Source organism: Triticum aestivum, chromosome 2A (genome assembly GCF_018294505.1).
Source record: "Triticum aestivum cultivar Chinese Spring chromosome 2A, IWGSC CS RefSeq v2.1, whole genome shotgun sequence".
Classification (NCBI taxonomy): domain Eukaryota; kingdom Viridiplantae; phylum Streptophyta; class Magnoliopsida; order Poales; family Poaceae; genus Triticum; species Triticum aestivum.
Genome location: NC_057797.1, coordinates 549,876,125 through 549,948,213, shown reverse-complemented (window position 1 = coordinate 549,948,213; position 72,089 = coordinate 549,876,125).

Sequence of the window (72,089 nt, the reverse complement as noted above, 5' to 3'; positions counted from 1 at the left end):
TATCCCGGAGGAACGTCAATACGAGTCGGTTTCAGATCCACACTTGTGAGTTTCACACTTTGAGTCCTAGAAGAAGGCTCAAAACAGGTCCATGGAGGAGCGTTAAACTCGCCTTATAGAATATATATATTTTTTTGGAGTGATTTGGAGCTGGGCCTACATCGAGTAACTGATTACTCGGAATTTCTTCATGCCTGGAACGTGTCTTTTTTTGTTGTTTGACCGTCACTCGGGTTGGGCGGACCGTTCCGAGTGGATACCATTCCAGTGGGGGCACGCTGAGTGCACCCACTGGGTGTAGTCCCCGAGACTGCCGTCGACTGCGGGCAGTCGGCGGGAGTCTTAGAGCCTGTCTTTTTGTTGTTGTGTTCATCGCTCGGACTGGTCAGGCCGTACCGAGTGGAGATTACTCCAGTGGGGGCACGCTGAGTGCACCCACTGGGTGTAGTCCCCGAGACCTCCGTTGACTGCGGGCAGTCGGCGGGGGTCTGAGAGAACTAAAACTCTTCTCAGATGGCACTGATCGAACTTGTTCTTCTCTGACTCGGAGGTCGAGTAATTCTGGAGTTGGTTTTGCATCGAGCAAAATGTTTCTTTCTGAGTTTTCTTCCAGTGGGGGCACGCTGAGTGCACCCGCTGGGTGTAGTCCCCGAGCCTCTGTCGGACTACATGAGTCGGGCAGAGGGTTTAAGTCTCCTGGTAAACCTCCACGCAGTCGACACGGTAAATATCTTTTAGTCTGAAATTGAGTCAATCGGATGCATCTTCAGGTGCTTGACATGGTAAATAAGCTCAGCCTGGAGCTGAGTCGGTCGGAATGATCTTCGTGCACTCGACACGGAATAAATTCAGCCTGGAACTCGGTCAAGCAGGTGAATCTTCGTGCTCTCAGCACGGTGAATGAATTCGGCTTCGAAACTGCCGACTGTAGAAAAAAAGCTGGACACTCCAGGGAGTAACCTTTTCATTAGTACTTCTACCATTAGATTTTGCATGAAAGGGGTATTTGTAAGAGCACATTGTATCCGCAAAGGAGCTTCATTTTCACCCTTTTACGCGAAAGGGGTATTTGTCCGAGTGGACGTGCTTCCCGACTGATCGAGGTATGTTGACTTGCAAGGAAAGACTTAGTGGCACTTGTATGTCTCCCGGGTAATGCTCGAAAGAGGCAAGTTTGCTAAGAATGTGATATGAGGTTTGACCATATGAGTAACTTAGCCGTTCCCGTGTTGGGGGTGTAGAGGTAAAAACATGTCCAACTGATGGTGACGCGCGAGGCGGCAGAGGGCCGATGATGTGTACAACCGAGTGACGATGCAGGGAGCGGTCGAGTGGTGAAGACGCGCGCAACCGAGTGGCGATGCGTGGGACGGCCGAATGGTGATGACGTGTGAAGTGGTCGAATGTAGGACTATATATCTAGCCAAGTGAAGATGCACGGGGCAGCCGAGTGGTGAAGACGTGCACAACCGAGTGGCGGCGCGCGAAGCGGCTAAGGCGAAGTCGTGTGTCACCGGACGGTGAAAATGGTCCTCAGAGGACTTAGTCGAATGCTTTCGAAGCTTATGTAGTGACGAGTTTGGTGCGGTTGCGACGCAACAAGACCGGCGTGACAACCGAGTCTGAGTAGGAAAGAAGATGGTGTGTAGAGCATCTGGGTGATTATAAAACTTGTCCAAGTGGCAGATCGAATGCACTTGTTGAAGTGAAGGATCTGACCGGTGATGAAGTACTCGACCACTCAGGCGAGTGTCATTTCAAATGAGGTGCAGCCCCCGAGTGCGGCGTAACCCCCGAGCATACTACAGGCTTCGACAACGGACATGCCGGAATATGAGAAATATAGTCTTGAATGGATGATTTGCAATTCATCGAGTCGGATTTGGGTAAAGATAAGGAGAAGCTTCCGAGTGATGCTCGAAAGAGGCAAACTCGCAAAAGAGTGAAGTGTGAAGTTTAATTATGAAAGGGACTTATCTGTCTCATGCCCGACGAGGTCTATATTATTGATACAATGAAGAGAATTTCATAGAGGGGTTGGTCAGACGTGTTTGAAGTCAACAGAGGGACAAGGTCAGTGTTGTGGTGCGCTAGGATCAGTATGGTGACCGAGTCCGAGCAGCGATGAAGTTGGCGCGTAAGGCTGTCGAGTGATCGCATAACTTGTGTAAAAAATGGCACAAGTCAACACAATAATTTCTTGAGGAAATTTGATGTGTGCTGAAATGATTTGTGTGAATAACACCCATAGACACCCGCTGGGAGTGCAAGGGGCTTGCTGGTTAACCAGCAAGAGTTTGAAAGACCGAAGGATCCGTTCGAACTTGTCGAAGCGGCGGATCCGACTGAACTCATTGGGATACTAGCTTAAATAAAACGGAAGTGTAGTGTTTCGACTGAGTTGCAGCCCAGGAGGACCGATGCAAACTCGAAATGAAGAACGATACTTGGTGTTCGTAAATGATGTATGCGAAAAAAATGGAAGTTGGACTTGGGAGTCACATAACTAAGCAAGTATGTGAAAATAAGCAACCGAGCGTAGAGGTACACTTGGTGGCGTGGCCTCCGAGTGAACGTGATGTGTGAATTATGGAATACTCGGGAAGACGAAAATAACAGAATGTAAAATGACTTAGCTGTCTGAAGGCGCGCGGGGCGGTCGAGTGATGATGAGGTGACCAACCGAGTGGCGACGCGCGGGGCGGCCGAGTGATGATGAGGTAACCAACCTGGTGGCGACGCGCGGGGCGGCCGAGTGGTTATGAGGTGACCAACCTGTGGCGACGCGCGGGGCGGCCGAGTGGTTATGAGGTGACCAACCTGGTGGCGACGCACGGGGCGGCCGAGTGGTGATGAGGTGACCAACCGGTGGCGACGCACGGGGCGGCTGAGTGGTGATGAGGTGACCAACCGAGTGGCGACGCACGGGGCGGCCCAGTGGTGATGAGGTGACCAACCGAGTGGCGACGCACGGGGCGGCCGAGTGGTGATGAGGTGACCAACCGAGTGGCGACGCACGGGGCGGCCGAGTGGTGATGAGGTGACCAACCGAGTGGCGACGCACGGGGCGGCCGAGTGGTGATGAGGTGACCAACCGAGTGGCGACGCACGGGGCGGCCGAGTGGTGATGAGGTGACCAACCGAGTGGTGAGGCACGGGGCGGCCGAGTGGTTATGAGGTGACCAACCGAGTGGCGACGCACGAGGCGGCCCAGTGGTGATGAGGTGACCAACCGAGTGGCGACGCACGGGGCGGCCGAGTGGTTATGAGGTGACCAACCTAGTGGCGACGCACGGGGCGGCCGAGTGGTGATGAGGTGACCAACCGAGTGGCGACGCACGGGGCGGCCGAGTGGTGATGAGGTGACCAACCGAGTGGCGACGCACGGGGCGGCCGAGTGGTGATGAGGTGACCAACCGAGTGGCGACGCACGGGGCGGCCGAGTGGTGATGAGGTGACCAACCGAGTGGCGACGCACGGGGCGGCCGAGTGGTGATGAGGTGACCAACCGAGTGCCGACGCACGGGGCGGCCGAGTGGTGATGAGGTGACCAACCGAGTGGCGACGCACGGGGCGGCCGAGTGGTGATGAGGTGACCAACCGAGTGGCGACGCACGAGGCGGCCGAGTGCTGATGAGGTGACCAACCGAGTGGCGACGCACGGGGCGGCCGAGTGGTGATGAGGTGACCAACCGAGTGGCGACGCACGGGGCGGCCGAGTGGTGATGAGGTGACCAACCGAGTGGCGACGCACGGGGCGTCCGAGTGGTGATGAGGTGACCAACCGAGTGGCGACGCACGGGGCGGCCGAGTGGTGATGAGGTGACCAACCGAGTGGCGACGCACGGGGCGGCCGAGTGGTGATGAGGTGACCAACCGAGTGGCGACGCACGAGGCGGCCGAGTGCTGATGAGGTGACCAACCGAGTGGCGACGCACGGGGCGGCCGAGTGGTGATGAGGTGACCAACCGAGTGGCGACGCACGGGGCGGCCGAGTGGTGATGAGGTGACCAACTGAGTGGCGACGCACGGGGCGGCCGAGCTGTGATGAGGTGACCAACGGAGTGGCAACGCACGGGGCGGCCGAGTGGTGATGAGGTGACCAACCGAGTGGCGGCGCACGGGGCGGCCGAGTGGTGATGAGGTGACCAACCGAGTGGCGACGCACGGGGCGGCCGAGTGGTGATGAGGTGACCAACCGAGTGGCGACGCACGGGGCGGCCGAGTGGTGATGAGGTGACCAACCGAGTGGCGACGCACGGGGCGGCCGAGTGGTGATGAGGTGACCAACCGAGTGGCGACGCACGGGGCGGCCGAGTGGTGATGAGGTGACCAACCGAGTGGCGACGCACGAGGCGGCCGAGTGCTGATGAGGTGACCAACCGAGTGGCGACGCACGGGGCGGCCGAGTGGTGATGAGGTGACCAACCGAGTGGCGACGCACGGGGCGGCCGAGTGGTGATGAGGTGACCAACCGAGTGGCGACGCACGGGGCGGCCGAGTGGTGATGAGGTGACCAACCGAGTGGCGACGCACGGGGCGGCCGAGTGGTGATGAGGTGACCAACCGAGTGGCGGCGCACGGGGCGGCCGAGTGGTGATGAGGTGACCAACCGAGTGGCGACGCACGGGGCGGCCGAGTGGTGATGAGGTGACCAACCGAGTGGCGCCGCACGGGGCGGCCGAGTGGTGATGAGGTGACCAACCGAGTGGCGACGCACGGGGCGGCCGAGTGGTGATGAGGTGACCAACCGAGTGGCGACGCACGTGGCGGCCGAGTGGTGATGAGGTGACCAACCGAGTGGCGACGCACGGGGCGTCCGAGTGGTGATGAGGTGACCAACCGAGTGGCGACGCACGGGGCGGCCGAGTGGTGATGAGGTGACCAACCGAGTGGCGACGCACGGGGCGGCTGAGTGGTGATGAGGTGACCAACCGAGTGGCGACGCACGGGGCGGCCGAGTGGTTATGAGGTGACCAACCTGTATCGTGTTTTTAAACTTAGGCGAGTACTGGACTGCATCTAAGCCCCCGAGTGGGAGGGTTGCTCTCCACTCAGCAGGATTTTTTTTGAAACTTAGGCGAGTAACGGACTGCAGCTAAGCCCCCGAGTGGGAGGTTTGCTCTCCATTCGGTAGGATTTTTTTGAAACTTAGGCGAGTACTGGACTGCAGCTAAGCCCCCGAGTGGGAGGGTTGCTCTACACTCGGTAGGATTTTTTAAACTTAGGCGAGACGGATTCGCAACTAAGTCACCCACTGGGGGATTGAGAGCATATAAAAAGAATAACAATCATTTATGAGATTGTAAAAACTGTGTCGCGGGGTTACCGAGTGGTGATGAGGTGACCAACCGATTGACGAGGCCCGGAGCGGTCGAGTGGTGATGAGGTGACCAACCAATGCGAAGCGTCCGAGTGACGTAGACGCGTCCCGCAGAGTGGCGACGCGCGAAGCGTCCAGATGATGTAGACGTGTGCCGCGGAGTGACGATGCGCGGGGCATCCTGGTGAAGTAGAGGCGCGTGCTGCAGTGGCGACGAGCGAGGCGTCCGAGTGACGTAGACGCGTCCTGCAGAGTGGCGATGCGCGGAGCGTCCGGATGATGTAGACGCATGCCGCGAAGTGACGATGCGCGGGGCGTCCTGGTGAAGTAGACCCATAACGCGGAGTGGCGATGCGCGGGGTGGCCGAGTGAAGTAGACCCGTCCCGCAGAGTGGCGATGCGCGGGGTGGCCGAGTGAAGTAGACCCGTCCCGCGGAGTGGCGATGTGCGGGGTGGCCGAGTGAAGTAGACCCGTCCCGCGGAGTGGTGACGCGCGGGGGCGTCTGTGTGATGTCGACGCGTCCCGTGGAGTGACGACGCGTGGGTCCTCTGAGTGAAGTAGACCCGTAACGCGGAGTGGCGATGCGCGGGGTGGCCGAGTGAAGACGCATCCAGCGGAGTGGCGGCGCACGGCCGTCCGAGTGTTGTAGACGGATGCAGTGGTCATGGTCGTTGCTGTGGAGGATCTATCGAGGGCCGTAGCTTCAGGCGTCACCGGTCTGTTACGGTGACTGGACATCAGCCGACAGAGTAAAAGGGTGAACCGGCCGAGTGGACCCCGCGACCTCACGGCCGAGTGAGCCCTGTTCGAGCGGACATCTCATCCGAGTGCTCCCGCCTGTCCGAGTGAACCGCAGCCGTCGTTGCGGAGGTGCGATACAGATGACGCAGCGATGCGATCCCTTGTTGGAGCTGGGCGGCGTACTAGAGGTCAACTGCAGCGCTCGGTCAGTAATGGAGGAATAAATCCCTGTTAATTAGGCGTAATTGCTTGGCTAGCCAACGCATGAAAGGAGTCGCCCACGTCCAGACCATGAATGCAGAATCATGTACGCAGAATCTGCATGTAAGAGGCATTAATTAGCGCTAATTAAGCAAAACTTAAAGCCGTTAGTGTATGTAATGGATGTAAATGGAAGTTTCCCTTTCCCACGGCCATTCACTGCATGCAGTTCATTGCTGTGCCGTGGGGGTTTGCCAGACTTGATCTTGCGGCCCCGGAAGGCATCGAACTCGCCGGGTACCGGACTGTCGGAGGCTCCGGAGAGCAGCTCGGAGACCGTCGACGTCACGGCCGTCGACGGCGCGCCTGGTGCAGAGGAACACGTCGACGAACCCGACGACGCCGGCGGGCACGTTGTACCCGACTATGGCGTTCCGGGCCGGGTTGCGACTGCCGGAGTCGCGCGCGTGTGTGTGGCACTGCCGCCATCGTTATGTGCACATCGATGGATCTGCGTTTCTATTGCAGGGGCAGCCGCAGTGCAGCTGTCCAGAGGAAAATGACGGCATCGAGGCCGAAGATGACGACGGTCGGACGGCGTCGGTGCCAATGCATGGAAGCGCAACGTCAGCATCGTAGATGGAGTCAGAGATGGCAACGCGTGGACGGCGTCGCTTCATTGCCTGGGAGCAGAACCAATGATCACAACGAAGTGAGGTGTCCCCTTCGCTGCTTCTTCTCCTTATGATTGATCACGCATGGATGATGTCGGATCCTACAGGAGGAAAAGATCAACCCATTGTTACATATAATTAATTCAAAGAAAGACTAGATTGAATGGATACTTCCCTAATCCTTTGCTTTGTACGAATGGCCCAATGGTCAGAACTCTAGTGGCCAATTGCTCTGGCGATGGTCGTTGATCCGTTGCTGAAGATTGAAGAAAAAACCATTTGCACCATGGTTCGATAGACGCCAGGCCCCACGGTGGGCGCCAACTGTCGTGGTTCTAAGTCTGACAGTAGAATAGGGGTAGTATAACGGAGCATGATCTATCGAGATGCATATGGGTGACACGGTGGTTTTAGCGAGTTCGGGCCTCTCACGGTGGAGATAACAACCCTACGTCTCGTGCTCCGGAGAGGCTTTGTTTTATCTGAGTATATATCTGGAGATTACAATGAGTGTGAGAGAGAGGAACGGATCCCCATGCCTGAGCTTAAGTCCTGGGACTAATGGTGAAGAGAGAGAGAGGTGGAAGAAGAGCCCCTTGTCTAGTGGTGGGGGGTGGCTTATATAGAGTGCGCCACCCCCTCACCTCCTATGTTACAAAGTGGGGTATGAATGCCATAATGCCAGCCCGCTATTAAGTCCTCACAATTAGAAAGATGCCGACTGCCTTGCTGCCTGCTGGTCTTCGTATATCCGAGTGAGTCATACGGTCGAGTGGTGAACCGTCATCCGAGTGGATGGTATGTTGCTTGGTCGAGTGGATAGTATGCTGCTTGTCCGAGTGGATAGTGTGTCTGTATGAAATTGACCTGGACCCACATGTTGTGTGGACCCCATGCTTCATGATATTTCGACCCTTCATGGGCCTACCTGTTATGTATATCCCCAACAGGGGGCGCCCCCCCTTCCTTGTCGTATTCGAACTAGGGGAGGGGGTGCGCGGCCTGCCCTGGCCAGCCCTCCTCTTCTCCCTTAGGGCCCATGTAGGCCCATTAACGCCCGAGGGGGGTTCCGGTAAACCCCCGGTACTCTGATAAAATCCCGATTTCACCCAGAACGATTCTGATATCCAAATATAGGCTTCCAATATATCAATCTTTATGTCTCGACCATTTCGAGACTGCTCATCAGGTCCGTGATCACATCTGGGACCCCGAACAACCTTTAGTACATCAAAACACAAAAAACCCTAATTACGATCGTCACCGAACTTTAAGCGTGCGGACCCTACGGGTTCGAGAACTAGGTAGACATGACCGAGACACGTCTCCGGTCAATAACCAATAGCGGAACCTGGATGCTCATATTGGTTTCTACATATTCTACGAAGATCTTTATCGGTCAAACCGCATAATAACATACGTTGTTCCCTTTGTCATCGGTTTGTTACTTGCCCGAGATTCGATCGTCGGTATTCCAATACCTAGTTCAATCTCGTTACCGGCAAGTCTCTTTACTCGTTCCATAATACATCATTCCACAACTAACTCATTAGTTGCAATGCTTGCAAGACTTAAGTGATGTGCATTACCTAGTGGGCCCAGAGATACCTCTCCGACAATCGGAGTGACAAATCCTAATCTCAAAATACCCCAACCCAACAAGTACCTTCGGAGACACCTGTAGAGCACCTTTATAATCACCCAGTTACGTTGTGATGTTTGGTAGCACACAAAGTGTTCCTCCGGTAAACGGGAGTTGCATAATCTTATAGTCATAGGAACATGTATAAGTCATGAAGAAAGCAATAGCAACAAACTATACAATCAAGTGCTAAGCTAACGGAATGGGTCAAGTCAATCACATCATTCTCTTAATGATGTGATCCCGTTAATCAAATGACAACTCATGTCTATGGTTAGGAAACATAACCATCTTCGATCAATGAGCTAGTCAAGTAGAGGCATACTAGTGACACTCTGTTTGTCTATGTATTCACACATGTGTTATGTTTCCGGTTAATACAATTCTAGCATGAATAATAAACATTTATCATGATATAAGGAAATAAATAATAACTTTATTATTGCCTCTAGGGCATATTTCCTTTAGTCTCCCACTTGCACTAGAGTCAATAATCTAGATTACACAGTAATGATTCTAACACCCATGGAGCCGTGGTGTTGATCATGTTTTGCTCGTGGAAGAGGCTTAGTCAGCGGGTCTGCAACATTCAGATCCGTATGTATCATGCAAATTTCTATGTCTCCCACTTGGACTAAATCCCGAATGGAATTGAAGCGTCTCTTGATGTGCTTGGTTCTCTTGTGAAATCTGGATTCCTTCGCCAAGGCAATTGCACCAGTATTGTCACAAAAGATTTTTCATTGGACCCGATGCACTAGGTATGACACCTAGATCGGATATGAACTCCTTCATCCAGTCTCCTTCATTTGCTGGTTCCGAAGCAGCTATGTACTCCGCTTCACATGTAGATCCCGCCACGACGCTTTGTTTAGAACTGCACCAACTGACAGCTCCACCGTTCAGTATAAACACGTATCCGGTTTGCGATTTAGAATCGTCTGGATTAGTGTCAAAGCTTGTATCAACGTAAACATTTACGATGATCTCTTTGTCACCTCCATATACGAGAAACATATCCTTAGTCCTTTTCAGGTACTTCAGGATGTTCTTGACCGTTGTCCAGTGATCGACTCCTGGATTACTTTGGTACCTCCCTTCTAGACTTATAGCAAGGCACACATCAGGTCTGGTACACAGCATTGCATACATGATAGAGCCTATGGCTGAAGCATAGGGAACATCTTTCATTTTCTCTCTATCTTTTGCGGTGGTCGGACATTGAGTCTTACTCAACTTCACACCTTGTGACACAGGCAAGAACCCTTTCTTTGCTTGATCCATTTTGAAATTCTTCAAAACTTTGTCAAGGTACGTGCTTTGTGAAAGTCCAATTAAGTGTCTTGATCTATCTCTATAGATCTTAATGCCCAATATGTAAGCAGCTTCACCGAGGTTTTTCATTGAAAAACTCTTATTCAAGTATCCCTTTATGCTATCCAGAAATTCTATATCATTTCCAATCAGTAATATGTCATCCACATATAATATCAGAAATGCTACAGAGCTCCCACTCACTTTCTTGTAAATACAGGCTTCTCCAAAAGTCTGTACAAAACCAAATGCTTTGATCACACTATCGAAGCGTTTATTCCAACTCTGAGAGGCTTGCACCAGTCCATAAATGGATCGCTGGAGCTTGCACACTTTGTTAGCTCCCTTTGGATCGACAAAACCTTCTGGTTGCATCATATACAACTCTTCTTCCAGAAATCCATTCAGCAATGCGGTTTTGACATCCATCTGCCAAATTTCATAGTCACAAAATGCGGCAATCGCTAACATGATTCGGACAGACTTAAGCATCGCTCCGGGTGAGAAGGTCTTATCGTAGTCAATCCGTTGAACTTGTCGAAAACCTTTCGCAACAAGTCGAGCTTTGTAGACAGTAACATTACCGTCAGCGTCAGTCTTCTTATTGAAGATCCATTTATTCTCAATTGCTTGCCGATCAACGGGCAAGTCAACCAAAGTCCACACTTTGTTCTCATACATGGATCCCATCTCAGATTTCATGGCTTCTAGTCATCATGCGGAATCTGGGCTCACCATCGCTTCTTCATAGTTCGTAGGTTCATCATGATCTATTAGCATGACTTCCAGAACAAGATTACCGTACCACTCTGGTGCGGATCTTACTCTGGTTGATCTACGAGGTTCGGTAGTAACTTTATCTAAAGTTTCATGATCATTATCATTAGCTTCCTCACTAATTGGTATAGGTGTCATAGAAACCGGTTTCTGTGATGTACTACTTTCCAATGAGGGAGCAGGTACAGTTACCTCATCAAGTTCTAGTTTCCTTCCACTCATGTCTTTCGAGAGAAACTCCTTCTCTAGAAAGGATCCATTCTTAGGAACGAATGTCTTGCCTTCGGATCTATGATAGAAGGTGTACCCAACAGTCTCCTTTGGGTATCCTATGAAGACACATTTCTCCGATTTGGGTTCGAGCTTATCAGGTTGAAGCTTTTTCACATAAGCATCCCAGCCCCAAACTTTTAGAAACGACAACTTTGGTTTCTTGACAAACCACAGTTCATATGGTGTTGTTTCAACGGATTTCGATGGTGCCCTATTTAACGTGAATGCAGCCGTCTCTAAAGCATAACCCCAAAACGATAGAGGTAAATCAGTAAGAGACATCATAGATCGCACCATATCTAATAAAGTACGATTACGACGTGCGGACACACCATTACGCTGTGGTGTTCCGGGTGGCGTGAGTTGCGAAACTATTCCGCATTGTTTCAAATGTGGACCAAACTCGTAACTCAAATATTCTCCTCCACGATCAGATCATAGAAACTTTATTTTCTTGTTACGATGATTTTCAACTTCACTCTAAAATTCTTTGAACTTTTCAAATGTTTCTCACCTTCACAGATGATTTAAATAGATATACCCATATCTTCTTAAATCATCTGTGAAGGTGAGAAAATAACGATATCCGCCACGAGCCTCAACATTCATCGGACCACATACATCTGTATGTATGATTTCCAACAAATCGGTGGCTCTCTCCATAGTATCGGAGAACGGTGTTTTAGTCATCTTGCCCATGAGGCACGGTTCGCATGTACCAAGTGATTCATAATCAAGTGATTCCAAAAGTCCATCAGTATGGAGTTTCTACATGCGCTTTACACCGATATGACCTAAACGGCAGTGCCACAAATAAGTTGCACTATCATTATCAACTCTGCATCTTTTGGCTTCAACATTATGAATATGTGTATCACTACTATTGAGATTCATGAAAAATAGACCACTCTTCAAGGGTGCATGACCATAAAAGATATTACTCATATAAATAGAACAACCATTATTCTCTGATTTAAATAAATAACCGTCTCGCATCAAACAAGATCCAGATATAATGTTCATGCTCAACGCTGGCACCAAATAACAATTATTTAGGTCTAATACTAATCCAAAAGGTAGATGTAGAGGTAGCGTGCCGACTGCGATCACATCGACATTGAAACCATTTCCCACGCGCATCGTCACCTCGTCCTTTGCTAGTGTTCGCTTAATCTGTAGTCCCTGTTTGGAGTTGCAAATATTAGCAACAGAACCAGTATCAAATACCCAGGTGCTACTGCGAGCTCTAGTAAGGTACACATCAATAAACATGTATATCACATATACCTTTGTTCACCTTGCCATCCTTATTATCCGCCAAATACTTGGGGCAGTTCCGCTTCCAGTGTCTAGTCTGCTTGCAGTAGAAGCACTCAGTTTCAGGCTTAGGTCCAAATTTGGGTTTCTTCTCCTGAGTAGCAACTTGCTTGCTGTTCTTCTTGAAGTTCCCCTTCTTCTTCCCTTTGCCCTTTTTCTTGAAATTGGCGGTCTTGTTGACCATCAACACTTGATGCTCCTTCTTGATTTCTACCTCCGCAGCCTTTAGCATTGCGAAGAGCTCGGGAATCATCTTATCCATCCCTTGCATGTTATAGTTCATCACGAAGCTCTTGTAGCTTGGTGGTAGTGATTGAAAAACTTTGTTAATGACACTATCACAGGAAGATTAACTCCCAGTTGAGTCAAGTGATTATGATACCCAGACATTTTGAGTATATGTTCACTGACATAACTATTCTCCTCCATCTTGCAGCTATAGAACTTATTGGACACTTCATATCTCTCAATCCGGGCATTTGCTTGAAATATTAACTTCAACTCCTGGAACATCTCATATGCTCCATGACGTTCAAAACGTCGCTGAAGTCCTGATTCTAAGTCGTAAAGCATGGCACACTGAACTATCGAGTAGTCATCAGCATTGCTCTGCCAGACGCTCATAACATCTGGTGTTGCTCCAGCAGCAGGCCTGGCACCCAGTGGTGCTTCCAGGACGTATTTCTTCTTTGCAGCAACGAGGATAATCCTCAAGTTACGGACCCAGTCCGTGTAATTGCTAGCATCATCTTTCAACTTTGCTTTCTCAAGGAACGCATTAAAATTCAATGGAACAACAGCACGGGCCATCTATCTACAATCAAACATAGACAAGCAAGATACTATCAGGTACTAAGTTCATGATAAACTTAAGTTCAATTAATCATATTACTTAAGAACTCCCACTTAGAAAGACATCCCTCTAATCTTCTAAGTGATCACGTGATCCAAATCAACTAAACCATAACCGATCATCACGTGAAATGGAGTAGCTTTCAATGGTGAACATCAATGTGTTGGTCATATCTACTATATGATTCATGCTCGACCTTTCGGTCTCAGTGTTCCGAGGCCATATCTGCATATGCTAGGCTCGTCATGTTTAACCTGAGTATTCTGCGTGTGCAAAACTGGCTTGCACCCCTTGTAGATGGACATAGAGCTTATCACACCCGATCATCACGTGGTGTCTGGGCATGACGAACTTTAGCAACAGTGCATACTCAGGTAGAACACTTTTATCTTGAAATTTAGTGAGAGATCATCTTATAATGCTACCGTCAATGAAAGCAAGATAAGATGCATAAAAGATAAACATCACATGCAATGAATATAAGTGATATGATATGGCCATCATCATCTTGTACTTGTGATCTCCATCTCCGAAGTACCGTCATGATCACCATCGTCACCGGCGCGACACCTTGATCGCCATCGTAGCATCATTGTCGTCTCGCCAATCTTATGCGTCAACGACTATCGCTATCGCTTAGTGATAAAGTAAAGCATTACAGGGTGATTGCATTGCATACAATAAAGCGACAACCATATGGCTCCTGCCAGTTGCCGATAACTCAGTTACAAAACATGATCATCTCATACAATAAAATATAGCATCATGTCCATATCACATCACAACATGCCCTGCAAAAACAAGTTAGATGTCCTCTACTTTGTTGTTGCAAGTTTTACGTGGTTGCTACGGGCTTAGCAAGAACCGTTTTTACCTACACATCAAAACCACAACGATAGTTTGTCAAATTGGTGTTGTTTTAACCTTCACAAGGACCGGGCGTAGCCACACTCGGTTCAACTAAAGTTGGAGAAACTGACACCCGCCAGCCACATGTGTGCAAAGCACGACGGTGAAACCAGTCTTGCGTAAGCTTATGCGTAATGTCGGTCCGGGCCGCTTCATCCAACAATACCGCCGAACCAAAGTATGACATGCTGGTAAGCAGTATGACTTATATCACCCACAACTCACTTGTGTTCTACTCGTGCATAACATCAACGCATAAAACCTGGCTCGAATGCCACTGTTGGGGAACGTAGTAATTTCAAAAAAAAATCCTACGCACACGCAAGATCAAGGTGATGCATAGCAACAAGAGGGGAGAGTGTTGTCTATGTACCTTCGTAGACCGGCAACGGAAGCATTGACACAACATAGAGGAAGTAGTCGTACGTCTTCCCGATCCGACCGATCCAAGTACCGAACGTATGGCACCTCCGAGTTCTGCACACGTTCAACTCGGTGACGTCCCTCGAGCTCCGATCCAGCCAAGTGTTGAGGGAGAGTTTCGTCAGCACGATGGCGTGATGACGGTGATGATGTTCTACCGACGCAGGGCTTCTCCTAAGCACCGCTACGATATGACCGAGGGGAATATGGTGGAAGGGGGCACCGCACACGGCTAAGGAACGATCACGAAGATCAACTTGTGTTTCATGGGGTGCCCCCTGCCCCCGGATGCAGACGATTTAAGTCATATAATCCAACAGTTCGGAGAGTCCGCCCGGAAGCTTTGGAACAGGTTCCTCACTAAGAAGAACCAAATCGTCGACTGTCCAGACGCCGAAGCCTTAGCAGCTTTCAAACACAATGTCCGAGACGAATGGCTCGCCAGACACCTCGGTCAAGAAAAACCAAGAACAATGGCAGCCCTAACAAGCCTCATGACCCGCTTTTGTGTGGGTGAGGACAGCTGGTTGGCCCGTAGCAGCACCAGCGACCCAAGCACATCCGAAGTCAGGGATGGCAATGGTAAACCATGACGCAACCAAAACAAGCGTCGAAATAAAGAAGGTAGCCCATATAATACGGCGGTAACGCCGGATTCAGGGGCTATTGACCAGGTCAGCGGAAAAAGCCCTTAAAGGGCAGTAGAGAAGGACAATATGGCCTAAACAAAATTGTTGACAAACTCTGTCAGATTCACGGCACCCCAGACAAACCTGCAAATCATACCCACAGAGAATGTTGGGTCTTCAAACAGGCCGGTAAGCTAAACGCCGAAAAAAAGGGGATGAAACACCAAGCGAAGATGAGGATGAACCTCGCCAGCAAAGCTCCGGAGGACAGAAAAAGTTCCCACCAGAGGTTAAAACAGTAAACATGATCTAGGTGACAAAGGGGAGAAGCAATCACGCACCCCGACGCACGCGCGCCATAAAGCCCGTCACCCCTAGGCTCAACCCCTGGTTGGCCTGCCCGATCACTTTTGATAGTAGGGATCCCAGTACACATATCTGGCGCAAAGGACTAACGGCCTTGGTGTTATACCCAATAATAAACTGGTACCATTTCACAAGGGTCCTAATGGACAGCGGCAGTTATCTAAATCTGATATATCAGGATACAGTCCGCAAAATGGGGATAGACCCGACACAAATAAGCCGCAGTAATACAACCTTCAAGGGAGTAATTCCAAGCCAAGAAGCCCACTGCACGGGCTCTCTACTACTACAGGTGGTATTAGGTTCTCCCGATAACTTCCGAAATGAAACGTTAACTTTTCACATCGCTCCATTCCAAAGTGATTTTCAAGCATTACTTGGAAGGGCGGCTTTCGCTCGTTTTAACTCAATACCGCATTATGCTTTTCTCAAGCTCAAGATGCCCCGTCCACGAGGCGTCATTACAGTCAGCGGAAATACCAACCGTTCTTCACGTACGAAACAGGACGCGGTGAGTTTAACAGCCGCACACTAGACACCCTCACCAACCAGAAAAAATGGCAGGTCGTCAAGACCACGAACACGGTTAGACGAGTCTGGTGTTCCATCATACATGCATGAGATTGGTTTTTGAACCCCCATAACACGATACCAGGGGGTTCCCACGTGCAATCAGGGCCAGCCCAGCTAAACTAGGCTTCTCTGGAATTCTGATAACTCATTCTTCTTTTCGGCACGGCAACTTTCACCTAAGGCATAGCCTAGTGGTGGGAAGGGGTTGATGCCTTCCCACCCACCCAGGTTCAAGGCATGGTACTTGCAATTTGAGTTTGTTGCACCAATTATACTGTAAGGGGTTCCCTTACAGTCTTTCTATCAAAAAAAACTTTCACCTAAGTTCTTTCCTTTTGCATGTTACAATCGTGCTACACCCATCTAGGACACGGCACAAAGGAGACATAGGCGCAGACGTGCAACAGGGACCCGCCCAAAGGTTTCTTTTTAGATTAAGGACCTGCGTAAACCTTTTTTACTGTTTCTTGTTGCTTTACATCCTCCGGATACTCTACACAACCGAGAAGGATGCCGGCGTTATTGGCATGTGGCCACGCCAGGATTTTGCACGTACCCGGACACATGGTTTCTTTTTATAAAGGGCATTGTTTAGCCCGGCATATATTAATGACCAAACACCTTAGGGAGTGTTCGGCGTCGCGAGTTTGGCCCTATATGCATCAGCTTCGAATCATGTCTTTGGTCAAATGTTGGGTTTGCCCGGCTCTCACGTTTTGGTACCTTAAGTTCCGTTATATCGGCTAAGGTAGCACTGGGAGAACTACTGCAATTGTGCCCTGGTTCACTCGGATGAGCACCTTAGTAGAGAAAGCCGAAAACTAACTGTCATGATTTAGCGAGAGACTGGTCAACCACTCAATGACTAATCGGAATCTTCGTGATTCCTCCGCATTAACGAAGGGTCGTTTCCCGGTGATGTACATACGCGCCCCATATTCGGACGAGCGCAGAAGTACCAGGGGCTATATAGTAGCCCCACTGTCAAACTCCTATGGCTAAGTGAAAGTGTTAAAGCAATATAGTCCGATTGCCTCGTTCGCTATGCTATCACCTCCTTAACGGACCAAGACGTTGGGTCAAGTGTGGATATGCATCTTTTGCGAACACCCCCGCATTATATGCGTGGGGGCGGAAGCTGACAACTGCAAACTTTCAGGTTATATACATATATACATAAACGGCCGCACAGGAGGCATCATAGTACTTTTGGGCAAAAGTATAAATACAGCCTCGGTTAATTCAGAAAAACATTGTTTGTACAATGGGACTACATGTCACTAGAAAATAATATTCTTCGAGCACCGAGCCTCTATCAGACGAGCACCTTCAAGGACTTCTTCAAAGTAGTGCTCGGCAGCAACTCGGCCTATAGCCGAACCCTGTGCCGCAATAGTGGTGGCCTCCATCTCCACCCAGTATGTTTTGACATGGGTAAGGGCCATCCATGCACCTTCTATGCACGCTGATCTCTTTAAAGCATTGATGCGTGGCACAGCTTCAAGAAATTGTTGCACTAAGCTAAAATAACTACATGGCCTTGGCCCTCCCAGCCACAAGTGATCCATAACGGACCTCGTGGAAAGTCCGGACAACCTATGGAGCTCGGCCCAACCGGTCAATCGCTCATTCAGCAGCAGCAGGCGGATTGGAGCGTGAAATTGTGACCAAAACAACTTTTCCACTTCAGGACCTTTCTGGTCCTTGAAGTACTCGGCTGCGTCAGCAGCATTTCCAGCCAAATCCATGTATGTGTCCGCAGAACTCCGTAGCCGTTCCAGGGGAGCATATTTCGGATCTCCGAACTTAGTCCGCAACAAGAAGGGCTTCCCAAAAACGATATCTACAGCTTGATTCAGCTCCCCCTTCGTCGCTCTAATTCTGGAGCGGGCTTCCTTGCCAGCCACCCGGGCCTTCTCCAGGTCCGTCACCTTCGCCCGGTTTTCTTTTTCAAGAAGCCAATAACGCTCAGTAGCATCTTTTAACTCCACGACCATCTTGGCTATTTTTTCTTTGCTCTCGCAATGCATGGCCTGTTCGGCCCTTAACTCCTCGGCCGCCTTTAAAGAGGACGCTTTGCTACTCCTTGCTTGATCCTTGGTCGGGTAAGCTCCGCTCAAAGGATCTCCACGGTGGAAGCTCCATCTGCAGTCACAACATATTAAAGATACTGGCATCATGCTGCTCTTATTATGTGATGATCACCAGAACAATCACTCACCCTGAGCCTCGTCAAGCCGCTTGTTGACAAGAACGAGGTCGGCATCTGCCGCATCGAGCTGCCACCTTAGTTCGTCAAACCCATCAGTCCGGCTAGCCACCGGAGCTTAAACCACCTGCACATAAAGGCAGTCTGGTTATTACCTAGGACTATGATCCTCTGTTTGCCGCCATTCTCGACGACAACCAGAGCCTCAGGGGCTACTATCTACATGGGCATACCTAACGTATGCGGTACTTTTAAAAGCATACATTATTTCACGTACCTCGAAGCCTTTCAGCAGACTCATAAAAGCTTCATGCAACCCGCTTTCAGCGGATGAAATCCTCTCAATCACCGTACCCATTAGTGTATGATGCGCTTCCGAGACGGCAGCTTGCCTCAAAAGATCCTTCAGCACGTCCGACCGCACACTGTACGGACCCTCGCTGTCGCTCTCCTTAGGAGCCAGATACTGGGGATTCTGGGCAGCCAAAGGGTTATGCCCTATACCTAGTGGATCCGGAGATACCCTTCGCGACGACACTTCAAGGTCTCCCGCTTCTTGAGTTGGGGAGTCTGGGGGAGGCGTTTCGCTCTCCATCATCTCTGGAAGATCCCCCGAAGATGCACTCTGTTGAGAAGGGCTATGATCTGGACTACAATTTATAAGCATCGATTATTGTCTTCGGAAGGAAGATAGGATATCTTCACTATTAAGTACTTTTTGATTACTTACAGCTCGGTAGAGGGCTGATCCCCGCGCGGACATTGTGCGGCCAGAATACCCTCCGAGGTAGGACCATCTGGCGGAGATTTCATCTCCCGTTTGGAAACCTTAGTTTCTGGATCCTCAGAGGTGGTCCTCTTCCTTCCCCGGGGAGAAAGAATGTCAGATTCTTCCCCTTGGTTATCTCCCTCACGGAGGCGCTCATTCCCTCGATTGGAATAGATAGCGATGGAGGCTCGCTTTCATCCTCTTTATTCCCCCTTCATCTTCCTTTGAGGGCACTAGACAAGGTGCTGGCTCGGGCATCTTTTCCAGCACCGGATTCTGCAAACCCTCGGGAAGGGGAGCCAAACACCGAATCAGCATCACCTTTGTTATCTAGTCCTGGTCAAAGAGCGTTTCTTCAAAATGATGTCATGATAAATAAAAGGACAGTGTGTTCGGCCATGAGATTACTTACTTGGGCAGTGGTGCGGTTGCACCTTAGGCCCATGTCCTCGATGGTGTCCGGACACTCTATTTGGGGTCCGAAGAATGATTTGTACATCTCCTCGTGCGTCATGCCGAGGAAATGCTGAATAGCGCCCGGTCCTTCCGGGTTGAATTCCCACATACGGAGGGGTCGGCGTTTGCAAGGCTGGACTCGACGAACCAGCATAGCTTGCATTAGCATAACTAGACTAAAATCTCCCTCGAAGAGATCTCGGATACGGCTCTGCGGTATTGGCACGTCCTTGGCTAGACCCCAGCTTAGCCCCCTGCTAATCCATGACATCAGTTGTGGTGGGGGGCCCGAGCGAAAGACGGGGGCGGCTACCCATTTGGCACTTCAGGGAGCTGTCATGTAGAACCACTCCCGCTGCCACAATCCGGACACCTCTGGAAAGGAGCCCTTTGGCCATGGAGCGTCAGCAATTTTGCTTATTAAAGCACCTCCGCACGCTGCGTACTGCCCCTCGACCATCTTCGACTTCACATTGAAGGTCTTGAGCCACAGACCGAAGTGAGGGGCAATGCGGAGGAAGGCCTCACATACGACAATGAATGATGAGATGTGAAGAAGGGAATCCGGGGCCAGATCATGAAAATCCAGCCCGTAATAGTACATAAGACCCCTAACAAAGGGATCAAGAGCGAGGCCTAGCCCTCGGAGGAAGTGGGAGATGAACACGACGCTCTCATTGGGTTCGGGAGTAGGGACGACCTTCCCTCGGGCGGGCAGCCAATGCGTTCGGCGGTCAGATATCTGGCCTGCCTCAACTTCATGATGTCTTCCTGTGTGACGGAGGAAGGTATCCACCGGCCTTGAAGGCTGGATCCGTACATGATTGAAGGTCTGAAGTGCCTGACCTGAGCTTTGGGTGTTAGAAATGGAGGCGGGGGTAGGATTCGATTGAGCGTGGGAGGGGAAAAAGAAAAAGCCCTGCCCTTTATAAAGAGGGTGAATATCAGGCATCTCCCTCGTGGCCGTTTGAGACTTACCTAAGATCTAGGAGTCATACCAACAGGCACGGTTGGGTTACCCACGTTTGTATTGATGAGAATCCCGTGATAAGGGGAACACGATCTCTGCTTTGACAAGACGTGTCAAGAAACCGCCTCACGCTATGTGCGGAGCTTGTTGAGAAAAGCGGTTCGAATAATAACCGGGCCATGGAATGATTCATACTATGGAAACGTGTCAGCAGATTAGATTTGTGGAAGTATTATTCTCTCTACGGTGGTATGTGGAACTGATTTTGCCAGGTCAGACACTATCCTTGTATTCAAACTCTTCCATAATGTATTCGGAGGAGGAACCCGTGCCTTGCAATGCCGAAGACAACACTGCGTGCCGGACTCATCGTCATTGAAGCCTGGTTCAGGGGCTACTGAGGGAGTCCTGGATTAGGGGGTCTCCGGAAAGCCGGACTATATCCTTTGGCCGGACTGTTGGACTATGAAGATATAAGATTGAAGACTTCGTCCCGTGTCCGGATGGGACTCTACTTGGCGTGGAAGGCAAGCTAGGCAATACGGATTTGGATATCTCCTCCTTTGTAACCGACGGTGTGTAACCCTAGCCCCCTCCGGTGTCTATATAAGCCGGAGGGTTTTAGTCCATAGGACAAGATACAATCATACCGTACGCTATCTTCTAGGGTTTAGCCTCTCTGATCTCGTGGTAGATCTACTCTTGTAATACTCATATCATCAAGAACAATCAAGCAGGACGTAGGGTTTTACCTCTATCATGAGGGCCCGAACCTGGGTAAAACATCGTGTCCCCTGCCTCCTGTTACCATCCGCCTTAGACGCACAGTTCGGGACCCCCTACCCGAGATCCGCCGGTTTTGACACCGACAGTCATAGTTTGCTTTCTATCCATCAGATATAGATCGGACGGTCTATATTATAAGATGGCAGGCACACCATCATCACCAACTTGGTTTTTTCTCTACTCCCACTCCTATCAAAGACTTAGTTGGTGATGATGGTGTGTCTGCCATCTGCCATTTCTGGCCATTAGATCTGCATCTAACGGTTGTAATGTAAGTAGTGGCCTTTTGCAACAATTCCCACTTCTCTGCTCTAGTTTACAAAAAAACCTTAGTATCTTGAAACCAACCATATTCCTCCCTTACCTCATCAAAACAACCCAAAGAATATATTTGGAGTGAAACATAAGATATTTTTGGTGATATGTATATCAAAACTAAACTGTTTTCTTTCAAATTTGTGAATATGTATTGTTCTACTTTGGATCCGTTGCAATGGACGTGCTCATTGCTATAAATGTTTATCTCTTGCATCATCCGCAATGAACACCTGGTGTACTGGTCTGGGCCGGATGCTCGCTGCACGATGACCTGAGTTCGAATTCTATCCTAAACTTTAGCTTTTTATATTTTTTTTAATATATACTTATTTCGCTACTGTACTGGGAGTGGAACCCACATAGTACTTAGAATAAAAGATTAAGGATGGATTTGTTTCTTTTTAACTTTCTGTACAAATCTGTAGCCAGCCCGCAAGTTATGTACACTGTAATGATAGTGGAACCCACAGAGTACTTAGAGTACAAGATTAAGGATGCAATTAACTTTTTATAGAGGGAGAATCATACACACAATTAAATCAAATTGATTGGACATGAATCTATTATTCTTCAACGGCAGCCGGCAAATTTCCTCCCGTGGTCCGGAGTAGGTTTCTTGGTTTGCATGCCGGTTTAACGGAGGCATTTGATGGAGGTGAGGAGGCGTGTTCAGCCAGGCGTGTAGTGGGTGGCGCAGTACTAATCGATTTGACAACTACTAGTATTTTATAAAATAGAAAGAAGAGTATTAGAGATAGAGACAAGAGTAGAGATAGAGACTAGGGTGGAGCACCATGTAATGCTTCATGTGCTACTCTCGCGCTCCATTCGGCAGCCGCAATGTCCCCTACAGCCACTCCCTCATGCGCTCTATTCGGCGGGCAATGTTGAAATTTGGGGAGTGCACTCACGCGATTGCTGGTAGCGATGACTTCACCGACGACAACTTCTTCCCCGACCTCGGCAACCTCTTCCTCAATGACATGGGCGACAACCTCAATGCCAACGGTGCTGCTTCCATTACACCGTATGTGTTTCTGTCCTTCTTGTTCGAAATCTTGGTAGAATTCATGTTTCTAGTCTATGTCCTAGATTCAATCTATTCATCTACTATGCTAGTCTACATGATTAGTTTAATCTCTGTTATAGCCGTCATGATTTATTTTGTGCTTATTCGGACTAAATCTCGTTTCATGGACGGCCTAGTCGATTCCTCCAAGGAGCCCTTCGTCTACTGCTATGACTGCCCGATGCCATTTTGGGGCTCGTCGGCGGACCTCGTGCATCACCTCACGCAGGCGTCCGTCTATCACTACTGGCATGCTGCGAATAATGTCAAGTACGAGGCATGCTACCCATTCGTCGTGCCGGAGTTGCTGGAGGATCACCTCCGCCTACTAGTCTTGGAGGAGGACGGAAACATCTTCCTATTGATTGTGGGCACTGGCGAGGCCCGCGCAGGCCGCCGCCTGCTAGTCTCGGAGGAGGACCGCAGCGTCTTCCTCTTGATCGTGGGCACCAGCGAGGCCCGCGCAGGCTGCCTCCCCGTCTATGTAGTGTATGTTAGGGGCAACGCCGCTGACAATGACACTGACACGAGGCCGATGTACGAGTGCATGCTCACTATTATTGCCCCTCAGAGGTACGTGGGCGCTCACTCCCGCTCCATGATGCTCACTGGGACTGTGCCGAGCTGGGACTTTCCCGCCGATGTGGACATGGAATATGCATGGTATGATTCCCCCACAACATGGTGCACGGGGAGTCCAAGGAGGTTCACTTGGACACATGCATTACCTAGTTAAATGATGATCATTAGTCTTTGCTCAATGTAATCTGCTGTCTAAGCATTTGGAGACTTCTTATTTATATAGTATAGAACCTTCCATGCATGATCTTGCACTATTATAGTATCGCGCTTGAATAAAAGTTTATCCATTTATGGTTTAGTCTAGAATCTTCCATGTATGCTTTTTCTCCAATAGAGTTCTCGCTTGCCATTTGTGAGTTTAAATGAGAATTTTTACTACAGTACGGGAGAAAGACTTATGATGAACAATTTCTTACCTCTCCTCTGTCCCCTTCCAAGTCATCTGGATTTAATCCCTCCATCTAGGTGTATAAGAGCATGGTTTATACTTAATAGTATAGCCAGCTGTTGACTATAAGAAAGTGCCATGTCATCTTTAGCAAACATGTATAACAATCGATACTCAAAAACTAATTCTTAAAGATCATTTCTTGCAAAGCACAATATAAGTGTTATTTCTTCACAAGTTATGGATGCAGGTTGAACAGTTGAACGCTTTTTTTGCAAAAGATACTTTTTGTATCTATTTCACCCGGATGTTTGTGAGCTCTAGAGATGAAATAATATCCGAAGAAACATATCGATACCCATTACACATGAGATGACCCCCACATCCTTTGTCAAAATAAAGAACTCCCCGATCAATGCATTTCACTGTTCCGTGCAATGCACGGGCACCTTACTATAGATTATTACGACCAAAAATTTAACTAACATTATATATAGTATGATCAAAGCTTATGCAAGTCACCTCAAATTATATCATTGAAAACTATGTTCAAATACGAATCTAACGATATAGTTTTTGTTGACAAGCACTAACATTTTGCCAGTTAAATCTTCAGTCAAATTCAATGGGGGACTAATAAACCACGACCGATCTAGTACTAGTGTAGAGGGCGGCGCTGCACGGGAGTTTCACCCCACTCGTGGCGCGGCAATAAAGCTGTCATATCACAAAACCCCACCACTCCCAGCAATAAGTGGCCTGGTAAAATAAATGGACAATCAACCATCACATGGTCTTTTTGCATTTCATCTCTCTGCATTTACTTTCTCCGGTTCATCTCGCACACTCGATCCCTTGCTACTACTCCTAGGGCCAGTTCTTTTGGCGGCTTAAAAGATAAGCCGTCTCTTCCCCAGCTTTTCCCATAAGACTAGTCATAGTGGAGAGTAACATTAAGGCACCTCACTCATTTCTTTGGGTTTCTAAGCTACTAGTACCTCCATCCTGGTTTATTCCTCACCATTCTAATTTGTGCTAAATTTTGACCAAAGATTTAACTGATAAAATGTTAGTGCATGTGACATGCCCAAACATTTCATTAGTTAAATTTATGGTCAAAATTTGACACAGATTACAATGGGGACCAATAAACCAAGACAGAGGTAGTAGTTATGGGACGGAGGTAGTAGTAGTGAGGAGTACTAATCTAGAAGCCTAAAAGAACTGGCCCCTGGTACCCCTGGTAGTAGTACTCAAGTTGGAATTCCAACTGCACGGCACAACTTCTTAGGCAAAAAATTCGATACAGGGTGTAGGAAGCGGTTTGGGAATTTGGATGCCTTACCGACCAGTGAGATACTCCGTACAAAGTACGATAGAGAAATAACCATAGAGAAGGAAGCTAAAAGTAAACAATCAAACGAGCATTTTTGCATTTGTTTTGCATTGAATCGTTTCACAAGCTTGACTAGTGTTGTTTTTCTACTTTTACAAAAACCACATCGTAATGTTAAAATGTGGATTTACACGTACATAAGTAATAGTAGTACTCCCTTTGTCTAGGTGTATATGTCTTCCCTCCTTGGTCACGGTGCACAACCAAAGATGAATTATTCACTTGGACGGAGGGAGTACCATAGTCTGCAAGCATGTATAGAGAGAGACGTGTAGTGCGATAGTATGTAGTAAAGTTTGTGCTATATGCACGTACTTACAAAATGCGTACAGATACACAAGGTTTCCAAACTTTTCCTTTTACATACTTAATTAAGGACGCTTATAATTCCCGAATGTTCGGGATTTATCATTTGCGTCCCAAAACTAATGAGATTGCCTTACAAAACTAAATTATATTCCTAATAAAAGCCGCAACGCTCGCAGGAGTGCTTGCGGCGCTCCACGGGTGCTCTGGTGCGCGGCCGTTTCCTAGCGCGTTGACACAACGCCTCTTCCTCGGCCTCACAAATCCTGAGGTGCTGATTGGTGGCTTGCTGGTAGGTAAGCACGATACCGTGTGGTGATCCGGCACCAACAATTACTCCTCCTCGCTAGAAGCGTGCACCCGGTCCACATACCACCAAGCGTAGATGAGGCTCTTGGGACCGACTGCACTTCGGGCTTTGGCATGGGCATCCTCCGCCACCCTCATGATGCTCGCACGATCCTTCTGCCAAAGAGCCTATTGCCTAACTCTCTCGGGCGCGACATAGGCCTACCAGGCAGCTTGCCCTGTGGCGCGCTTCTCTTCCTCGGCCTTCTTCTCCGCCTCTATTTTGGCGCGCTCTGCCGAAGGCAAAGCCTCCCACAAGGCGACATCCATTTATTTCCAAAGCTCCTCAAGGTTGGGGGGCTCGGCGGGCGGCACGGCATTCTCCTCGTAGCGGGGAGTCGACGAGTCCTCCGACGCGTGTGCTGGCGAGATTGGGAACACCGACGCGTCCACCTCGACACATCACGATGAGGAGCGGAACACCGACGCATCCTCCTCGACTAGTGGCAGAGTGGAACGGAACGGTGATGCATGACCGTCCACGCGGTATAGCGAGCGGCGCCTAGGGCTCGGGAGGGGTGATGCCATGTTGGTCGACGTGAGAGGGAGGGGGAGGAGATAGCGATGAACGTGAGCATTCTTCTGAATGCCGTGGGAGGCGTAGTATTTATAGCGAGCAATGGCACACCTACATAAGATATGGACTGAGCTGCACTGACTTAACTACATGTCCAGTCGCGTCACTGACATGTGGGCTAGATGCCTGTTGGGCCAACATGTCAGTGACCCAATGCACTTGCAGTTAAGTAACTAAAGCAACTATGTGGGAATATTTGTTGGAGTAACTTACGGGTGAGGGAAGGGGTGGAAATATTGCTGGTCACAACGGATTGGACGAGCGCAGGGGGAGGAGAGTCATGCATGCAAATTTTTTCCACACGGGATGGAGTGGTGGGACTGCCGGAGGGAGAAGGAGAGTCAAGCAGGCGTTCAAATTTCAAGGTGCACTAAATTATTGCATGGAATGAATAAGGTTGGCCATAGTGGTGGTAATGTCATACTCCCTCCTTTCCGATTTATAGGGCTCAATTTGAAAATCTCTTCAACCAAGGTAGATGATGAATGGTGGAATTAATTCTGAAGTTTGCAAAAGTACTTAATTAGTACTCTCGTTTTCTCAAAAATCTGTGTAAACCGATGCCTTAATTACATCACATGCATGCATGACCACTCCTATAAAAATCTCAGTTTATGGTGATGGTGTGTCTACCTCTGGACAACGTGAGCCGTTCGATCTACTTGGGACCAACGGCTGAGATGTGTGTGCATGGAGACATGGCCTTGCCCCCGAAGGTAGCAGATATTTACCCACTTCTGCCACTTTATAAAATACGAAACTACTAATTCCAGCCTCATTTCCTTTCTGGTTCATCTCCTTGCATTCTTGTCGGCGGCAGCAAAGGTCCTGAAGATGGAGTCCAGACTCTAGAAACTACTATAAAAACTATTCAACCACCTTTATCCTGGTAAGAGTAGGTGAAAATTTTGAATCGAGCCCTTTAAACTAGAAGGGAGGTAGTAGTACTCTAATAGCTAACCTTGTTGGGATGACTAGATAGGACATGGCATGCACTGGACGGAGGAACTAGTCTACATTGTGCATATAAGTTTTATCTGAAGTCAATCTACCTCTACTATGACCAAACTTAGAGAAAAATATATCAATATTCACAATGTCAAATCAATATTTTTATACTCATTATAAAATGTAGTTTCGTAAAATATATATTTGGTATTGTAGATATTGATATTTTTTGTATAAATTTGGTCAAAAACTTTGCAAACTATGGCTTGACACAAATCTTACGTGGAGTAAAAAGGACCAGAGGGAGTATCATGCATGCGGAGTAGGCAAAAAAATTGCTCGTTTATAGCCGATCGAAGTCTCAAAGGGCATGACCGCGCGAGGGAGGCGAAGGTCGTGGGAGGCCCGCCAATTGACGAAATTAAGTGAAGTTATATCCACGCACCGGCATGGTATGCGAACACGCAGAAGCTATACCGCCAGGCCTACGATATGGGTCTAGTAGACATGACATCGACTGGGTCCCGCATAGTACTCGAGAACTATTTGGGGGCATGCAGCCGTTTTATCCACCGGGCAAGCCAACAACCCCACGCCATTCGCACGCCCTACTCGTCCCTGTCTTCTACCTTACAACTATTCGCTCCTAGTCGTCATGTCCTTTCACATTACACTAGTTCAACTTCTCCTAACCCTCCTCCAAAATACATGGCCTCCCAAATCTCCATGATTGCCACTGAGTACCATGTTAGAGCCATCACCAGCGATGAGTTGATCATCATCTACACCCGTAGATCCGCAAAGGTGAGAGCATGCCTTGCTTGCTTCCTACGCATGTTCAACAGTTCAAGGGATGAGTGAGTCGCTGGGCTAGATGTTGAGTACACTACAGTCCTGGAAAGCGAGAAGATTCTAAAGGAGGCAGAGAAGAAGAAGCCCGTCGTGATCCAGTTTTGCATACATAACACTTGCTTGGTCTATCACATATGCCATGCCAACATTGAGTGCCAGGATTTTAAGAACTTCCTCAAGGACGAAAGAGTGAAATTCATTACTATAGACTTTATTAATGACAGGATTGTCTTGGGTCGGATAGGCCTCATTGTAGGCCAACCCTTCGATCTCCAGAAGGCAAGCCTAGTGCCCTCCTCTGAGCCTTCAATGCTGACCCTGGCAGCAACCATGATTGATCCTTCGTACGCTCAATAGAAGAAATCTCACCACGAGTATCATCATGCTTGGGAATCGAAGACAATAGATGAAGTCCACATCCTGTACGCAGTAATGGATGCCTACCTTTGTTTAAATATCTACAAGGTTTGGATGAAGAAGCAGAGCCTAGTGTTCGGCTCAAGCAAAGAAGCATCAACGAAGAGGAAGAGGAAGAGGAAGAGGGACAAGGACAAAGTCAAGGACATGGACTCAGACTCCAAGTAAGGTGGAAGTGCCACCGCTCGTGCTGGTTCTACTGCGATGTCAAGCGGACTAGTTGCTTAGTTTTATTTTAGGGGTGTGCTGTGTTGTGCCCCAGCAGAATTATGTTTATGTTCTTTCTCGTTATTTTAACTCTTTAGTACGTAGAATAGTACTAGTAAGTCTTACTGTTATTCTTCTTGTAGTTAGTACTACTGCTCGTATCTTTGTGTTCCTACTGTACTTAATACGTTCGTACTAGTAGTATAATTTGGGTCAGTCGATTTGTGAAAGAAGTTTGATGAAGCGATGGAAGAAGACGACAGAGAAGCTACCCCAGTATCTATATTAGGGTGGCAGGGTGCCCATGATCTATCTTATGAGTGTTGGGTGAGGAATGCAGTTTGCCACAAAAAATGGATCGTTCCCGGGGTATAACGGACAGCGGTGGTGGGGGGAGCATGGCGGTGGCAGGCGATTTAGTGGAGGGCGGGGCGGCGGCGGCAGGCGGTTAGGCGTGTGGCGGGCTGGCGGCTCGATTCCTGAGAGAGAAGGTGAACAGTGCATCAATTTTGGAGATTGAAGAAGCCCTTCTGGCCATCCATGTTGCATCCAACGGCTCACAAGAGTTGACTGACCCAAATTGCTCCTTTAGATTGTAGGATCCACGTGCCATTCAAGGTCTCAAAGGTAGATTCCACGTCCGCACCCTTTTTGCAGGCTCAGCGCAGGCACGACTGGCTTCCGCCGTGACAACCACCATGCGCACCTCCTCCGCACGGGCGGAGACGATAATGACACGCTAGCTGCTCCTCGCTGGCGTGCTGGAGCACGCGCTCGTCCTCCTCTTCGTACGCTGCATGCATACACGCGGCTCCACCAGGTGCTCGCGTGCTTGGCAGCGCGGCGGCATCGCGTGGAGGGACTATAGACGATGTGAGTGGGCGAGCATTCGGCTTCATGGCACAGGGATGGCGGAGCATGGTGGTGATGGAAGAGAAATGGTTGGTTGAAGCAGGCGGGCGCCGACATGCGCAACGGCGGCGGCGACATATTGATGAGTGTGCATATGGGAGCTTAGTTTAGTTTTATATAGGGTTGGTCAAACTTAAAAGGAAATCGTACTACTACACATAAACATTAGACTGAGGCAACGCTTATATTAGTTACCACAGCCACGCTAAAGAATCCTGTGCAAGCACGTGAACCGCGGCCGCGCGGATCAAACGTTGTGTCACCTATTGCGCTCGAAGTACATCCGCCGAACCTTTTTGTGTGTGTGAAAACAAACCCCGAATATTACTCAACTTTTTTTCCTAGAAAAGTTCTTCACGCTATAATATTTGCATATATTAGAATTTAGCTTCTTTTCGTGTTTATTTGGATTTGGATGTTTTAGGTGCGCCCTAGTTTTTTTAATACTGATTTTGTGTGTGTAACTGAGAGAGAACGTGTGTATGTGTCCATATGTATGTTGTGGTGGAAGGGCAATGTGGAGACGGTGTGCGCGTGATAGAGACAAAGAGAGGTGTGAATGTGCAAATGATCATGCATGAGTGAGACATAGAGAAATGCTGATATGTTCTGTATACATGAGGGAACGGTCTTCTATTTGTACTTGTGTGTGTGCGAGAGAGAGAGAGAGGAGCATCCGTAACATATCAACCATCTCTCTCGATTCGTACGTCCCTCGCACGATTGCATGTAACACATGCATCAACGCACACATTTTGACACCCTCACCCGGCCCCTGCCCACCTCAAGGCCCGCACATTGCTCTCTATCTCGCACGCACAATCTCTTCGTGAAAACCCTATTTAGCATGTAGCTTTCTGTCACATACACACACATTTCTCTCCACAGGTTTGATTTCTCTCAACATCTCACACACATACACACACACACACACCGCACACACACTCCCCCTCCCCGAGCACACAATTCATCCTCATCCAAGGTTATATGCCATCCACTCTCGCTTGTGCTTCTCTGCACCCCAGCTTGCACACCACCTCAATCTTCAAAGAGGGCATTGAGGAGATTGAAGACAACGACCACACTACACTAGAGAATGCTTGGCCATTTGGAAGTAGGATGATGTGACGACGGTTGACTGACTCCTTCCCCCCTCTCTCTCCCGCACAAAATTACCAATCCCTCTCTCTCCCGCACAAAATTATCAATTCCTCAACCCACAGGATCCTTCCCCTCTCGTCCGTGTTTTTCCAGCTCTCTCATCAAACTTGTTGTCTCTTCTCCTTCCACGTTTACAGAATCTAGATGCACACGCATATCACATATATTACATGTCTCCATATTTCTAATAGACCAAACTTCTTCATCTCTCTTTCTCTCTCTATCTCTCTCTCTCTCTCGTTAGGTTTTTCTCCTACTCTCTTGCCCACATACATACAATCTTTCCCGCACTATCTGCTCCATCTTCCCAAGCTCTCTCTACACGTTTCATTCACACGTTGGGATGTGTTCAAAATGTTGCTTTTATAATGGATGATGTAGAGTTATGGTTGGTTTTGTTGCATCCTACAAAGTAATAACTATGAAATGCATTTAGATTCTATTTGACTAGGATTATGTGAGTTTGAGCATATTGTGAAGTACTAAAGACCTCTTATACATCTTGGAATTCAACAATGATTGTAACTATTGAATTGTATAGACCATTACATTCAAAGTCAGTAGCCTAATATATTTATTTCACAATTACAACAAATGATTAATTCACTACAAACTAAGAAAACAAATGTGTACTCCCTCAATTTTTATTTAAGTTGGCATATTAGCATTGGTCAAAGTCAAGTTTTGTAAACTCTCAGAAAGTTTATAACAAAAAATATTAACATATACAATAACAAATAAAGACCATTAGATTCATTATTGAATGTACTTTCACATCATACATATTTGTTATGGTAAATGTTTATATTTTTCTATAAACTTGGTCAAACTCTAGGCAGTTTGACTTTGGTCAAACCTAATATGCAGAGTTAATAAAAATGGAGGGAGTACTAGTAGTTACTAGTACTACTAACTACTAGTACTACTCGCTAGTTGCTTAGCCCAATCACCCAACACGCCACACGGGGAGTTCAGTGTCACAAAATTTTGAGGTCGGCGGGAAAATCTCCCGTGACCCTGATTCGAGAAGTGTGAAGTTACCATCATAGCCCTCAGATCAGGCCTACAGATGATGCTTGGTAGGGTCTGTTTTGGTAACTTCAGGTTCACCCTACCAAGCCAACCCCACCCCGACATCTAGAGTAGTACACCTGAATACTCCCCATCTTCTATCCCCACCGCAAAATAGAATTCTCCACGGCACCGCAGCCTTCGTGCTCCTCCCCTTCTACATTGGCGCACTCGTCCACCGCAGCACATCTGCCTCCTCGACGACCTCATACGCCGCACTGGAGCCGGTCCACCGTTGTCATACACAGAGCCTCTTCCCCGGCACCGTCTTCCATGGCCTAGGATCTGTGTAACGTCCCAATTTTCAATTAGCATGTTATACATAGGTCATCATATGCATATCATGTTTTATCTGCAATTTAGGAGTGATCCTAGAGACATTAAGCAACTCAAGGACCCAAGGATAGAGTTGGAGGTTTCACAAATTTTTATATTTGATTTTTTTTTCAAATTTGAAAAGAGGATCCAATTTGATTTTAATATTTTTACTCTCCAATTATTTCCAATATTAAAAATAACAGAGTGAAGATAATACAACTTCTTCAAAAGAGAGGAATATTGGAGGAGGAAATTTAAAATCAATTTTATATCTTATTTGGATTTTATTTGCTATTTTATTTGAATTAGAAAAATATGGATTTTTTGAAAATTGCATTTTTAGGCCAGAAAAATGTTCACTTTGTTCTAAATATTAGGTTTAGATGGTGAAAATTGTTTCTGGAATTTTTAGATTTTTTTAATATTTTATTAGTATTTTCTTCGGGAAAATTTTATTTTAGAAAACTAAAAAAACTTCCTGCCCGGCTGGGCCGAAGGCCCAGCAGAGCAGGCCGGCCCGCGTCGCCAGCCGCCTTCCTCCCGCGCGAGGAGCCCAAGCCACCGCCGCCGTCCGAGTCCGGGCGAGGCACGACTCCCGAGCCAACCTGGCACCCCCTTTCCCAAGCATGGCCGCCCCCTCAGCTTTTAAAAGTGAGCCGCCGCCCCTCCTCCTCACCCCAAGCCGTCGCAGCCACCGCCTCCTTGCCGCTACCGCGCTGCCTCAAGCCGCCGCCTGTTGCCGCCGCTGCCATCTCGCCGGAGTCACCGGACCCGTCCCCGTCGTTAACCGGTATAAAACCATCCCGGTTCGCTGGTTCGTTTCAGATTTTTTTTTCGGTTCCCTTGGTTTTCTCCCGGTTTATTTTTAGGTTAGGGTTTTTTCTCGGTTTTTTCCGATCTGTTCTAATGAGCGAACGCTCTCTGTTTAGTTCTTTTAACAAACGAATTCATTCGTTTAGTTCAGTTAGCGAATGGTCGTTCGTTATGGTTTTTCTTTTATTTTATTTTCAGCCAAGGACCTATCCGCGATTACTTTTCTCACAGATTAGTCCCTGATCTTCAAACCCTCGCAACTTTTTGCTTGCTTGTCCAAATCTAGTGAAACCAATGCCAAAACCTTCGTCTTGTTCCCCTCTTTCAAAATAATCAACTTGAACATGATTTTGATAATTTAAATTTTTTTTTGAAGAAGATTTGAATTTGAATTTCTTTTGATCGTAGTTTGAGTTTCGTCGCTCCGATTCGATTGATTCTTTTTGCAAATCGAAGCTCTTTAGTTGAACTTTCAATTTGGATCTCTTCATTTGAGTTTTACCCTTGCATCCTGTGCTTGAGTGCTTATGCATGTTCTTGTTTGTTCATGATAGAGTTTCCGGAGTGCGAAGCATGCTACTACGAGTCACTAGGGTTTTCAGGTCATCAGCAAGGCAAGTAACACTTTGATCATACCCCTGATTACCCAGTTGTATGCATTAGTTTCAATCCTCAAACACTGCATGGTTAGGACTTGAATACTTGTGGGTATTGGGAAGTAGTGACGAGGTAGAACTGATTGTCTTTATTTCAAACCCTGGGAGTTACTTCTGCGTTATGCTTATACTGCTATGCTATGCTCGGATACGTGGTTTGGGTTTGAGTGATCCATGACAGATGTGAGAGTTTTGATTAATGGTTAAACTTAAGGTGGCTAATTCAATACACATTTGGGTGGATTGGTTGAGGCACCCTGGAGCACCCAGTGGTTCTCTAGGCACCTGGAGCAATCCAGTGTTGTCCTGGGATATCCCGGAATACCCGTGTGATCATTCTACGGTTTGCCACCCAGGCTCAAAGGGATCATAAGATTATTCATGCTGGAAACTTCCGTGTGCAGCCACAAGCCATATTGGGCTCTGGCATAGTTGAGTATGTTGCGTGACCTCTTTGAGTGGTAGGCTAGCAGTTGTAGGGGATGTAGGTGGTACTGTCTACCCAGAGTAAAGAGTTAATGCTTCTAAAAGACTGTGTCTCAGTCATCCGTTTCTCAAACACCATGTAGTGCAAGAAATCCAACGGAAAAGATCGAGTCTTGTGGGGAAAAGTGTGCAAACCTCTGTAGAGTGTATAAACTAATCATGGACAGCCGTGTCCCTGGTTATGGACATCTTGAGTATCTGGTACTTGAATTATTGATTTGATCTCATCACTCTACTTAATTAATTTGTTGGGTTGATGATTTATTAATTTGGGATTGAGTTGGAGGAACCTTCTCAATGTTTTCAACAAACTTTGTAGTTAAATAAAATATATTCCTTTGTTGTAGGGAAAAATTAGCTTTCTGCAAAAATAACCATAGAGCCTCCACCAGCCAAATATGCATATAGTGATAGCTCTTACATGTTCATTGCTCTATAGTGTTATTTTTCCAGCATATTCCATTTGCTGACCTAGACAGGTTGCAACGTATTATGTTGCAGAGTTTTTAAACGAAGAGTAAGGTGCGCTAGGTCGTTGTCGTGCACTCAACTATGCCGTTGGAGTTGATGGACTCATTTACCTTCGAAGCTTACGCGGTTATCTTATTTAGATGGCCTTCAGCATTATCATCCTGGAAAGGCCAATGTCGTAGCAGACACTTTGAGCCGGAAGAGTTATGTCAACACCCTCGTAAGCGGAGGATTACCATATGAGTTAGTCGATGATCTCAAGGAACTTCGTTTGGAGATAGTTCCAAGAGGTTTTTTGCAACAATGGAGGTTCAGTCTACGTTATTGGGAAGATTCGAGAAGCTTAGAAGGATGATAAGGACATTGCTGAGATAAAGGAGAAAATGAGCAAAGGCAAAGCCAAGGGTTTTCGTGAGGATGAACATGAAACCTTATGGTTTGAGGATCATGTTTATGTGCCCAATAATGCGAAGATCAGGAAGTTAATACTTCAGGAAGCCCATGACTCGCCATACTTAATTCACCCCGGAAACACCAAGATGTATTTGGATTCGAAGGAACGTTTCTGGTGGACAGGAATGAAGAAGGATATTGCTGAGTATGTAGCAGTATGCGATGTATGTCAGAAAGTGAAGGCAGAACATCAGAAGCCAGCCCGGATTACTACAGCCTATGCCAATACCAGAATGTAAGTGGGACAAGCTTGGCATGGATTTCATCGCCGGATTACCCAGGACACGATTGGGATATGATTCAGTCTGGGTAGTAGTTGATCGCTTGACCAAAGTAGCTCACTTTAAACCAGTAAAAACCACATATACAAGCGCGAAGTTGGACAAGATATATATGACCAGGATCGTATGTTTGCATGGACTTCTGAGGACCATCGTATCAGATAGAGGGACACAATTTACCTCAAAGTTTTTGAATCGGCTGCACCAGACTTTGGGTACTAGGCTAGGGTTCAGTACATCCTTTCATCCGTAGACAGATGGACACACGGAGAGAGTTAATCAAATTCTGGAGGACATATTGAGAGCTTGTGCGCTAGATTATGGATCTAGTTGGGATGACAATTTTCCTTACGCAGAGTTCTCCAAAACAATAGTTATCAGGCTAGTTTGAAGATGGCACCTTTCGAACCCTTGTATGGAAGGAGGTGCAGGACACCGTTAATGTGGGATGAAGTCGGAGACCGTCAGTTGTTTGGACCAGATTTAATCAAGGTATCCGAAGAGAAGGTTAAGTTGATTCGATATAGATGGAAGGTAGCTTAGTCCAGGAAGAAGAGTTATGCAGATACAAAACGCAAGGAGGTAGTCTATGAAATTGGAGATCGAGCATATCTTCATGTGTCACCTGTTGGAAATATGCCCTAGAGGCAATGATAAATTGATTATTATTATATTTCCTTGTTCATGATAATCGTTTATTATCCATGCTAGAATTGTATTGATAGGAAACTCAGATACATGTGTGGATACATAGACAACACCATGTCCCTAGTAAGCCTCTAGTTGACTAGCTCATTGATCAATAGATGGTTATGGTTTCCTAACCATGGACATTGGATGTCGTTGATAACGGGATCACATCATTAGGAGAATGATGTGATGGACACGACCCAATCCTAAGCATAGCAAAGATCGTGTAGTTCGTATGCTGAAGCTTTTCTAATGTCAAGTATCATTTCCTTAGACCATGAGATTGTGCAACTCCCGGATACCGTAGGAGTACTTTGGGTGTGCCAAACGTCACAACGTAACTGGGTGACTATAAAGGTGCACTACGGGTATCTCTGAAAGTGTCAGTTGGGTTGGCACAAATTGAGACTGGGATTTGTCACTCCGTGTGATGGAGAGGTATCTCTGGGCCCACTTGGTAGGACATCATCATAATGTGCACAATGTGATCAAGGAGTTTATCACGGGATGATGTGTTACGGAACGAGTAAAGAGACTTGCTGGTAACGAGATTGAACAAGGTATCGGGATACCGACGTTCGAATCTCGGGCAAGTATCGTACCGCTAGACAAAGGGAATTGTATACGGGATTGATTAAGTCCTTGACATCGTGGTTCATCCGATGAGATCATCGTGGAACATGTGGGAGCCAACATGGGTATCCAGATCCCGCTGTTGGTTATTAACCGGAGAACGTCTTGGTCTTGTCTGCATGGTTCCCGAACCCCTAGGGTCTACACACTTAAGGTTCGATGACGCTAGGGTTATAAAGGAAGTTTGTATGTGGTTACCGAATGTTGTTCGGAGTCCCGGATGAGATCCCGGACGTCACGAGGAGCTTCGGAATGGTCTGGAGGTAAAGATTTATATATGGGAAGTCCTGTTTTGGTCACCGGAAAGGTTTCAGGTTTTATCGGTAACGTAGCGGGACCACCGAGAGGGTCCCGGGGGTCCACCAAGTGGGGACACCAACCCCGGAGGCTAGCATGGGCCAAGAGTGGTGAGGGACCAGCCCCTGAGTGGGCTGGTGCGCCTCCCACAAGGCCCAAGGCGCAGCAAAGGAGGCGAAGGGGAAACCCTAGGCTTAGATGGGCCCTAAGGCCCACCCTAGGGGGCGCCCCCCCCTCTCCCATCTTGGCCGCCCCCCCTTTTCCCATCTAGGGCTGCCGCCCCCTAGGGGTGGGAACCCTAGAGGGGGCGCACCCTCCACCCCTCCCCCTATATATATGAGGCCTAGGGGCTGCCCAATACAGATGAGTTCCTCTCCCCGTTCGTGCAGCCCTCCCTCTCTTCCTCCTCTCCCGTGGTGCTTGGCGAAGCCCTGCAGGATAGCCACCCTCCTCCATCACCACCACGATGTTGTGCTGCTGCTGGATGGAGTCTTCCTCAACCTCTTCCTCTCGCCTTGCTGGATCAAGGCATGGGAGACGTCACCGGGCTGTACGTGTGTTGAACGCGGAGGTGCCGTCCGTTCGGCACTAGGATCATCGGTGATTTGGATCATGACGAGTACGACTCCATCAAACCCGTTCTCTTGAACGCTTCCGCTTAGCGATCTACAAGGGTATGTAGATGCACTCTCCTTCCCCTCGTTGCTGGTCTCTCCATAGATTGATCTTGGTGACACGTAGGAAAATTTTGAATTATTGCTACGTTCCCCAACAGTGGCACCATGAGCTAGGTCTATTGCGTAGATTCTATGCACGAGTAGAACACAAAGTAGTTGCGGGCATTGATTTTGTTCAATATGCTTACCGTTACTAGTCCAATCTTGATTCGGCGGCATTGTGGGATGAAGCGGCCCGGACCAACCTTACACGTACGCTTACGTGAGACCGGTTCCACCTACTGACATGCACTAGTTGCATAAGGTGGCTGGCGGGTGTCTGTCTCTCCCACTTTAGTCGGATCGGATTCGATGGACAGGGTCCTTATGAAGGGTAAATAGCAACTGGCATATCACGTTGTGGTCTTTGCGTAGGTAAGAAACGTTCTTGCTAGAAACCCATAGGAGCCACGTAAAACATGCAAACAACAATTAGAGGAAGTCTAACTTGGTTTTGCAGGGTATGCTATGTGATGTGATATGGCCAAAGGATGTGATGAATGATATATGTGATGTATCAGATGATCATGTTCTTGTAATAGGAATCACGACTTGCATGTCGATGAGTATGACAACCGGCAGGAGCCATAGGAGTTGTCTTAATTTATTTATGACATGCGTGTCAACATAAACGTCATGTAATTACTTTACTTTATTGCTAACCGTTAGCTGTAGTAGTAGAAGTAATAGTTGACGAGACAACTTCAAGAAGACACGATGATGGAGATCATGATGATGGAGATCATGGTGTCATGCCGGTGACGATGATGATCATGGAGCCCCGAAGATGGAGATCAAAAGGAGCAATATGATATTGGCCATATCATGTCACTACTATTTGATTGCATGTGATGTTTATCATGTTTATGCATCTTATTTGCTTATAACTATGGTAGTAAATAAAATGATCCCTCATTAAAATTTCAAGAAAGTGTTCCCCCTAACTGTGCACCATTGCGAAAGTTCGTCGTTTCGAAGCACCATGTGATGATCGGGTGTGATAGATTCTAACATTCACATACAACGGGTGTAAGACAGATTTACACACGCGAAACACTTAGGTTGACTTGACGAGCCTAGCATGTGTATAGACATGGCCTCGGAACACAGAAGACCGAATGGTCGAGCATGAGTCGTATGGTAGATACAATCAACATGAAGATGTTCACCGATGTTGACTAGTCTGTCTCACGTGATGATCGGACACGGCCTAGTTAACTCGGATCATGTAATCACTTAGATGACTAGAGGGATGTCTATCTGAGTGGGAGTTCATAAGATGAACTTAATTATCCTGAACATAGTCAAAAAGGATTTTGCAATTTATGTCGTAGCTCGCGCTTTAGTTCTACTGTTTAGATATGTTCCTAGAGAAAATTTAGTTGAAAGTTGATAGCAGCAATTACACGGACTGGGTCCGTAAACTGAGGATTGTCCTCATTGCTTCATAGAAGGCTTATGTCCTTAATGCACCGCTCAGTGTGCTGAACCTCGAACGTCGTCTGTGGATGTTGCGAACATCTGACATACATGTTTTGATAACTACGTAATAATTCAGTTAAACGGTTTAGAGTTGAGGCACCGAAGACGTTTTAAAACGTCGCGAAACATATGAGATGTTTCGAGGGCTGAAATTGGGATTTCAGGCTCATGCCCACGTCAAGAGGTATAAGACCTCCGACGATTTTCTTAGCCTGCAAACTAAGGGAGAAAAGCTCAATTGTTGAGCTTGTGCTCAGATTGTCTGAGTACAACAATCATTTGAATTGAGTGGGAGTTGATCTTCCAGATAAGATAGTGATGTTTCTCCGAAGTCATTACCACCAAGCTGCTAGAGCTTCATGATGAACTATAATATATCAGGGACATATATGATGATCCTTGAGATATTCGCGATGTTTGACACCGCAAAAGTAGAAATCAAGAAGGAGCATCAATTGTTGATGGTTGGTGAAACCACTAGTTTCAAGAAGGGCAAGGGCACGAAGGGATACTTCATGAAACCGCAATTCAGCTGCTGCTCTAGTGAAGAAACCCAAGGTTGAACCCAAACCCAAGACTAAGTGCTTTAGTAATAAGGGGAACAGCCACTGGAGCAGAATTACCCTAGATACTTGGTAGATTGGAAGGCTGGCAAGGTCGATAGAAGTATATTGGATATACATTGTGTACTTTACTAGTACTCCTAGTAGCACCAGGGTATTAGATACCGGTTCGGTTGCTAAGTGTTAGTAACTCGAAATAAAAGCTACGGAATAAACAGAGACTAGCTAAAAGGTGAGATGACGATATGTGTTGGAAGTATTTCCAAAGTTGATCAAATATCGTACGCTCCCTCTACCATCGAGATTGGTGTTTGCGTTGAGCATAGACATGATTGGATTATGTCTATCGCAATACGGTTATTCATTTAAGGAGAATAATGGTTACTCTGTTCATTTGAATAATACCTTCAACGGTCTTACACCTAAAATGAATGGTTTATTGGATCTCGATCGTAGTGATACACATGTTCATGCCAAAAGATATAAGATAGTAATGATAGTACCACCTACTCATGGCACTGCCACGTAAAGTCATATCGGTATAAAACGCATGAAGAAGCTCCATGTTGATGGACCATTTGGACTCACTTGATTTTGAATCACTTGAGACATGCAAATCATACCACATGGGCAAGATGACTGAAAGCCTCATTTTCAGTAAAATGGAACTACAAAGCAACTTGCTGGAAGTAATACATTTCTATGTGTGCAGTCCAATGAGTGCTGAGGCGTGTAGTGGATATCGTTATGTTCTTACTTCACAGATGATTTGAGTAAATGTTGAGTATATTTACTTGATGAATCACGAGTCTGAATTATTGAAAGGTTCAAGTAATTTCACGGTGAAGTTGAAAGATCGTCGTGACAAGAGGATAAAATATCTATGATATGATCATAGAGATGAATATCTGAATTACGAGTTTGGCATAGAATTAAGACATTGTGGAAATTGTTTCACAACTAATACAGCCTGGAACACCATAGTGTGATGGTGTGTCCGAACACCATAACTGCACCCTATTGGATATGATGCATACCATGGTGTCTCTTATCGAATTACCACGATAGTTTATGGGTTAGGCATTAGAGACAACCACATTCACTTTAAATAGGGCACCACGTAATTCCGATGAGATGACACCGTATGAACTATGGTTTAGAGAAACCTAAGCTGTCATTTCTTAAAAGTTTGGGGCTGTGACGCTTATGTGAAAAAGTTTCAGGCTGATAAGCTCGAACCCAAAGCGGATAAATGCATCTTCATAGGACACCCAAACAGTTGGGTATACCTCCTATCTCAGATTTGAAAGCAATAAGGGATTGTTTCTAGAATCGGGTCCTTTCTTGAGGAAACGTTTCTCTCGAAAGAACTGAGTGGGAGGATGGTGGAGACTTGATGAGGTTATTGAACCGTCTCTTCAACTAGTGTGTGGCAGGGCACAGGAAGTTGTTCCTGTGGCACCTACACCAATTGAAGTGGAAGCTTATGATAGTGATCATGAAACTTCAGATCAAGTCACTACCAAACCTCGTAGGATGACAAGGATGCGTACTACTTCAGAGTGGTACGTAATCCTGTCTTGGAAGTCATGTTGCTAGACAATAATGAACCTACGAGCTATGGAGAAGCGACGGTGGGCCCGGATTCCGATAAATGGCTCGAGTCCATAAAATCCGAGAGAGGATCCATGTATGAAAACAAAGTGTAGACTTTGGCGGAACGGCTCGATGGTCGTAAGGCTGTTGAGTTCAGATGGATTTTAAAAGGAAGACGAACAATGATGGTAAATTTCACCATTAAGAAAGCTCGACTTGTCGTTAAGATGTTTCCCGACAAGTTCAAGGAGTTGACTATGATGAGACTTTCTCACTCGTAGCAATGCTAAGAGTCTATTGGAATCATATTAGCGATTAGTGCATGATTTATGAAATCTTGCAGATAGGATGTCAAACATTGTTTCCTCGACGATTTTCTTGAGGAAAGGTTGTATGTGATACAACCGAAAGGTTTTGTCAATCCTGAAAAATGCTAATAAGTATGCAAAGCTCCAACAATCCTTCTAAGGACTGGAGTAAGCATCTCGGAGTTGGAATGTATGCTTTGATGAGATGATCAAAGATTTTGGGTGTATACAAAGTTTATGAGAAACTTGTATTTCCAAAGAAGTGAGTGGGAGCAATATAGAATTTCTGATGAGTATATGTTGTTGACATATTGTTGATCAGAAATGACGTAGAATTTCTAGAAAGCATATAGGGTTATTTGGAAAGTGTTTTTCAATGGAAAGCCTGGATTAAGCTACTTGAGCATTGAGCATCAAGATCTATAAGGATAGATCAAAACGCTTAATGGTACTTTCAAATGAGCACATACCTTGACATGATCTTGAAGGTGTTCAAGATGGATTAGTCAAAGAAGGAGTTCTTGCCTGAGTTGTAAGGTATGAAGTTAAAACTTAAAGCTCGACCACGACAGAATAGAGAGAAAGGACGAAGATCGTCCCCTATGCTTAAGACATAAGCTCTACAGTATGCTATGCTGTGTACCGCACCTGAAATGTGCCTTGCCATGAGTCAGTCAAGGGGTACAAGAGTGATCCAAGAATGGATCACAGGACAGCAGTCAAAGTTATCCTTAGTAACTAGTGGACTAAGGAATTTTCTCGATTATGGAGGTGGTAAAAGAGTTCGTCGTAAAGGGTTACGCCGATGCGAACTTTGACACTAATCCAGATTATTCTGAGTAGTAAACTAGATTCGTATAGTAGAACAGTTATTTGGAATAGCTCCAAATGGAGCGTGGTAGCTGCATCTAGGAGATGACATAGAGATTTGTAAAGCACACACGGATCTGAAAGGTTCAGACCCATTGACTAAAACCTCTCTCACAAGCAACAGGATCAAACCCAGAACTCATTGAGTGCTAATCACATAGTGATGTGAACTAGATTATTGACTCTAGTAAACTCTTTGGATGTTGGTTACATGGCGATGTGACCTGTGAGTGTTAATCACATGGCGATGTGAACTAGATTATTGACTCTAGTGCAAGTGGGAGACTGTTGGAAATATGCCCTAGAGGCAATGATAAATTGATTATTATTATATTTCCTTGTTCATGATAATCGTTTATTATCCATGCTAGAATTGTATTGATAGGAAACTCAGATACATGTGTGGATACATAGACAACACCATGTCCCTAGTAAGCCTCTAGTTGACTAGCTCGTTGATCAATAGATGGTTACGGTTTCCTAACCATGGACATTGGATGTCGTTGATAACGGGATCACATCATTAGGAGAATGATGTGATGGACAAGACCCAATCCTAAGCATAGCAAAGATCGTGTAGTTCGTATGCTGAAGATTTTCTAATGTCAAGTATCATTTCCTTAGACCATGAGATTGTGCAACTCCCGGATACCGTAGGAGTACTTTGGGTGTGCCAAACGTCACAACGTAACTGGGTGACTATAAAGGTGCACTGCGGGTATCTCCGAAAGTGTCTGTTGGGTTGGCACGAATTGAGACTGGGATTTGGCACTCCGTGTGACGGAGAGGTATCTCTGGGCCCACTTGGTAGGACATCATCATAATGTGCACAATGTGATCAAGGAGTTGATCACGGGACGATGTGTTACGGAACGAGTAAAGAGACTTGCTGGTAACGAGATTGAACAAGGTATCGGGATACCGACGATCGAATCTCGGGCAAGTATCGTACCGCTAGACAAAGGGAATTGTATACGGGATTGATTAAGTCCTTGACATCGTGGTTCATCCGATGAGATCATCGTGGAACATGTGGGAGCCAACATGGGTATCTAGATCCCGCTGTTGGTTATTGACCGAAGAACGTCTCGGTCATGTCTGCATGGTTCCCGAACCCGTAGGGTCTACACACTTAAGGTTCGATGATGCTAGGGTTATAAAGGAAGTTTGTATGTGGTTACCGAATGTTGTTAGGAGTCCCGGATGAGATCCCGGACGTCACGAGGAGCTTCGGAATGGTCCGGAGGTAAAGATTTATATATGGGAAGTCCTGTTTTGGTCACCGGAAAGGTTTCGGGTTTTATCGGTAACGTACCGGGACCACCGAGAGGGTCCCGGGGGTCCACCAAGTGGGGCCACCAACCCCGGAGGCTTGCATGGGCCAAGAGTGGTGAGGGACCAGCCCCTGAGTGGGCTGGTGCGCCTCCCACAAGGCCCAAGGCGCAGCAAAGGAGGAGAAGGGGAAACCCTAGGCTTAGATGGGCCCTAAGGCCCACCCTAGGGGGCGCCCCCCCTCTCCCCTGTTGGCCACCCCCCTTTTCCCATCTAGGGCTGCCGCCCCCCTAGGGGTGGGAACCCTAGAGGGGGCGCACCCTCCTCCCCTTCCCCTATATATATGAGGCCTAGGGGCTGCCCAATACAGATGAGTTCCTCTCCCCGTTGGTGCAGCCCTCCCTCTCTTCCTCCTCTCCCGCGGTGCTTGGCGAAGCCCTGCAGGATAGCCACCCTCCTCCATCACCACCACGCCGTTGTGCTGCTGCTGGATGGAGTCTTCCTCAACCTCTTCCTCTCGCCTTGCTGGATCAAGGCATGGGAGACGTCACCGGGCTGTACGTGTGTTGAACGCGGAGGTGCCGTCCGTTCGGCACTAGGATCATCGGTGATTTGGATCACGACGAGTACGACTCCATCAACCCCGTTCTCTTGAACGCTTCCGCTTAGCGATCTACAAGGGTATTTAGATGCACTCTCCTTCCCCTCGTTGTTGGTCTCTCCATAGATTGATCTTGGTGACACGTAGGAAAATTTTGAATTATTGCTATGTTCCCCAACATCACCACTCCGAGGAGTTAAACGATTTGGAGTTAAGGGAAAGTTGGCCCCGAGATTTGTAGGACCATACCGAATTCTGGAACGTATGGGAGAGGTGGCCTACAAGTTGGAATTGCCAGAAGGATTGTCAGGAGTTCACGATGTGTTTCACGTTTCCCAGTTGAAGAAGTGCCATGCTGAGATGGCCCATATTCCTCTAAGAGATACAGTGCCCCTAGAAGCAATTTAGTTGGAGAGCGATCTAACCTACAACGAGAAACCCGTCCAGATTCTCGAGTTTGACAGCCGAGTTACACGCAACAAGGTTATCAAGTTTTGCAAAGTATAGTGGAGCCACCATACCGAGGATGAAGACACCTTGGAGCGAGAAGAAGGCCTACGGAAAGACCACCCACACCTATTTTCTAGCCAAGCCTAATCTCGAGGGCGAGATTCATCTTAAGGGGGGTAGGTTTGTAACATCCCAATTTTCAATTAGGATGTTATACGTAGGTCATCATATGCATATCATGTTTTATATGCAATTTGTGTGTGATCCTAGAAATCTTAAGCAACTCAAGGACCCAAGGAGAGAGTTGGAAGTTTCACAATTTTTCATATTTGAATTTTTTCAAATTTGAAAAGAGGATCCAATTTGATTTTAATTTTTTTCCTCCAATTATTTCCAATATTAAAAATAAAATAGTGAAGATAACATGACTTCTTCAAAAGAGAGGAATATTGGAGGAGAAATTTTAAAATCAAATTTATATCTTATTTGGATTTTATTTGAATTAGAAAAATATGCATGTTTGAAAATTGCATTTTTAGGCCAGAAAATTGTTCACTTTGTTCTAAATATTAGGTTTACACGGTGAAAATTGTTTCTGGCATTTTTAGATTTTTTATATTTGATTATGATATTCTTCGGGTGAATTTTATTTAATAATAATAAAAAAATATAAAAACTTCCTGCCCAAGCAGGCCGGCCCGCGTCGCCTGCTGCCTTCCTCCCGCGCGAGGAGCCTGAGCCGCCGTTGCCGTCCGAGTCCGGCCGGGGCACGACCCGCGAGCCGACCAGGCGCCCCCTTCCCCAAGCATCGCCGTCCCCCTCGGCTTTTAAAAGGGAGCCGCCGCCGCCCCTCCTCCTCACCCCCAGCCACCGCAGCCGCCGCCTCCTCGCCGAAGTGGCGCCGCTGCAAGCCGCCGCCACTGTCGTCTCACCGGAGTTGCCGGACCCGTCCCCGTCGTTGACTGGTATAAAACCATCCCGGTTCGCCAGTTTGTTTCGGTTTTCTTCGGTTCCCTTGGTTTTCTCCTGGTTTATTTTTAGGGTTAGGGGTTTTCTCGGTTTTTCCCGATCTGTTCTAATTAGCGAACACTCTTTGTTTAGTTCATTTTAATAAAAAAACATTCGTTTAGTCCAGTTAGCGAACTGTTGTTCGTTAGGGTTTTTCTTTTATCCTATTTTCGTCCAGGGACTCTCACAGGTTAGTCCCTGATCTTTAAACCCTCGCAACTTTTTCCTCGCTTGTCCAAATCTAGTGAAACCAACGCCAAAATCTTTGTCTTGTTCCCCTCTTTCCAGATAATCAACTTGAACATGATTTTGATAATTTAAAATTTGGTTTCAATAAGATTTGAATTTGAATTTATTTTGATCGTAGTTTGAGTTTCATCACTCCGACTCGATTGATTCTTTTTGCTAATTGAAGATCTTCAGTTGAACTTTCAATTTGGATCTCTTCATTTGAGTTTTACCCTTGCATCATATGCTTGAGTGCTTATGTATGTTATTGTTTGTTCATGATAGAGTTTCTGGAGTGCGAAGTGTGTTACTACGAGTCACTAGGGTTTTCAGATCGTCAGCAAGGCAAGTAACACTTTGATTATCCCCCTTATTACCCAGTTTTTATGCATTTATTTCAATCCTCAAACACTGCATGGTTAGGACTTGAATACTTGTGGGTATTGGGAAGTAGTGACGAGGTAGAACCTATTTTCTTTATTTCAAACCCTAGGAGTTACTTCTATGTTATGCTTATACTGCTATGCTATGCTCGTACACGTGGTTTGAGTTTGAGTGATCCATGATAGATGTGAGAGTTTAATTTAATGGTTAAACTTAAGGTGGCTACTTTAATACACATCTGGGTGGATTGGTTGAGGCAACCTGGAGCACCCAATGGTTGTGTGGGCACCTGGAGCAATCCAGTGTTGTCCTGTGATATCCCGGAGTAGCCGTGTGACCATCCTACAGTTTGCCACCCAGGCTTGGGATCATAAGATTATTCATACTAGAAACTTCCATGTGCATCCACAAGCCATTATGGGCTCTGGCATAGTTGAGTATGTTGTGTGACCTCTTTCAGTGGTAGGCTAGCAGATGTTGGGGATGTTGGTGGTACTGTCTACCCAGAGTAAAGAGTTAATGCTTCTAAAAGATTGTGTCTCGGTCATCGGTTTCTCAAACACCATGTAGTGCGAGAAATCCAATGGAGGAGATCGAGTCTTGTGCGGTAAAAGTGCGCAAACCTCTGCAGAGTGTATAAAGTAATCATGGTTAGCCGTGTCCCTAATTATGGACATCTTGAGTATCTGATACTTGAATTATTGATTTGATCTTATCACTCTACTTAATTAATTTTTTGGGTTGATTATTTATTAATTTGGGATTGAGTTGGAGGAACCTTCTCAATGTTTTCAACAAACTTTGTAGTTAAATAAAATATATTCCTTTGTTGTAGGGAAAATCTAGCTTTCTGCAAAAATAATCATAGAGCCTCCACCAGCCAAATATCCATATTGTTATAGCTATTACATGTTCATTTCTCTATAGTGTTATTTTGCCAGCATATTCCATGTGCTGACCTACACAGGCTGCAACGTATTATGTTGCAGAGTTTTCAAACAAAGAGTAAGGTGCGCTAGGTCGTTGTCGTGCACTCAACTATGCCGTTGGAGTTGATGGACTCATTTACCTTCGAAGCATCTGCTGTTATCTTTTTTAGATGGCCTTTAGCCATATTATTGTAACAAGTTCTCTTTTGAGACAGTCAATGTAATAAGTCTGTGATTAAACTCTGTTATAAATCCCCGAGTACTGTGTGTGTCAGCATTACCAATCCAGGGATGACACTTATACACAGAGATTTGACCGTTTGAGGTCGGATCGCTACAATCTGCTTCCCGAAAGCCGATGCCAAGCACAGAAGCACCACCGTCTTGGACAATGAACTGACTCTCGTTGCCGACCATGATGCACAGAGGCCACCGCGACCATCGTACTCCTCCTCGATTGGTAATGTGTGTATTGAATCTCTTAGCAGTACATGTGCAGTTCCAATTTTGTTCATAGCTACCGTTCAAATTTCCTAGTTGCTATTGTTCCTGTAAAAGTAATTGGTTATAGCCTCCATTGTCCAACAGGATATCAGCTCATAATTGTGCGTCACTCCTGTATCGCGCTGTGCTTAGGTAGGTTCTTTATCTACAACCAGTAGTGTGGCAAATGATGGAAAGTTTTTTAGAACTAGCAAGATGCCCATGCGTTGCATGGAACATCAAGATGCATTTGTATGAGTAGTTAATCTTGTGGGAGAAAAGGATGAACGAGGGAAGGCCTTATTTTCAAATCTGGAGAGGGGTGTGGGGTATCTTTATGCCAAATTGCGATAGTTTCCTTCCTACCCGTCGGATAGAAATCGGACGGCCTATATTGCAGGAGGGCAGGCACACCATCATCACCAAATCTGTTTTTTTTAAAGAGTGGAGAGTAGAGAAGTAGAGATAAATATTAAATATAAAATAAATATAATAGTAGAGAAGAGAGTAGAGATAGCAGAGACATTGGGAAAGGATCACGCGCGTGCGGGAAAAAGCGACCGGGCGCATGCTAGTTTTGGCGCGCGGCATCTGGTGCGCTTTATAAAATCCAACGCCCTCCCACCGCTCTGTGCCTTGCCACCACTCTCTCCCCGATCTGCCCCTTGCCACCGCTCTCTCCCTGCTCTTTCTCGCCTCGCCGCCGCCGGCCACCATGCCGCCGCATCGCCGGGAAACTTGGGGATACCGCGGCTTCCGCGCGCTCCCCTCAGGCGGCTTCTCCGCCAAGATCGGGTTCTGCGGGAGGCGCTTGGCCTCGGCAATTTTGACACCACCCACGAGGCCGCCCGCGCATACGACGCAGCGGTGTGGCGCCTCCGGTGTCCTCATAGAACATTGAACTTCCCCAACATGCCAACGCGGGAGCGGGCGCAGGAGCTCGCGCCTCTACCATGGCTTATCACCGACGAGGATCTTCGCGACAACTGGAGGCGGGAGCACTGTCTGGGCATCGCCGAGATGGATGAGGAAGCCATGGTGCTGTGGCGCCAACGCTTCCCGCAGGACATCATCAACGAGCACGAGTTCTGCACGCAAAGGAGGGTGGAGATGGAGAAGAGGAGAGCGGAGCGAGCTGCCTATCGCGAGGACAAGCATATGTGAAAAGTGGTCGCTCAATTCAACATGAGGCTAGGAGTAGCGTCACCCTGGGAATCAGACGATGATCGGTATCTTCACACGTACATTGAGACATTAGAGGAGCACTTCACCGAGGAGGAGTCGGACGACAAGGAGTAGATGAACTATCTATTTTTTTATCTATCTATGCTATATATATATATGATGAGAACTATCTATGTCTCTACTCTCTATCTCTACTTCTTGATCTCAACACTTTGGGCCAGCAAAAACTGGCTATTCCGGCGTTGTAAACGCTTTTTTAAAGCGCCACATGTTGCACTTCTATTGGAGATGCTCTAACATGGCAGACGAGTGCTTTAATGTTTCCCACAAGATGTGTGAGTATTACTAGTATATTTTTCTTACCATTTTGAGATTTTAAAACCACGAGTGCGAACATTCAGCAGAGCAATGAAGACCAAACACGAGATATTGGGGACATCTTCAAGTAGCATGGCAAGTTAAAGAGGAGCTGCACCGAACCTATAAGACGAGCTTTGGTAAGTAACACCCTTTCAATTACTTTCGTTTAGCCTCGTGTTCTTCGATCTGTATATGTTGTAGTTTCTATTTCTCTTAGCCTCATGTTCTTCGATGTGTAATGAGAAGAGTCTTAATCGTCCTAATACTTTCGTTTTTAGCTTGATGTAGGAAGTGGGTGTTCTCACCTTGTAGTCTATTTTTATATTTTTCCTTTTGAATTCACTTCTCTGAGTCTTGTTTAGCTGGCTTTTACTAAATGGATCTAGGTTGCTCTGAGTATTGATCTCAAAAAGAAGTAATTTCATGTTAGGATGCAGTTCCTATGAGGAGGGAAGTATGGTCAACCTCGACATCATGTTTCCAAAATGAGCCTGGATTACACACAAGGTGCCTGTTCCCTAATGCTGCTGGATTGGACACATGGTGCAAATTCCTAGATGATGATGCTGGATTACACACAAGCCAGGTGGAGTCGTCAACTGTTCGTGTCCTCGTGGCTCTAGTAAAGGCTGAAAGAAAGCGTACTATAGCCCTTGAGAATGTAGCTGAGTTCTTGAAGAAGCAAAAAGAACAATCAGATGCTCTCTTCACCCAAGCCAAAGAAGAGATGGAAGAAGCCAGAAAGAAGCTAGCAGAGGCAGAGCAGGCTAGGCGCCTCCTGCTATCTAAAACTGATGTCAATACAAATATTCCTTCATAATAGCTAGGTTCAAATGTTTATCCAGTTAGCATGCCTTTTGTGATGTCCCTGCATCTACTGACGTGGCACAAAATAATTTTTTTAGGTCATGTAATAACAGAAGTTACTTTCCAAACAATAACAGGTGAAGCATTGGACATGGTAAAGTTCACGCGCTAGCCCAACATTCCAAGTTCAACTTCCACATCAAACTCATATTCACAGATATCTGCACATTCATAGATAACGTCCACAACCATGATTCACTTCAAAGCCAAAAAATGTGAGGAGAGTTATAAATAAACAAAAACCTCTAGCTCCTACTACCAGTGCAAGCACAAGTCAGGACCATGCGTAATTAATTATATTTTGGTCATTTTTTATGTTCTAAAATGCCGGTCGGCTCGCGGAAGGACGTGTTGCTGGCACACGCGTGGATTGAATGGAGGCAGGCGGCATGCGGCGAGGAGGCGTATTCAGCCGGGCCTGCAGCGAGTGGGGCCCTCTTAGCCGGCGCGCCTGTTCAATCCTTGTGCTATGAGAAGTCGCGTCCGTGTCAGAGAAATCACTCCCTCCAGTCATTTTTGGTTTGGGTATAACAAAATCTCATTTTCCATTCACATTTTACAAGTAAAATTCGTGGACAAACTTTGACCCAAAATACGATGGGGACTAGTAAACCAGGACGGAGGTAGTAGTTTTTTTTATCAAAGAAGGGCTTCCGCCTTTCGATTTTCATTACTGAAAACCAACATCGAAACCATAGTATTTGCCCTAGAACTACCAGGTTCAATATCTCGCAACATAAACCCATACAACCATATGCCAAGGAGGTTGTAGTTATGAATTCCATTTTCGCTCCATACCAATCGTTCTAAAAACTACTTAGTACTTATAATGCGCCATTGAAAATCAGAACTCTTACCCCGCTAAAAAATGATATTTTAAACGTGGCTACTCGATCCGTGGCAACTGGCGAGCCACCACCTCCAGGTCGTTCACCTATGGTCTCGACCATCAACTCCTATGGATTAAATTATCACGCGAGCTGACTATTCCTACAAAGGTGCGCTCCATCACATACCTGGTACCCGCGCATGAAGAAATCATGCACCTAGGGTTTTAGGGTTTATTTGTTAACGGTGCCTTTACATAACTCTCATGTGTGCGAGATAGCGAGAGACCGACCACGTGCGTGCGCTTGTTCTTGTCATATATGTACTCCACCGCTTGTCTGGTGTCCAAAAAATTGTACAGTAGTAATCACTACTAACAATGTGCCAATGCGTTGCCACACGATCAAAGTAGATTAATACATATTCACCAATGTGATAGAAAAAAGAGTCTAGTTTTGAAATACATATATCACTAAAAATATGTTATGTTTCACTCAAAATATATTCCTTTGGTGGTTTTGATGAGATAAGGGAGGAATGTGGTTGGTTTCAAGATTCGAGAAGTGGTATATATCTAATTTCTACTCTTACTAGCAGGATGCCTGTGAGTTGCATGGAACATCAAGATCTTGTGGGAGAAAAGGATGAACAAGGGAAGGCCTTATCTTCAAATGTGGAGAGGAGTGCGGGTAAATTGTCATAGTTTCCTTCGTATCCGTTATATATAGATCGGACAGCCTATATTGCAGGATGGCAGGCACACCATCATCACTGACTATGCTTTTTATAAGAGTAGACATAAAGAACAGAGTTGGTGATGATGGTGTTCCTGCCATCCTGCAATATAGGCCGTCCGATGTATATCTGACAAATAGGAAGGAAACTATGGCAATTTTGCAAAAAGATACCCACACCCTTCTCCACATGTGCAAATAAGGCCTTCTCTTGTTCATCCTTTTCTTCCACAAGATAAACTACTCATACAAATGCATCTTGATGTTTCGTGCAACGCATGGTCATCTTGCTAGTTGTTGCAAAAAGCGCATGCGTGTGTGTTGTGTGTGTGAGAGAGACAGGGAGAGAGGAGGAGGATGGAGTGCATGTGTGACAAAGACACAAAGAGTTTGTGTGCGAGAGGAATCATCTTAAAATGAGGCGGTAGTATGTGTGTGCACGATCGAGATGGCATGTCTCAAGAAGGGATGAAAAATCTACATAGATACAAGGAGCGCGAGAAAGACATGTACGTGATAGTGGAAGCACGAGTGTGCGGGTGTATAACCCTATCTAGAGGCTAGTAGATCAATGATTGTGAGAGAAATACGAGTCGAGGGTGCGAAAGCGAGAGTTTTGTGTGTGTGTGTGTGTGACGGTATTCGGGAAGGGGAGTTGTCGTGGTGGGCGCACGGCAAATGCCAAGGGATGGCTAAAGATAGGAGGAGGCTCAAGGGCACTGGTGGGCTCTAGAGGTGAGGTCGGCATGAGCGAGCGCAGGACGCAAGACATACCCAGGTTCGGGGCTCTCTGGAGAGATAACACCCCTAGTCCTGCCGAGCGTAGTTGATGTGTATCGGTACAGAGTTGCTCCTAGAGCTGTATGGAGGAAGAAGGAAGGAAGGAAGGCAGGCCAAGGCTTAGGCTGCTCCCTCTCCTTGGGTGCGGCTTGCTATGTGTGTGTGAGTGGGTGAGTGATCGATCACGTCTCTGTCTGCCTGAGGGCTCCTGGGGGTTTTATTGGTCCACCCCCCAGGGGTACAATGGTAATGTTAAAAGGCCACGGGGCTGGGTTGTCTTTGTCTGGGAAGTCGGCGCTGGGACCCGCCGGGGGTCAAGGCCCACCGGGTTCTCTGGGCACGGGGCCCGCTGGGTACGGGGGCACGTCGTCTTGTCGATCGTTAGGGAGTGGCCGGGTTGAGTCGGCTACAATGGCGCTCCGTCAGGTCACCGCTTGGTGGTGTCATTGGTGATGATGGTCGCACTGTTGCCATGCCGGCCCTGGTCAGCGGGTAGGAGGGGCACTGTTGCCACGCCCTAGCTGACCAGAGGCATGGGCGGGGCACTGTTGCCTCGGTCATCGGTAGATGGAGACTCGTCCCATCGTACGACTGGGATGAGACGGGAGCTGACCCATGGCCGGGTTGAGGAATGCTCCAAGAGTGGAGCTGGCTTGTTGGAGAAGTTTGGATGTGCCGGATTCAGCTTTCTTGAGCTGGCTGTTGGGGCTGAGTTGAGTAGTCCGGCCAGGTTGAGGAGCTTGGCCATGTCAAGGGGCTTGGCTGGGTCGATGGAATCGGCCAAGTGTGAGCCAGCTTGAGGGGCGTTGCTGGCCCCATTGTTTTTGAAAAGGATCCGGGTTCTGTTTCCTGCCTGGGGTTCATCCCCCTGACAGTAGTCCCCGAAGCTGTGAAGGTCCGCCATCTTCGGATGGGAGGGCCTTCGCAGTCCCCCCCCCCCTCGAGGAAGCGAATTTTGCGGCCGCCGGGTCTGGCAACACCCACTGTGTGCCGGCTTCTGGAATCCGGATCGCGGCACCCAGGTAGGGGCGGGAAACCGAAGAGTCCGACGAATCTTGGGGCGATCTTTTGGACTTCGCATGGGGGCCACGTAGCACCCGGAAGCCCGAGGGGGCTGACAGGCCATGCGCGTGACAGGACAGGGCGAGGCACTAGGGGCCCGTGGCCGCGCGCCCTCATCCCACACGTGCGGATTTATTGCGGCGATCGTGGGCTGGTTGCCATTCTCGATGTAGTTACTGGGCGCGTACGTGCGTAGATATTGCGGGGAAGTGGGAGGGGCGAGCGCAAACTGTCGGCGTTCTGGGAACGGGGGTCCCCAGACTTGCCTGCCTGCGGCCCATGGCGTGGCTGGGCTGGCAGGTCTGTACGGCCCACCTTCATTGACAAGGCATCCAAGACCCTCGTGAGGGGCCAAGCCTCGTGAGGCGGACGATGCAAGACCTCCTCGGGAGCGCGCCTCACGAGGCAGGTCCTCATGACATGAGCCATGACGATCGAGACCAGACGAGCGCCAGGCGGGCGCCAGCGAGCACAGTGTCCTTGTTTCCCCTTTGGTGCCAAGGGGGCAAGCACATGCGCGGAGTACCAAGGCATCAAGCAAAGGTTTCCATATTGGTGCAATGAGACCAAGACCAGAAGGACGGCAGGACGGAGGTCACCATGGAGCCCAAGACGGCGTCATCATCAGAACCTTTGGCAGGCGAAGACTACCTTTTGTCAGGATAACTTGTACTGGTTGTCCCCTTTCAAATTGGCCGTTGTTGGCTCCTATCCTGCTCAATATTTGGGGAGAGGACCAGGGCCTATATAAGTAGCACTAGCCACCACAGTGAAGGGATGGACCTAAGCGGATCCAAGATCATCTCACCCATACAAGTTCACCAAGCACGAGAACAACTCAACCTCAAGAGGCTGTTCTTCCCCTTGTACTGTCCATCATCAGCCCAAGAGGCAATCCACCGCCACCACATTGGAGTAGGATATTGCACTAAAACAGTGGCCTGAACCAGTATAAATCTTTTGTTTTTTGTTTTGTGAGTTCGTCGAGTTCGTCCGCAAGATCTTAGAGAGCTAGGGCGTGGATCGATAGGGAGAAAACCTTCATGCGCACCCCAGTGTTCGAACCTCAAGGGTTTGCCGGAACCCGTGATCCGACACAAACGATCCCACTTCCCCACGATTCGAATCATGGGTTATAAATTGGGGGAGGGGAGCGGCAAAAGTCATTCTCGCTCGCACTCCCCTGCTCCTTCCTGCTTCATCTGCTTCTTGCGAACGCCGCATGCTGCGACACCCACCACTTCGAGCAGAGCTTCATCGTCGTTCTTCTTCCTTTCTCTTTTTCGTCTTCGTCCATGGTGTCGGATTTCGGGTTCTGGCAGACCCTTGAGGTTCGAACACTGGGGTGCGTGCGGAGACCCTCCCCTACCGATCTACGTCCGATCTCCTCGCGTGATCTAAGCTGGAAAAAACGAACAACACAAGGGACACGAGGTTTATACTGGTTCGGGCCACCATTGTGGTGTAATACCTTACTGCAGTGTGTGGTGTGGTGGATTGCCTCAGGGACTGCTGATGAACAGTGCAAGGGAAGAACAGCCTCACGAGAGGTGTTCTTGAGCAGGTGCGATGAACTGCTAGGGTGAGTTCAGTCGCATCTCTCCCTCTCTTCTAGGGCTCTACTAGATTTCTAGAAGTCCCTCTACTCTGTGTGGCTAGTTCTACTTATAGAGGCCCTGGGCCTCTCCCCGAAAAATGAGCGGGAAGGGCGCCAACAATTGGCCATTTTAAAGGGGAACATCTAGTACAAGTTATCCTGACCAAAGGTGGTCTTCGGCTGCCAAAAGTACTGGTGATGACGCCGTCTTGGGCTCCACGGTGACCTCCATCCTGCTGCTCTACTGGTCTTGGTCTCGTTGCACCAGAATGGCAACCTTTGCCCGATGCCTTGGCCTGCGCTTGCCCCCTTTGCACCAAAGGGGAAACAAGGACACTGCATAGGCCGGCGCCCGCCTGGCGCCCACCTGGTCTCGATCGTCATGGCTTGCATCACGGGTTCCTCGCGAGGTACCCCTGCCTTGATCTCTCTGCCTCCTCGCGAGCCTGCCTGATGAGGCTGCCTTTGAGGAAGCTTTCTATCGTCCACCCCGTGAGGCTTGGCCCCTCGCGAGGGTTTTGAGCTTGAGCTGATGAAGATGGGCCACGCTGGACCCCCACTTGAGCCATGCCGCAGGCCGCAAGCAGGCAAGTCTGGGGACCCCCGTTCCCAGAATGCCGACAGTAGCCCCCGGGCCCAAGGCACGCCCGGGCTTGGCCTGGCGGGGAAGCAAAGGGGTAAGCGCGAAGCACCGTGGGCCCCGACAGCCTGCGGCCTTGGGCGCCGCGTGGCGGTTGACTGGACGTGGGCGTCTGCGCTTCCCCACGACGCCTCGGTGGCCGCACAACTTGACAAGTCCCTGCATGTAGAGAGACCGGTTATGAATACCTGCGATCGTGGTGGTCAGCGGTTGGTCTCCTTCGGCTATAAGTACGGGGTTGCGTGCGCCCCTTCAGCTCGTCCCTTCTTGCTGCTCCTTTTCTTCTTCTTGGCTACTCGCCGTCCCCATGGCCCCAAAGAGATTCTCGGCCGCAGAGAAAGGAAAGGCGCCCCAAGTAGGGCCTGACCCCCCCCCCCCCGACCAAGCGCGGCGAGGCCGCCCTCGCAAGTATACCACGGTCCCCGTGGTGGCCTCCTGCGGCCATGGAGGCAGATCCCTGCGCGGTAGTGAGCGCCCGGTTGCCGACGGGGGGCACACCATGGGTGTGAGCACCCCTAGGCCATGCTTTCACTCTACGGAGGTGTTGCCGGAGTTCTCGTGTTGTCGGCCGACCCATCCAGCACCCGGCTCCAGCTCCCCTGTTTCTTTATAGATGAACTGCCGGCCAGCGCTCGGTGCGGCTTATGGCTCCAGGCAGACGGCTGCTGCAGCAGGGCCTCCTCGGCTTCGCTGGAGGTCTCCGTTTATGAGAATGGGGCTATGACATGCGGCTGGCAAACGTTTGCCCGTGCGCGCGGCCTGGGCCAGTGGTGCATGTGGGAGTCCTGGATTAGGGGGTCTTCGGATAGCCGGACTATCTCCATTGGCCGGACTGTTAGACTATGAAGATATAGGATTGAAGACTTCGTCTCGTGTTCGGATGGGACTCTACTTGGCGTGGAAGGCAAGCTAGGCAATACGGATATGTGTATCTCCTCCTTTGTAACCAACCTTGTGTAACCCTAACCTCTCTGGTGTCTATATAAACCGGAGGATTTTAGTCCGTAGGAGAACATACAATCATGCCATAGGCTAGCTTCTAGGGTTTAGCCTCTCTGATCTCGTGGTAGATCTACTCTTGTACTACCCATATCATCAATATTAATCAAGCAGGACGTAGGGTTTTACCTCCATCAAGAGGGCCCGAACCTGGGTAAAACATTGTGTCCCCTGCCTCCTGTTACCATCCGCCTTAGACGCACAGTTCGGGACCCCCTACCCGAGATCCGCCGGTTTTGACACCGACATTGGTGCTTTCATTGAGAGTTCCTCTGTGTCATCGCCGTTAGGCTTGATGGCTCCTACTATCATCGATAGCGATGCAGTCCAAGGTGAGACTTTTGTCCCCGGACAGATCTTCATGTTTGGCGGCTTTGCACTGCGGGCCAATTCGCTTGGCCATCTGGAGCAGATTGAAAGTTACGCCCCTGGCCACCAGGTCAGGTTTGGAAGCTTAAACTACACGGCCGATATCCGTGGAGACTTGATCTTCGACGGATTCAAGCCTCTGCCTTGTGCGTCACGCGGTCACGATGAGTACGATTTAGCTCTGCCATCGGACAGTGTTTAGGAGATTGCACAGGCAGCCGCTCCGACCCTCAATTCGGAGCCAGTTGCGCCTTCCATGGACGGGTGGATGGACCCCACCACGGAGGCCTTACCCTCAATGGCGATCGAGCCAAACATCCTCCTTACCTTGCACGAGAGCCGTGTTGTTAAACTGCCGGATCCTTCTCCGGCCACGGACTCCGAGCCGCCTGCGCCCGTTCCTATCGAATCCGATTGGGCGCCGATCATGGAGTTTACCTCCGCGGATATTTTTCAGCACTCGCCCTTTGGCGACATACTGAACTCATTAAGGTCTCTCTCCTTGTCAGGAGGATCCTGGCCGAACTATGTCCGGCAGGACTGGGATGCGGACGACGAAGAAATTCGCGGCCCACCCACCACCCACTTAGTAGCCACTGTCGATGACTTAACCAACATGCTCGACTTCGACTCTGAAGACATCGACGGTATGGACGACGATGCGGGAGACGAAGAGGAACCACTGCCCACAGGGCACTGGACAGCCACCTCATCATACGATATATACATGGTGGATACACCCAAAGAAGGCAATGGCGACGAGATAGCGGAGGATGACCCCTCCAAGAAGCAACCCAAGCGCCGACGTCAACGGCGCCGCTCTAAGTCCCGCCAAAGCAAAAGTGGTGATACCGGCACAGGAGATAATAACACTCCGGATAGTGCCGAAGACAACAACAATCCCCTCCAGCAAGATTTAGAGCAGGAGGATGGAAGAGCCAGCCCTCCTGAGAGAGCGGCAGATGGAGAGGTGGAGGATGATAATTACATGCCCCCTCCGAAGACGAGGCAAGCCTCGGCGACGACGAATTCGCCGTGCCAGATGATCCCGTCGAACAAGAGCGCTTCAAACGCCGGCTTATAGCCACGGCAAATAGCCTTAAGAAAAAGCAGCAGCAGCTTCAAGCTGATCAAGATCTGCTAGCTGACAGATGGACTGAAGTCCTCGCGGCCGAGGAATATAAACTCGAGCGCCCCTCCAAGAGTTACCCAAAATGCAGGTTGCTACCCCGACTGGAGGAAGAAGCGTATGACGCGGCTGATCGGCCACCTCGTGGCCGCGATAGAGAGGCATTCCAGCCAAAAACTCAGCCTGCACCCTGACGCCATTCAAATAAAAAGGCATGGGGAGATACGCCAGACCTGCGAGACATATTGGAGGACAAAGCAAAGCATGCAAGATCGATCTACGGATCACGAGGGCGCGCCACTATGCGAGACGATAAACGTCACGCCGGATACAGAAGTAAATCCGGCCGGGCCGAACACAGCGGGCAAGACCCATTCGAGCTGCGTCGCGATATAGCCCAATACAGAGGCGCCGCACACCCCTTATGCTTCACAGACGAAGTAATGGATCATCAAATCCCAGAAGGTTTCAAACCTGTAAATATTGAATCATACGACGGCACAACAGATCCCGCGGTATGGATCGAGGATTTCCTCCTCCACATCCACATGGCCCGCGGTGATGACTTACACGCCATCAAATACCTCCCACTAAAGCTCAAGGGACCAGCGCGGCATTGGCTTAACAGCTTGCCAGCAGAGTCCATTAGCTGTTGGGAAGATCTGGAAGCCGCATTCCTCGACAACTTTCAGGGCACTTATGTGCGGCCACCAGATGCCGATGACTTGAGCCACATAATTCAGCAGCCAGAAGAATCGGCCAGGCAATTCTGGACTCGGTTCCTAACAAAGAAAAATCAAATCGTCGACTGTCCGGATGCAGAGGCCCTAGCGGCTTTCAAACACAACATCCGCGACGAATGGCTAGCCCGGCACCTTGGTCAGGAAAAGCCGAAATCTATGGCAGCCCTCACGACACTCATGACCCGCTTTTGTGCGGGAGAAGACAGCTGGCTGGCTCGCAGTAATAACATATCAAAGGACCATGGTACTTCGGATACCAAGGACGGCAATAGCAGGTCACGTCACAACAAACATAAGCGCCGCATTAACAGCAATAATACCAAGGATACGGCAGTCAATGCCGGATTCAAAGGCTCTAAACCCGGTCAGCGGAAAAAGCCATTCAAACAAAGTATGCCAGGTCCGTCCAGCTTGGACCGTATACTCGATCGCTCGTGTCAAATACACGGCACCCCAGAAAAGCCAGCCAATCACACCAATAGGGATTGTTGGGTGTTCAAGCAGGCCGACAAGTTAATTGCCGAAAACAAGGACAAATGGCCACATAGCGATGACGTGGAGGAGCCCCGGCAGCCACACACCGGAGGACAGAAGAGGTTTCCCCCACAAGTGCGGACGGTGAACATGATATACGCAACCCACATCCCAAGAGGGAGCGGAAGCGCGCGCTCAGGGACGTATATGCATTGGAGCCAGTCGCCCCAAAGTTCAACCCATGGTCCTCCTATCCGATCACTTTCGATCGCAGGGACCATCCCACTAGTATTCATCATGGCGGATTCACCGCACTGGTTCTGGACCCAATCATTGACGGATTTCACCTCACTCGAGTCCTTATGGATGGCGGCAGCAGCCTGAACCTGCTTTGTCAGGACACAGTGTGCAAAATGGGTATAGATCCCTCAAGGATCAAACCCACAAAAACAACCTTTAAAGGCGTCATTCCAGGCATAGAGGCCCATTGCACAGGCTCAATTACACTGGAAGTGGTCTTCGGATCCCTGGATAACTTCCGAAGCGAAGAGTTAATCTTTGATAAAGTCCCGTTCCGTAGTGGTTATCACGCACTACTTGGGCGAACTGCATTTGCAAGATTCAATGCGGTACCGCATTATGCATACCTCAAGCTCAAGATGCCAGGACCTCGCGGGGTTATTACAGTCAATGGAAACACAGAGCGCTCTCTCTGAACGGAGGAGCACACCGCAGCCCTCGCAGCAGAAGCGCAAAGCAACCTCTCAAGGCAATCCACCAGTTCGGCGTTTCAAGACCCGAACACCTTCAAGTGCGCTCGGAGCACTCGGCAACTAGACCGCCTGGCGCAATCTGAGCTCGCGTAGCAATGTGGCCCCCACCCCAGTCCCAGCCAAACGGCAAAACTCGTGCCATGCGTACACAATTACGCACTAAAAATACCATGGGCACAGGTGGGGAGGGGGGCACAACTGCAGCACGCCCCAAGACGTGGCTTAAACCGCACTAGGGGCTTCCCGTTTGGTTATTTTTCTCTTTTGCAGGACCTTAATCTCTGGAAACCCTGCCCGGCAGCACTATTGCCGAACACATGATGCAGCAACCAAGGAGGCAGAAAGCTACGTCACACCACGGAATTCCCAGGTGGATTACAATAACGAGCGAAATATTTGATTTAATACTATTCCTCAGCTTGCCCTTGGAAGGGACATAGTCCTACTCTTTGCTTATCGCACCATCTGTATCATTCTACTTTAAACGCACCTTTTTTGAATAAACAATGCATAACATTATGACTATTATTGCATTCTTGTTATACATATATGTGTTCATTAATGACGCCTTGCAACCGTACACTTTGGTACGGCCAATACACCAGGGGCTTACGTACCCCACAATATGGTGTGAAAAGTCCGAACACTTTCACAAGTGCGGCACCCCGAACTTATAGCATTATATGCATCAGCTCCGAATCATGTCTTTGGTCAAATGTTGGGTTTGCCCGGCTCCTATGTTTTGGTACCTTACGTTCCGCTCTATCGGCTAAGGTAGCGCTAGGAGAACTACTGTGATTGTGCCCCGGTTCTGCTGGGCTAAGCACCTCAGTAGAGAAAGCTAAAACTGACTGTCATGATAAGGCGAGAGACTGGTCGCTGTTCGGCGAGGTTTTCGAGTCCCTAAAGAATTATGCCGCTTAGAGCGAGGGGCGGCCCTGTCCGGCTTAAAGGCGTGTATCGCGCCCTGAATTCGGCCTTCCGAATACCAGGGGCTTCGCCGAAATTTAAAATTATAGAATTCTATGGCTAAGTGAGAGTGATAAAGCATTTTTAGTCCGGTTGCCTTGTTCGTTGTGCTGAGCACCTCCCTCGAAGGACCCAAACATGGGAACAAGAGTGCTCAGGTTTATCCCGAACACCCCAGCACTCGTGGCATGGGGGCAGAAGCCGAGGACTAGCCATCTCTCAGATTGGATAAACAGCCAAACAGAAGGTAATATTTTAAATTCACACAAGCGTTGCATAGCGCATATGAAACAAGTTTTCATCATACAGGATCACACGAGCAAGTTTACTCAAATATTACATCCTTTGAACATTCGTCCGCTACAAGACGGGCACCCTTCAGGACACCCTCATAATAAATTTCGGGGGTGCGATGCTCCTTGCCCTGCGGCGGTCCCTTCCTTGATCAGCTTCACGGCGTCTAGCTTGGCCCATTGCACCTTCACACGGGCGAAAGCCCGGCGTGCACCTTCGATGCAGACAGACCTCTTGACGACCTCCAGCCGTGGGCAGGCATCCACAAGCTGCCTCACTAGGCCGAAGTAGCTATTCGGAAGGGCGTCGCCAGGCCACAGCCGGACTATAAAGCCCTTCATGGCCTGTTCGGCCGCTTTATATAGCTCGACCAGCTGCTTCAGCTGGTCGCTCATGGGCATCGGGTGTTCGGTCCCAGTATACTGAGACCAGAACAGCTTCTCCGTTGAGCTCCCCTCCTCGGCCTGGTAAAACTGTGTGGCATCCGACACGCTGTGGGGCAAATCTGCGAATGCTCCTGAGAGCTCCGAATTCGGGTAAGTAACAGGTAATTTACTTTCACATGCTTGCTTTGCATATAGAATGCCTTACCCGCCGCTATTTTCTTCATCGCATCAATCTCCTAGAGAGCCTTTTAGGCTTCGGCCTTGGCACTTTTTGCGCTCTCGAGGGCCGCGGCAAGCTCAGACTCTCGCGTCTTCGAGTCAAGCTCCAACGCCTCATGCTTCATCATGAGAGCCGGGAGCTCTTGCTGCACCTCACCCACATGAGCCTCTTGCCTTTCCCGCTCGGTGCGCTCCTTGGCCGCTTTATCTTCGGCCTTGGTTAGCGCTTGCTTAAGGGTTGCCACCTTGGTTGTGGCCCCTGGCAAATACACGATGATCTTGTCATTTTGCAATTGTTTCTTCTTTTATATATACATATCTATAGACAGGGTATTACTTACCCTTTTTCTCCTCGAGCTGCCTGTTGGCAAGGCCGAGCTCTTTCTTGGACCCCTCGAGGTCCTGCTTCAGTGAGGCGACCTCTGCAGTCAGTGCAGCTGAGGCTAGCAGCGAAGCCTGCATACGCATATTGACATACTTAAATTAGACTCCTGTGATATTGTTTGATCCTCTATTCGGCTTTTCTTTGTGAACACCAAACAGAGCATCAGGGGCTACTGTCTATGCGGTAATATTTTTCCTATATTTTAACACTTACCTCAAAGCCTGTTAGAAGGTGGCACAGGCTTCAATCAATCCGCTCTTGGCAGACTGAACCTTCTGGACCACGGTGCTCCTCGTCGATGGAAGCGCTGCGAAGCGCTTCCAGCAGATTGTCCGGCGCCTCTGGATGGACAGAGGTCACCAGCACAAGCGTCTTGCCCCTCTTGGAAGGAGACCGCCTGCCCGAGTCCGGAACCACTGGAGGTTCCGGCGCGGTGTTCGGCTGAGGGCCGAACTCGGGGCCCTAAGGGGCCTTGTCCCCTCTGCCCCTGGAGTCCGGACGGTCGCCTTGAGGCGCCTCCAGGACTGTCTCCCCTCAGCCCGGTGCCTCTTGAGACAATACCTCAGCGTCGTCCACAGGGTAAGGGGAGGTGGCGGTCGGAAGTGGATCGCTATCCATATCCGACGAGCCCAGGGAGCCATCCGATGATACATCGATACGGGCTCATGGCGGCATGTATAATCATATTCGGCGTTAGGGGAAGCAGTGCCTAAAAGGATACTATGAGTTACTCTGGTGTCCGAATACTTACGACCTCCCCAGGGGCTTGGCCTTGGGCAACCGCTCGTCTTCGCCTTCGGCGGCGGCGGTGGAGCCATCCGGAAGGAGAGTCCTTCCCTTCTTGGACCCTTCGGCCCCCCAAGTTGGGGCGACCTTTCTTTTCTTGTCTCCCCCAACTAAAGGGGGAGCATCTTCTTCTTCCTCCTTGTCTTTGGGGGAGGAGTGTGCCGCAGAGTCATCGGACGATGAGTCCGATAACACCTGGCGTCGGGTACTCTTTCGGGTTCCCTTGGCCTTCTTGGTCTTCTCTGGCACCTTGTAAGGAGCCGGAGTCAGCATCTCCGTCAGGAGAGCATTTGATGGGCCTTCCGGCAAGGGAGCCGGACAGTCGATCTGTCCGGCCATTTCCTGCCAGTCCTGTCAAAGGAACGGGAGCTTAGATCCGCATAGAGTCGAACTATGAAAAACAGTTATCCTGTAAGAGGTAAAACAGCTTACCGTGCTGGCTTGGCGCTTCGTGCGGAATCCATGATCTTCGGTAGTAGGAGGAGGAACCTCGGCGCCCTTGAATAGCACCTTCTAGGCATCCTCATGTGTTGTATCGAAGAGCCTGTTCAGAGTTTGGTACTGGGCCAGGTCGAACTCCTACAAGTTGAAGGCCCATTGTTGACACGGGAGGATCCGGCGGACGAGCATGACCTGGACTATGTTGACAAGCTTGAGCTTCTTGTTCACCATGTTTTGAATACATGTTTGGAGTCCGATCAGCTCTTCCGAACTACCCCAGGACAGGCCCTTCTCTTTCCAGGAGGTGAGCCGCGTGGGGATGCCAGATCGGAACTCGGGGGCCGCTACCCATGCAGGGTCACGCGGCTCGGTGATGTAGAACCACCCCGATTGCCACCCCTTTATGGTCTCCACGAAGGAGCCCTCGAGCCATGTAACGTTGGGCATCTTAACACCATGGCGCCTCCGCACTCCGCCTGGCGGCCGCCCACTACCTTCGGCTTGACATTGAAGGTCTTCATCCATAAGCCGAAGTGGGGCTTGATGCGGAGGAAGGCCTCGCACACGACGATAAACGCCAAGATGTTGAGGATGAAGTTCGGGGCCAGATCATGGAAATCCAGGCCGTAGTAGAACATGAGCCCCCGGACGAATGGGTGGAGTGGGAATCCCAGCCCGAGAAAGAAATGGATAAGGAACACTACCCTCTCATGGGGTCTGGGGTTGGGGATGAGCAGCCCCTCATCTGGGAGCCGGTGCGCGACATCGTCGGGCAGGTATCCGGCTCTCCTTAGCTTCTTGATGTGTCCCTCCGTGACGGAGGAGACCATCCACCTGCCTCCCGCTCCGGACATGGTTGGAGAAGGTTGAGGTGGGAAGTGCGAACTTGGGCGCTGGAGCTCGAGTGTGCGAAAATGGATGAGCAAAGGAGGAAGAAGGCGTGGATGAAAAGGTAAATCCTTATCCCTTTATATGGGCGGACGAAACTAAGCGTCCCCACTAGCCTGGTTAAACTCGCTTATCCCCCAAGCGCCGTAATCGATGGCGCGGTTGGGTTACCCACACCCGTATTGATGAGAATCCCGTGATAAGGGGACACGACCTCTGCTTTGACAAGACCTGTCAAAAAACTGCCTCGCGTTATGTGCGGGGCTAGTTGAAGGAAACAGTTTGAATAATCGTCGGGCCGTGACATAATGTCGTGTTGCCAAAACAAGTCAGCAAATTGGATTTGTGGAAATATTATTCTCTCTACGGTGGTATGTGGAACTTATTTTGCAGGGTAGGACACTATCCTTATATTCAAATTCTTCCATGCTATATTCGGAGGAGGAACCCGCCTTGCAATGACGAAGACGATACTGCGCGCCGGACTCATCGTCATTGAAAGCCTGGTTCAGGGGCTACTATGGGAGTCCTGGATTAGGGGGTCTCCGGACAGCCGGACTATCTCCATTGGCCGGACTGTTAGACTATGAAGATATAGGATTGAAGACTTCGTCTCGTGTCCGGATGGGACTCTACTTGGCGTGGAAGGCAAGCTAGGCAATACGGATATGTGTATCTCCTCCTTTCTAACCGACCTTGTGTAACCCTAACCTCTCCGGTGTCTATATAAACTAGAGGATTTTAATCCGTAGGACAACATACAATCATACCATAGGCTAGCTTCTAGGGTTTAGCCTCTCTGATCTCGTGGTAGAGCTACTCTTGTACTACCCATATCATCAATATTAATGAAGCAGGACGTAGGGTTTTACCTCCATCAAGATGGCCCGAACCTGGGTAAAACATTGTGTCCCCTGCCTCCTGTTACCATCCACCTTAGACACACAGTTCGGGACCCCCTACCCGAGATCCACCGGTTTTGACACCGACAGTGCACCCTGTACTTCAAGTTTGATGGGAACGCCACCCTCTACGTGAGGGTGTTCGGGGAAGATGGTCGCCGTGCCGAGTGCTACCCTGAAGACGACGACCGCGGCTGCCTGCCTAGCCCCGGCACTAACCAGGGTGAAGATGGCGACTGGCGTACAGGCGGCGGTGCTCGGGGTTCGCTGAGCTTCGGCGACCCCCTCTCAGGTAGCAGCTCCTCCGGCGGTGGCCGCGACCAGCCCCCACGCCGTCGCGCACGCCTGGGTGAAGGTAGCGGGTTAGCCCGCGCCGTCGCACCCCGGTGAAGCGAGAGGACGGATCCGCCTGAGCCCCAGCAGCAGCTCGAGCCTTCGCTGTGGGCTGGCGCAGGACGAATCGCGCCCGTTTTGTTTTCTTTCTTACCGGCCTTGGTTGTGGGGGCGATCAGCCCAGGTCCTGCGCTCGTGTTGTGATGCCCGTGTGGCACAGACTGGGAGGGGTGCTCCCGTAGAGGACTCAGATAGGAAAGCTCCAAACGATCGGGGCAGAAAACAATCGCGAGGACACCCGCGAACCTCCCTCGCGAGACTTGTGCGAGAGAAAACGAGGCAAGCGAGCGAGAAAGACAAAGAGTGACAAGCTAGGAACGTCTGCAACTCCAATAAAACTTCAAACGGGAATAAACAAGCCAGCTGCAGAAAGCAAATGGGAAAGCCGCGTCCGGCACCTATTCTAGTCTTCGACGTCTTCTCACCAGCGCGGAGCTAAGTGCTGCCACTGGGCGTGGACGGGAGCCCCCTAGGCCCGAGGGTGGCACTCCGGAGACTCCGGGGTGTGTACAGCCCCACTCATTATTACGTGAGAGTGTCACGGGCGGCGAGCTTCACAGGCATTTGCCTTCTACACAGGCATCGGGCCTTTCCCAAAACGCAGCAGCTTCATAGGCATTCGCCTTCTTCACAGGCACCGGGCCTTTCCCAAAACGCAGCAGCTTCACAGGCATTCGCCTTCTTCACAGGCACCGGGCCTTTCCCAAAATGCAGCAGCTTCATAGGCATTCGCCTTCTTCACATGCACCGGGCCTTTCCTAGGCGCTAGGCCTCGCTCAGGGATAGAACCTCCGGAGATGTTGAATGCTCCACGCGTTCTGGACGGGTACCCCTCCAGGGTCTCCAAGCGCGCGGAGCCAGGCCTGGAAACATGAACAACCTTGAATGGCCCCTCCCACATGGGAGAGAGCTTGTGCAGCCCCTCCCTGGAGAGAACCCGTATAAGCACGAGATCCCCTACCTCAAGAGTTCTGGGGCAGATGTTGCACATCATCGCAGCGCTTGTTGATACCTTGCCGCTCGCAGCGCGGCTTCTTGATGGCGTTCCTCCCACAGCACGAGATCCGTCCCTTGCATGGCGTCCTGCTGCGTCTCGTCGAATGCCAGGACCCGTGCGGAGCGACGCCTGACCTCATGAGGGAGAACAGCCTCTGCTCCGTAGGGGAGGAAGAACGGGGTCTTGCCAGTCGGCTTGGTCGCAGTTGTGCGGATTGACCACAACATGGACTGGAACTCGTCGTACCAGCCCCTGCCGCAGGCTTCTAGCTTCTTCTTGAAGGTCTTGGCTTTGAGGCCCCTCAGGACCTTCGCGTTGGCCCGCTCGGCCTGGCCGTTGCTCCGGGGGTGTGCTACCGAAGCGTAGCATATCTGCGTTCCAAGGTTAGCACAATACGTTTTGAAGAGATTACTAGTGAATTTCGAACCGTTGTCAGTGATGATGCGGTTGGGCACCCCAAATCGGCTCACGAGGCCCTTTATGAATTTGACCGCTGAGCCTGCCGGGATTGTGCGGATGACTTCCACCTCAGCCCACTTGGTGAATTTGTCCACGGCAACGTAGAGGTAGCGATAGCCCCTTGGCGCCCGAGAAAACGGGCCCAGAATGTCAAGCCCCCATACTACGAATGGCCATGAGAGGGGTATAGTCTGTAGACCCCCCGCAGGCTGATGGATCTGCTTAGCTTGAAACTGGCAGGCCTCGCAAGCCTTCACAAGCTCAACGGCGTTGTTGAGCGTTGTAGGCCAATAGAATCCACTATGGAACGCCATGCCGATGAGGGTCCGTGATGACGAGTGGTGCCCACAGTCTCCGCCGTGTATGTCCGCCAGTAGCTCCTTCCCTTGCTCTCGGGAGATGCAACATAGGGGCATGTCATTTGGTCTCTTCCTGTAGAGCTCTCCATCCCTGATGCAATAAGCCGTGGACGGCCCCGCCACACGCTCCGCTTCCTCCTCATTCTCCGGCAGAGCCCCTTGCATCAGGTAGTTCTTGAGCTCCGGGATCCAACACCCTTCCTGAGGCTCTAACGCTAGGAGCAGGCATGCCCTTGAGGCTGGGCCATAGACCGGGGCTCCTGAGGCAGGCGGCTGAGGGAGCTCCTCCCTTGGTTGTGTTGTGCTCGACAGTAACGACACCGCCAAGGGTTTGAAGAGCCGCTCCTCAAAGACGCCAGACTCCTGAGGCAGCCGCCTAGATGCCCTCTTGGCAATGTCATCAGCCTCCTGATTGGTGCCGCGAGGCACATACTGTAACTCCAACCCCAGAACTGTTTCTCCATCTTGCGAACCTCAGCGAGGTAGGCTTCCATGTGCTCGTCCTTTGGCTCGTATATCTTGTTGGAGAAGTTGACGAGGAGCTACGAATCGCCCTTGATGATGAGGCACTTCACCCCTAAGGCAATTGCGGCCTTCAAGCCTTCTATTAGGCCTTCGTACTCCGCTATGTTGTTGGAGACCTTTTCTGCGTGCTGGAAGCAAAGTTTTACGGCGTAGCAGAGTTTGTCCTGGGTAGGGGATACGAGCACTGCGCCACCTCACGCACCGTGTCGGGAGAATGCCCCATCAAAGTACATGACCCAGCCATCCGGTGCTTCACTTCCCGGGGACAGTGATCGTTCTTCGCCTGCCTCGAGACCCGGTGCTTCTGCCCATTCTGCCACGAATTCCGCAAGTGCGGCTCCCTTGATGACTCTTGTCGTACTGAATTCTAGCTGAAATGCCTGTAGCTCAATGTTCCATTCAGCAACCCTTCCAGCTGAGTTGGGGCTCCTGAGCACTCTTTCCAAGGGGTATGCTGAGACGACTTTGATGGGATGTCCTTGGAAGTAGTGGCGCAGCTTGCGTGAGGCCACTAGTAGCGCGAGGAGGAGTTTTTGAGGCATGGGATATCGTGCCCTTGCGTCCCATAGCACCATGCTGATGAAGTACATGGGATGCTCGACGAGGTTGAGGGTGCTGGTGCAACTTGCGTCCTCTAGGGGTCGAGGCGTCTCTTGAGACGATGGAGCTCCCAGTGCTTGGTCGCCTGAATAGGCCTCTCCTGCTTCTGGTGCGTTCTCCTGTTGCGGCTGTTCCTTTCTGGCTGCGGTTGTGGCCTGCACGAGGCCCTCCTGGCTCTGCTTTGCTTCAGTTCGGATGGTCAATGCGGCCTTGGCATAGCGCTCCTCCCTGACCGCCACCAGGGCTGCGCTAGCGGAGTAGGGGGTGGCCGCAAGGTAGAGCACCAGGGGCTCCCGAGGACGCGGAGCTACCATCACTGGTGGACTGGTAAGGTACCTCTTGTGGTCTTGGAATGCCTGGTCGCCCTCTTCAGTCCATTCAAAGGGGCCCTTTTTCTTCATCAACTTGAAGAAGGTCAGCACTCGTTCCCCCAGCTTGGAGATGAAGCGCCCCAGCGCAGTCACACGACCGGTGAGCTTCTGCATTTCTCTGAGGGTCCTCGGTGGGCTCATGTATTCTACTGCCTTGACCTTCTCCGGGTTGGCCTCGATGCCCCTATGGGATACAAGGAAACCCAGGAGCTTGCCCGAGGGGACTCCAAACACACACTTCTCCGGGTTGAGCCGTAGGTCCACTTCATTGAGGCTTGCAAAGGTTTCTTCCAGGTCCTGTATCAGGGTTCTTGCCTCATGAGACTTCACCACAATGTCATTGACGTAAGCTTCAGTGTTCCTCCTGAGCTGTCGGCCTAAGAAGATGTGCATCAGCCGCTGAAAGGTTGCGCCTGTGTTGCGCAACCCAAACGGCATGCACGTATAGCAGTACACTCCACACGGGGTCAGGAAAGCCGTCTTCTCCATGTCTTCTACCGCCATCTTGATCTGGTGATAGCCCGAGAAGGCATCCAGGAAGCACAATAGGTCACACTCGGCGGTGGAGTCGACTATCTGGTCAATGCGGGGGAGCGAAAATGGATCCTGCGGGCAGGCCTTGTTGAGGTTGGTGAAGTCGACGCACATGCGCTCCTTTCCTCCCTTTTTTGGCACAACGACCGGATTAGCCAGCCAATCAGGGTAGCAGACCTCGCGGATAACTCCTGCCGCCTCTAGCTTTCGAGTCTCTTGAATGATGAAAGCCTGTTTCTCAGTAGACTGCTGTCTTGCCTTCTGCTTCACGGGGCGCACATTGGGGCACACGTTGAGGTGATGCTCAATCACTTCCCTTGGGACCCATGCTAACTGATTAGGTTCCCATGCGAACACCTTCTTGTTCGCACGCAGGAACCTGATCAGGGCCTTGTCCTGCTCGGGCTCGAGGTTGGCCCCTATGGGGAAGGTGGCGCTAGTGGACCCGTCCTCGCCGGCTGGTACCTGCTTGGTTTCCGCCTTGTCTTGGGTGAACATCTGCTTCTTTTTAGCCGGCGCAGCCCCCTTGGGCTCAAGGGCGTCGGTGCTAGTGGGGTGCGCCACCGTGGCCGCCGTGAAAACAAGCTGGAGCAACTGCAGCGCATCCTTTGTGTCTCCTGACACGGTGAGGACGCCGCTCCTCCCAGGCATCTTCATGAGGTTGTACGCCGGGTGAGTTGCTGCCATGAACCGAGCCAAGGCCGGATAGCCGAGGATGGCATTGTAGGGGAGGCCAACAGGGGCGATGTCGAAGTCGATCAGCTCCGTGTGGAAGTTGTCGTAAGTGCTGAAGGTCACTGGGAGGCGGTGGAACCAGCTACGATGTTCGAGAAGGGCCTGCTGGGTTGGAGCCGCTCCAGCGGCACGTGGAGGAGGCTGAAGGCCTCCATCGAGAGCACGTTGAGGCCGGCACCACCGTCGATGAGGGTCCTGGTAACGGGCACTTGGCAGATGGTGGGGGTGCACGGCATCGGGAGCGCGCCCGAACCAATGGGGTTGAAGGGGTGGTCCTCCAAGTCGAAGGATAGATCGGCCTCGGGCGCCACCCAGCCCGGGGGGGGCCTCTCGGAGCTTGGAGGCGGTGCTGATCTGGCGGGTGAACGGTTGACGTGATGGCTCGAGGGTGGTGCCTGGGAGCCACCTTGGCGAGCTGCGACGACGGGCGGTGCTGGTGCGGTGAAACGGGCGAGGAAGAGGTAGCCCAGCTCCTCCCTGGAGGTGACAGAGGCCGTCGGCAGGTGGAGGAGCCACGCGCGCGGGAAGCCGGTGAGGGCCATGGGTAACCAGTTGGCCATCACCCGGTCGTCACCCCCGACTCTGAGGACGACCTCCTCGTACGCCAGCAGGAAAATCATCGGGTCCGTCGCGCCGTCGTAGCGCGGCGGCGTCTCGGGCCTGAACTTGCGCGGCCATTGCACCTATCGCAAGGCGGGGGCCAAGGACCGGAGCCCCCTGGCCCCAGTGTCGTGATCCGCTGCTGGAGCGGGCGGCGCGTTGTCCACCATGAGGGCAGGATGCGATGTCGGGGGAGAGCGGGTCGTTAGGAGGGAGGACTCCGGCGCACCCCTACCTGGCGCGCCAAATGTCGGATTTCGGGTTCCGGCAGACCCTTGAGGTTCGAACACTAGTGTGCGCGCGGAGATCTCCCCCCTACCGATCTACGTCCGATCTCCTCGCGTGATCTAAGCTGAAAACAACGAACAACACAAGGGACGCGAGGTTTATACTGGTTCGGGCCACCGTTGTGGTGTAATACCCTACTCCAGTGTGTGGTGTGGTGGATTGCCTCAGGGGCTGCTGATGAACAGTACAAGGGAAGAACAGCCTCGCGAGAGGTGTTCTTGACCTGGTGCGATGAACTGCTAGGGTGAGTTCAGTCGCCTCTCTCTCTCTCTCTGCTAGGGCTCTACCAAATTTCTAGATGTCCCTCTACTTTGTGTGGCTAGTTCTACTTATAGAGGCCCTAGGCCTCTCCCCAAAAAATGACCGGGAAGGGCGCAAACAATTGGCCATTTTGAAGGGGAACATCTAGTACAAGTTATCCTGACCAAAGGTGGTCTTCGGCTGCCAAAAGTACCGGTGATGACGCTGTCTTGGGCTCCACGGTGACCTCCATCCTGCCGCTCTGCTGGTCTTGATCTCGTTGGACCGGAATGGCAACCTTTGCCCGATGCCTTGGCCTGCACTTGCCCCCTTTGCACCAAAGGGGAAACAAGGACACTGCGCAGGCCGATGCGCGCCTGGTGCCCGCCTGGTCTCAATCATCATGGCTTGCATCATGGGTTCCTTGTGAGG